This window comes from Schistocerca nitens, chromosome 1 (assembly GCF_023898315.1).
Source record: "Schistocerca nitens isolate TAMUIC-IGC-003100 chromosome 1, iqSchNite1.1, whole genome shotgun sequence".
In the NCBI taxonomy this organism is placed as follows: domain Eukaryota; kingdom Metazoa; phylum Arthropoda; class Insecta; order Orthoptera; family Acrididae; genus Schistocerca; species Schistocerca nitens.
The window spans coordinates 1,098,106,432-1,098,178,520 of record NC_064614.1 but is presented as its reverse complement, the minus strand read 5'-3'; positions in this window follow the sequence as shown (position 1 = coordinate 1,098,178,520).

Sequence of the window (72,089 nt, the reverse complement as noted above, 5' to 3'; positions counted from 1 at the left end):
TCTACAACGTGCTGACATGAAAGTTTTCAACCGATTTCTCATACACAAACAGCAGCTGACCGGCGTTGCCTGGTGAAACGCTGTTGTGATGCCTCGTTTAAGGAGGAGAAATGCGTACCATCACCTTTCCGACCTTGATAAAGGTCGGATTGTAGCCTATCGCGATTGCGGTTTATCGTATCGCGACATTGCTGCTCGCGTTGGTCGAGATTAAATGACTGTTAGCAGAATATGGAATCGGTGGATTCAGGAGGGTAATACGGAACGCCGTGCTGGATCCCAACGGCCTCGTATCACTAGCAGTCGAGGGGGTTGGTGTTGGGTTGTTTGGGGAAGGAGACCAGACAGCGAGGTCATCGGTCTCATCGGATTAGGGAAGGAGGGGGAAGGAAGTCGTCCGTGTACTTTGAAAGGAACCATCCCGGCATTTGCCTGGAGAGATTTAGGGAACTCACGGAAAACCTAAATCAGGGACTGATGACCATAGCTGTTAAGTCCATAGTGCTCAGAGCCATTTAGAGCCACCTAAATCAGGATGGCCGGACGCGGGAACTAGCAGTCGAGATGACAGACATCTTATCCGCAAGGCTGTAACGGATCGTGCAGCCACGTCTCGATACCTGAGTCAACAGATGGGGCCGTTTGCAAGACAACAACCATCTGCACGAACAGATCGACTACGTTTGCAGCAGCATGGACTATCAGCTCGGAGACCATGGCTGCGGTTACCCTTGACGCTGCATCACACACAGGAGCGCCTGCGATGGTATACTCAACGACGAACCTGGGTGCACGAATGGCAAAACGTCATTTTTTCGGATGAATCCAGGTTCTGTTTACAGCATCGTGATGGTCGCATCCGTTTTTGGCGCCATCGCGGTGAACGCACATTGGAAGCGTGTATTCGTCATCGCCATACTGCGTATCACCCGGCGTGATGGTTTGGGGAGCCATTGGTTACACGTCTCGGTCACCTCTTTTTCGCATTGACGGCACTTTGAACAGTGGACGTTACATTTCAGGTGTGTTACGACCCGCGGCTCTACCATTCATTCGGTCCCTGCGAAACCCTACATTTCAGCAGGATAATGCGCGTCCGTATTTTGAGGTAGAGTACGGGCCTTCCTGGATACAGAAAATGTTCGACTGATACCCTAGCCAGCACATTCTCCAGATTTCTCAACTGAAAACGTCTGGTCAATGGTGGCCGAGCAACTGGCTCGTCACAATGCCCCAGTCACTACTCTTGATGAACTGTGGTATCGTGTTGAAGCTGCATGGGCAGCTGTACCTGTACACACCATCCAAGCTCTGTTTGACTCAATGCCCAGGCGTATCAAAGCCGTTATTACGGCCAGAGGTGGTTGTTCTGGGTACTGATTTCTCAGGATCTATGCACCCAAACTGCGTGAAAATGTAATCAAATCAGTTTTAGTATAATATATTTTTCCAATGAATACCTGTTTATCATCTGCATTTCTTCTTGGTGTAGCAATTTTAATGGCCAGTAGTGTAATACAGACGTGTTTTTAGATACCTTTTGATACACTGAACCGCCAAAGAAACTGGTATAGGCATGCACGTTCACATACAGATATATGTAAACAGGCAGAATATAGCCCTGCATCGACAACGCCTACATAAGGCAACAATTGTCTGGAGCAGTTGTTAGATCCGTTACTGCTGCTGCAATGGCAGGTTATCAAGATTTAAGTGACTTTGAACGTGGTGTTATAGACGGCGCATGAGCGATGGGACTTAGCATCTCCGAGACAGCGTTGAAGTGGGGATTTTACCGTACGACCATTTCACGAGTGTACCGTATCAGGAATACGGTAAAACATCTGGTCTCCGACGTAGCTGCGGCCAGAGAAAGATCCTGCAAGAGCGGGACCAACGACGACTGACGAGAATCGTTCAACGTGACAGAAGTGCAACCCTTTCGTAAATTGCTGCAGATTTCAATGCTGAGCTATCAGATGGTTCAAATGGCTCTGAGCACTATTGGACTTAACATCTGAGGTCATCAGTCCCCTTGAACTTAGAACTACTTAAACCTAACTAACCTAAGGACATCACACACAGCCATGCCCGAGGCAGGATTCGAACCTGCGACCGTAGCAGTCGCGGTGTTACGGACCGAAGCGCCTAGACCCGCTCGGCCACCGTGGCTGGCGCTGGGCCATCAACAAGTGTCAGCGTGCGAACCATTCAACGAAACATCATAAATATGGACCTTAGGAGCCGAAGGCCCGCTCGTGTACTTTTAATGACTGCACAACACCGTTACGTCTCGCTTGGGCCCGTCAACACCGACATTTGACTGTTGATGACTGGAAACATTGTACCTGATCGGACGAGTCTCGTTTCAAATTGTATCGAGCGGATGGATGTGTACGGGTATGGAGACAACCTCATGAATCCACGGACCCTGCATGTCAGGAGGGGACTGTTCAAGCTGGTGGAGGCTCTGTAATGATGTGAGGTGTGTTCAGCTGGAGTGATATGGGACACTTGATACCTCTAGATACGACTCTGACAGGTGATACGTACGTAAGCATAGTGTCGGACGCCCTACACTGTTCATGTTGTCAGTTCCTTCCAGCACTACTTACGGATTTATGGACAGCCCTGCAGGATTCATTGTGTCAGTTCCTTCCAGCATTACTCAGACATTAGTCGAGTTCATAGTACGTCGTGTTGTGGCACTTCTGCGTGCTCGCGGCGGCCCTATACTATATTAGGCACGTGTAGCAGTTTCTTTGGCTCTTCAGTGTATGTATACTGGGTGACAATTATTGAACTAAACGAAAAAAAACGCGAATTAGTTACAAACTATGGCGTGCACACACATTATTCAACGTTTAAACGTCACTACAGGTATTCGGCTGTAAGTTATCACATATCCGATATACCTTGCCTGCTATGATTGACAATGATGTGGTGCAGACGAACATCGAAATTCTGCACGACACGTTGAAGTGTCGGAATATCGATGCTGTCAATGACCTCCTGAATGGCTGTTTTAAGCTCAGCAATGGTTTTTGGATTATTGCTGGACACCTTGTCTTTAATATAGCCCCATAAAAAGGAATAGCTTGTGATCAGATTCGCACAATACGGTGGCCAATCGAGGCCCATGCCAGTGGCCTCTGGGTACCCCACAGCCGGAATGCGGTCCCCAAAGCGCTGCTCCAGGACATCAAACTCTCCTGATTCGGTGGGATCGAGCTCTGTCTCGCATGAACCACATCCTATTGAATTCATGGTCACATTGGGTAATCGGGATGAAATCATGTTCCAAAACTTTCATGTACGGTTGCCATCAAGGAATATCACACCGATTATTCCTTAGCTGGGGCCGGCCGAAGTGGCCGTGCGGTTAAAGGCGCTGCAGTCTGGAACCGCAAGACCGCTACGGTCGCAGGTTCGAATCCTGCCTCGGGCATGGATGTTTGTGATGTCCTTAGGTTAGTTAGGTTTAACTAGTTCTAAGTTCTAGGGGACTAATAACCTCAGCAGTTGAGTCCCATAGTGCTCAGAACCATTTGCACCTTAGCTGGGCATTGCGCACCATAAAGTAAGCTGTTGAGGGTGAAGAGGCTTCTCGAAAGCAAAATACGCACTGTCAGTCCCCTAAATGCGTCAATATTGCTTATTGACGAACCTATGCAAATGAAAGTAGGCTTAATCGCTAAACCAAACCATATTCACATCAAAGTCGTGTTCAGTGGACAACAGTGTTGGTGAAACAAAATTCAAAATGGCTCTGAGCACTATGGGACTTAACATCTGTGGTCATCAGTCGCCTAGAACTTAGAACAACTTAAACCTAACTAACCTAAGCACAGCACACAACACCCAGCCATCACGAGGCAGAGAAAATCCCTGACCCCGCCGGGAATCGAACTCGGGAACCCGGGCGTGGGAAGCAAGAACGCTACCGCACGACCACGAGATGCGGGCGTTGGTGAAACACAACCGCTGTTCTATGGCCTTGGGGCTTAATGGCTCATGGGTTTGAATTTTGTATGGGAGGAGATGCAGATCTTCAACAACAATTTGTTGTAGTGTCTCCAAGTTGATTCCCACCTGCTGTGCAGCTCGTCTGATAGATTTCCTGGCGCTGGTTTGAAACACAGCCCGTGTCTTCAGGATGGTTTCAGGCTTTTTTAACCCTTTTTGGACGACCGACATTGCCGATACTGTCATCACGAACACTACCCGTTCTCTCAAACTTGGGAATCAAATTCTTGATTGTTAGCAAACTTGGACCGGTTGTCTCTAGCTTGAACTCTGTCGCAAACTTCTCTTGAGCCGCAGTTGGGCTGTTATTGCTTGCATAGCAGGCCTCCACAAGCGCTATACACTCACGCACGTTGTACCGTGACATTTTCACACGCAAATGGCCGACAACAACAAAACGCGTGAGCATGCGCATACTAATTCCTATCATGCACCACGGCCAACCGTGCAGTTTGAACGTCCTAACACAAACCGTGCAGAAGTTGTGGCGATTTTATTTCATGCAGTTCAATTATGACCACTGTGTGTGTGTTTAACTTTTCGATATGTTATCTAACAACGTTTCCATATTATTAAGTTTATAAAAATTTATCTTACATACATAAAAAAATAGTATTCCAGTACAGCATGTGTCAAAGTTACAAAACATTCGATCAAAAACTTTCAGAGAGTTGCGATTAGGAACACTTACAGTCTCTATACAAATACAAACACAGATGTTCGTTTCTTCAAAATTTCAGATCTCCAAAAGCTCTTCACTGATTGCATCGAAATTTTGGAACAACACAGAATTCGAACACTCACTTGTTTCTATATGCCTACTGCAATGCCATCCGTTATACATGTAACAAATACGCGAAAAAAGGGGAAACGTTATAAAAAGGTAAATGTTGATTTGTTAAGAATCGTTTATCTCTGAAATTTCTTGACCGATTGCTTGGAAATTTTGACAAACCATTGAATTCTAACACTGGTATGTTTTTAAAATCACTTCATAAAAAAATACACTGACTGGACTATGGAGCACAGGGCCACATTTGTGTTTCAGGGGGTGGCGAGGGGTATGAACTTCAACTTCAAATGGTTCAAATGGCTCTGAGCACTATGGGACTCAACTGCTGAGGTCATAAGTCCCCTAGAACTTAGAACTAGTTAAACCTAACTAACCTAAGGACAACACACACATCCATGCCCGAGGCAGGATTCGAACCAGCGACCGTAGCGGTCGCGCGGTTCCAGACTGTAGCGCCAGAACCGCTCGGCCACCAGCGGCCGGCGAACTTCAACTCATAAAATATTGCATCATGAGTGAGCTTACCGATAAAAATTCTTGTTAATCGTAACCGAGACATCGAGCGTAATTAAGAATTCCACAGAACTCGGAGGTAACAGCCGCAGAGCCGCTGTCAACGCTTCTGTAAATCACCGATAAAATTCTTTCTACTCTTCACCGAGGGTGTATTTTGCACTCGTGACTTCTTTCTCTTCACTGAATAAGACTATTTGCCTGTTAGATACCTCTTACCCCGCTTTCATAGCTTTCTTTTCCTACTGTCATTACCTTTTTTCGTGTTGCTTCCAGGTGTTGAAGCATTGACAGCGGCTATCTGGTTGTTACCTCTCAGTCCTTTGGGACTCTTAATCATGTTTGACGCCTCGGTTACGAGTAGGGAGAATTTTATCTGTGATGTAATGAATCACTGGCAGTGGCTGTCCTGCTGTTACCTCCCCGAAGCGCATCACGTGGGAAGATTAAATACACCTATCTTGTGCAGTCAAGAGTGTTCTTTCTGTTCTAAACGTACGTTTTTAGTCACCTAATTCTTTAATATATGATGTATAATACATGTATAAGTAACTTTTTGATATGTTTTGTTACAGTGTTTCCCTATTATTGAATTTATATAAATTTATGTATTACATATGTTTAGACAATAGGTGTATAAAAACACGCATAAGCAGCAATTGTACATTGTGTCCCAGTTTCAAAGCAATCGGTCAAAAACTTTCGGACATTTGAGATTAGGAACATGTACAGTTTGCATATAAGTCTACGGTCGCAGGTTCGAATCCTGCCTCGGGCATGGATGTGTGTGATGTCCTTAGGTTAGTTAGGTTTAAGTAGTTCTAAGTTCTAGGGGACTGATGACCACAGATGTTAAGTCCCATAGTGCTCAGAGCCATTTGAACCATTTTTGTATATAAGTAAGGAGGTGGATGTTCATTTCTTCACAATCTCACGATATCAAAGCCACGTTATAAAAATGTAAATGTTATTTTCTTCCAAACCGTGTGTCTCCCAAAATTCTTAAATTTCTTGACCAATTGCTTTGAAATTTTGAGACAATGTTGTACAAGTAATTTTTTGTAGCAACGTTTCCCTGTTAGTAAATTTATATAAATTTGTGTATCACGTACACTAAAGAAATAGGTTAATAAAAAACGTGCGGTTATACCAATCAAAAAATTTCAGTGAAATTACTCAAAAACTTTCAGAAATTTGCGGTTCAGTTATTCACGGAGTGCTTTTAAATTTTGACACCGTTTGAATTCGATAATTCACTTGTTTTATATACCTACTGGAATTTTATATATGATAAAAGGGCAAACGTTTTAGAAACGTAAATGTTTGCATGCTCATAATCGTTAATTTCCGAAAGTTCTTGACCGATTGTTTTGAAATTTTGATACCACAATGTAGGTACCGTACCGTACTATTTCTTTAATGCGTGCGTATTTTTTAATATATATATATAATGAAGAATAGTTTGCACACAAGGACTTCGCAGCGCGATTCCTCACATACTAGCGATATAAAAATGTATATCACAAAATTTCATCGTGCGCATATTTCCGGCAGAAAACGGACATTAAAGATTGGCAATCTGGCAACACTGTAATTACATTTACAGTAACTACCTCTGTCAGGCTTAAGGAGTTGTGATGTGCAGTTCCAGTGGACAGAGTCTTGGTTTAGCATGCAGGAGGTCGATGGTTCGATTCTGGATCGAGGTATATTCTTTTTTATTTGCGAAATGTAGTCTTCGTGGTGTGTTATCTGGTATCTTTAATCGTCATACAGCGATTACAGTGGGTCTTCCACAAAACATTGGGTGGGGGTGGGTTGTTTGGGGGAAGAGACAAAAAGTGCCCTTTGAAAGGAACCATCCCGGCATTTGCCTGGAGCGATTTAGGGAAATCACGGAAAACCTAAATCAGGGTGGCCGGACGCGGGATTGAACCGTCGTCCTCCCGAATGCGAGCCCAGTGAGCTAAGCACTGCAGCACCTCGCTCGCTACCCCTACATACTGCGAATACAGGAGCGGAAGTATAATCGTTTTCATTGGTCAGCTTTTAAAGGAGCCTTTCACACGTCACGGATGCGAGTTGTTTCGCACCGCTGTATCTACTAGACACCAAACCTGTGTTCTGTGTATCCTCTCCCCAAGGCCCCACTGATTAGTACCAACTATCACTATTGCCACGTTGAGGTCCATTAGAGCCTTACATCACCAGGAATGCTAGCAACGTGCTTTGCAAATAATTTCCAAAATCGGTTACCATTTATCTACACTCCTGGAAATTGAAATAAGAACACCGTGAATTCATTGTCCCAGGAAGGGGAAACTTTATTGACACATTCCCGGGGTCAGATACATCACATGATCACACTGACAGAACCACAGGCACATAGACACAGGCAACGGAGCATGCACAATGTCGGCACTAGTACAGTGTATATCCACCTTTCGCAGCAATGCAGGCTGCTATTCTCCCATGGAGACGATCGTAGAGATGCTGGATGTAGTCCTGTGGAACGGCTTGCCATGCCATTTCCACCTGGCGCCTCAGTTGGGCCAGCGTTCGTGCTGGACGTGCAGACCGCGTGAGACGACGCTTCATCCAGTCCCAAACATGCTCAATGGGGGACAGATCCGGAGATCTTGCTGGCCAGGGTAGTTGACTTACACCTTCTAGAGTACGTTGGGTGGCACGGGATACATGCGGACGTGCATTGTCCTGTTGGAACAGCAAGTTCCCTTGCCGGTCTAGGAATGGTAGAACGATGGGTTCGATGACGGTTTGGATGTACCGTGCACTATTCAGTGTCCCCTCGACGATCACCAGTGGTGTACGGCCAGTGTAGGAGATCGCTCCCCACACCATGATGCCGGGTGTTGGCCCTGTGTGCCTCGGTCGTATGCAGTCCTGATTGTGGCGCTCACCTGCACGGCGCCAAACACGCATACGACCATCATTGGCACCAAGGCAGAAGCGACTCTCATCGCTGAAGACGACACGTCTCCATTCGTCCCTCCATTCACGCCTGTCGCGACACCAGTGGAGGCGGGCTGCACGATGTTGGGGCGTGAGCGGAAGACGGCCTAACGGTGTGCGCGACCGTAGCCCAGCTTCATGGAGACAGTTGCGAATGGTCCTCGCCGATACCCCAGGAGCAACAGTGTCCCTAATTTGCTGGGAAGTGGCGGTGCGGTCCCCTACGGCACTGCGTAGGATCCTACGGTCTTGGCGTGCATCCGTGCGTCGCTGCGGTCCGGTCCCAGGTCGACGGGCACGTGCACCTTCCGCCGACCACTGGCGACAACATCGATGTACTGTGGAGACCTCACGCCCCACGTGTTGAGCAATTCGGCGGTACGTCCACCCGGCCTCCCGCATGCCCACTATACGCCCTCGCTCAAAGTCCGTCAACTGCACATACGGTTCACGTCCACGCTGTCGCGGCATGCTACCAGTGTTAAAGACTCCGTATGCCACGGCAAACTGGCTGACACTGACGGCGGCGGTGCACAAATGCTGCGCAGCTAGCGCCATTCGACGGCCAACACCGCGGTTCCTGGTGTGTCCGCTGTGCCGTGCGTGTGATCATTGCTTGTACAGCCCTCTCGCAGTGTCCGGAGCAAGTATGGTGGGTCTGACACACCGGTGTCAATGTGTTCTTTTTTCCATTTCCGGGAGTGTATATTATCACCATTGAACACTGAGTCTAACAAGCGCATGCTGTTCAGTAAGTATCTCCATGCCTTATTATTACTATTATTATTACTGTCGACGGAAATATGGAAACATCACGTCCATTACCGTTAGGGAAACAGTGTAATTCGGAAACAAACATTTCACAATTAGCAGTGTCGGGATGAATCATGCAGACCAAAAGCTGTAAGAGCGGTGACGCGCGTTAGATGGAACAGGGCGCTGAGACTATGACGCGTTTATACCGTATACGCTGCTCACCAGTCGGGTCCTAGTTGCTAGCGGAGTAGCGAATCCATAACAGACTCCGCGCACACTCGTACACATATCGTAGTTTCTTCTTGTGTTATTTTAAAACAGTGTGGCTGACGTATGCCACCCACAAACAAATATTGGCTTCTGGTCCTTGGTGCATCTGATAACCGGACTGGTGTTACCGTTCATGAATGTGCTGCTAGATGTCGTGGTCGAGGTCATCCAGAAAAAAATGTATTTCGTCGTGTGGAGAGTCGTCTTCAGGAGACAGGTTCTCTACTTCCACCGTCGCTTGAAAGGTCGTCCACGGACTTGCCGTACTCCAGCAACTGGAGAAGCTATTCTGTAGGTCGTACACCAAGAACAGCATCTTTCTCTTGAATAAATTATCCAATTTTTCTGAAATTGTAATCATTTGCTTGTCTATATATGTGCATCACATATAGGGATTTCCGTCTCATTCGGATAATTCCTTCGTGGTGCGCCGTTTTTAGTGTCTTAGACTGTATGTACGAGGTGTGGCTAGAAAAAAACCGGACTAGTACTGGTGAAACAATAAAACGAATGCAATAAGGCTGAAAGTCGCGTGGCCTGTCACGTGACTCTCGCTCCGCCTTCTGCTCGAGTTTCATCTGCCTCCTGCACTCAGTCTGCCCGTGGCGTCTGTTTTAAGTAGTTGACGTTTTGTCTGTGCGTCGGAAAATGTTGAGTGTACAGAAAGAACAGCGTGTTAACATCAAATTTTGTTTCAAACTAGGAAAATCTGCAAGTGAAACGTTTGTAATGTTACAACAAGTGTACGGCGATGATTGTTTATCGCGAACACAAGTGTTTGAGTGGTTTAAACGATTTAAAGATGGCCGCGAAGACACCAGTGATGACACTCGCACTGGCAGACCATTGTCAGCAAAAACTGATGCAAACATTGAAAAAATCGGTAAACTTGTTCGACAAGATCGCCGTTTAACAATCAGAGCAGTGTCTGAGTTAACAGGAGTTGACAAGGAAAGTGTTAGGCAGATTCTTCATGAAAGTTTCAACATGAACAAAGTGTGTTCAAAAATGGTTCCAAAGTGTCTCACAATTGAACAGAAGGAACGCCGAAGAATGATTTGTTCTGACATCCTGGAAAACATTGAAAGTGATCCCACCTTCTTACAAAATGTTATTACTTGCGATGAATCGTGGTTTTTTACTTACGATCCCGAAACTAAACGCCAGTCGATGCATTGGAAAACTCCTGGTTCTCCACGACAAAAAAAAGCACGAATGTCAAAATCGAAATTCAAGGCAATGATGATTGTTTTTTTTTTTGACATCAAAGGGATTGTGCATATTGATTGGGTACCAGAGGGACAAACAGTGAATCAGCATTACTACATTAGCGTCCTGGCTACCCTACGTGAGCGAGTACGGAGAAAACGGAACGATTTGTGGAGAAAAAAGTCATGGATCCTTCACCAAGACAATGCCCCAGCTCACAGTGCGTTGTCAGTGAAGACGTTTTTGGCAAAACACAACATCCCCATCTTAGATCATCCACCCTACTCACCTGATTTGGCCCCCTGTGACTTTTTTCTTTTCCCTAAAGTCAAGTCAGCTTTGAAAGGAACTAGATTTGAGACTGTTGAAGCAGTAAAAGAAAAAGCGACGGAAGTAATGTATGGACTTACCGAAAATGATCTGCAGCATTGCTATGAACAGTGGAAAATTCGTATGGAGCGGTGTAGAGACCGAGGAGGAGAGTACATTGAAGGAGATAACATGAAATTGTAAATAATTGTAAATAAATGTTTTTTCCAGCATCAGTCCGGTTTTTTTCTAGCCGCACCTCGTATTGTGAAGGTGGGGTTAAAATGCCCAAATTCTTTGAGAGTTATCTACATAATGACAAGTAACTACAGACTTTTTCTATTAAATAACGCAATATTGTAAGGGCCATGGAGTAAAATTGCTGTGTTTTGGGTTGGGGGTTGGGTTGTTTGGGGAAAGAGACCAGACAGCGAGGTCATCGGTCTCATCGGATTAGGGAAGCATGGGGAAGGAAGTCGGCCGTGTCCTTTCAGAGGAACCATCCCGGCATTTGCCTGGAGTGATTTACGGAAATCACGGAAAACCTAAATCAGGATGGCTGGAAGCGGGATTGAACCGTCGTCCTGCCGAATGCGAGTCCAGTGTCTAAGCACCGCGCCACCTCGCTCGGTGCTGTGTTTTGCAATATCATATGTAAAAGAATTACATGTTTATTTTTTTATCTAAAATAGAACTTTTCCTAAACTAAAACACTGTTTCAGGATACCGTCGCAATTTCTACTGCATTAGAATTTTATTGAGACGAATCTATGTAAATTCTGCTGTCTTTTGGCAAAACAGGCAAATTTTAACGTGGCAACAAGAGAAGCGTATGTGTTACTCAAAACTCATCCCTGATGGCACTTCTCTGAAGAAAGATAAAGGAGTAAGAAGTATGGAGAAAACAAATCAACCCGCATGTTGTAATTCTGGTGGAAGCCTGTAGCGCAGTGTATTTTTAATAATGAATATCTGGGACTTGAAGTTGCCAAAGAATTTTATTTCTATATTTCTGTGATCTAAGAAATATAAAAACAATTCGGTTTGTAGAATACTTTCTGTGGTGTCACCACCAGACACCACACTTGCTAGGTGGTAGCCTTTAAATCGGCCGCGGTCCATTAGTATACGTCGGACCCGCGTGTCGCCACTGTCAGTAATTGCAGACCGAGCGCCACCACACGGCAGGTCTAGAGAGACGTCCTGGCACTCGCCCCAGTTGTACAGCCGACGTTCATAGGAATGGTTCACTGACAATCACGCTCTCATTTGCCGAGACGATAGTTAGCATAGCCTTCAGCTACGTCATTTGCTACGACCTAGCAAGGCGCCATTACCAGTTATATTGCGCTTATTATAAAACCTGTACCGTCAAGAGCGATGTACACCAAATATGTATTAAAGTCAAGTATTCCAAGAACTATGTTCTTTTCTTATTAGACTCAACTCCTTTAATTGTTCCAGACCTCACGCCAGTCTGCGTGTAATTAAACTCGTGCATTTCGGCCTCCTCTACCAACACGGTGTTGTCTCTTCTGCCAACACTACACTTTCAACTAGTCTCAAGGTGAAAATAGGTTATCAATATCTTTGCTGATCTAAAAGATATCTGATATGAAAAAGTACAGCCTTGCGCTCTGAACAGGAATAGGAACTAAAAGGCGGTGTACTGTGTGCTGTGAACTGTTTTCATCTACATTATTATGCACTGGCATTGGTCCGCTACCGTTATTCGTCACTGAAACAGACATGTCATATCAGCTGTTCAGTTGAGGTCTCTTTGTGGAGTGGATAGGAAAACCCTCTACTGGCCCACCACTTCCGCTTGGAGTTCGAGGATTGTTGCTGATGTGAGCCAAGTTGCTCCCACGTTATGCTGGGGAAACATTCGTCAACACAGACAGAGCCCAACTTGCCTAGGTAAGCCTTTTACATCTGAGATGCAGCAGCTACACCAGAAGTCATCCACTAACTACTGTTCTGCCTTAACAGCGATGCATCTCATTGACGCCCAGCGCACCTTGAGACCGCCTTCGTGACCCAGTTGGTTAAGCCAATATCCACATTACCTGTGATAAGCAACTTTGCACTGACACTATGCACAGTGTTCGCTGAAGCATGTCCAGAGCATACAGCTACGGAGGACTGGCAGCACTTCCCAGTCCTGACTGAAGCTCTGGAAATATGGGTTTGCCAAACCTGTACCCAGTAGACGAAGGCTGGGCTCCTCAGTTGCTTGCCATTTAGAAAGAGGGAGGGGGGGGGAGAGGAGAGGGGGCAGATTTGTGGCATCATGAAAACACCACGATTGTGGCGAGCGTTGCGCTCCAGTATTTTATCCTGGCTATATTGTATGCAAGAGTGAGTAGGTCTCAGTATGCTACATACAATAAACTTTATCAACAATGGAAATAGATTTACTTCCAGGTTGTAAGGTGGCAGAATAAATGAAGGTCATATTCGCATCTTACATGAGAGCTTTATACATCGCAGTGGGAAGGTGAATATGATACCTAAATTAATTCGGTGGTAATGAGCAAATTTGCCTAGCAAACGGTTCAAATGGCTCTGAGAAGGGAACTTCCCCATCGCACCCCCCTCAGATTTAGTTATAAGTTGGCAGAGTGGATAGGCCTTGAAAAACTGAACACAGATCAATCGAGAAAACAGGAAGAAGTTCTGTGGAACTATGAAAAAAAAATAAGCAAAATATACGAACTGAGTAGTCCACGTGCAACATATGCAACTTCAAGGGTAATGTGCACTCAGGAGCGCCGTGGTCCTGGGGTTAGCGTGAGCAACTGTGGAGTGAGAGGTCCTTGGTTCAAATCTTCGCTCGACTGAAAATTTTAATTTATTATTTTCAGACAATTATTATCTGTCCGTCTGTCCGTCCGATGCGATCACTTTTTTGGGAGTGATAATCACAGTCACAAGAAAACCTAAATCGGGCAAGGTAGAAGAATCTTTTTACCCATTCGCCAAGTTAGGAGGGTCGACAACATATTACTGTCATGTGACGCACATGCCGTCAACATTATCGTATAGAATGTATCAGACGTGTTTTCCTGTGAAGGAATCGGTTGACCTACGACCTTACGATGAAATGTTTTCAGTTCCCATTGGAGAGGCACGTCCTTTCGTCTACTAATCGCACGGTTTTGCGGTGCGGTCGCAAAACACAGACACTAAACTTATTACAGTGAACAGAGACGTCAATGAACGAACGGACAGATCATAACTTAGCGAAAATAAAGAAAGTAAATTTTTCACTCGGGGGAGGACTTGAACCATGGACCTCTCATTCCGCAGCTGCTCACGCTAACCACAGGACCACGGCGCTGCTGACTGCACATCACCCTTGAAGTTGCATATGTTGCACGTGGACTACTCAGTTTGTATATTTTGCTAATTTTTTTCATAGTTCCACACAACTTCTTCTTGTTTTCTCAATTGATCTGTGTTCAGTTTTTCAAGGCCTATCCACTGTTCCAACTTACAGCTAAATCTGAGGGGGGTGCGATGGGGAGGTCCCCTTGTGAGCACTATGGGACTTAACATCTATGGTCATCAGTCCCCTAGAACTTAGAACTACTTAAACCAAACTAACCTAAGGACATCACACAACACCCAGTCATCACGAGGCAGAGAAAATCCCTGACCCCGCCGGGAATCGAACCCGGGAACCCGTGCGCGGGAAGCGAGAACGCTACCGCACGACCACGAGCTGCGGACTTTGCCTAGCAGTATGTAACGCGAAAAGGGATGACACTCAATCTACGGTAATTAACACACCGTTCCTATAATGTATGTTTGAGCGGAAGGTGAAACAAGCAGCGAGAGGCATTTTAATTTGGAATTCAGAGGGATGTGGGCAGAGGCAAGGCCGCACTAAAGGGGGTAACACGGAAACTACTGAGACGGGTGTCCTTGGCGGAAAGTCAACGACCGGCCAGGTGATTAAGATGGGGAGAGCGAGCATAACGGCCCATCTGAGGGAGGACAGAAAGCTTTAAGAAAACTCCGTTTCGCAATTCCAAATGGATTCGAAACAAGACCAGTGACCCATTTTCGATCACGTGTCCAGCGAGTGGTACACACGTGAGAGAAACAATGTACGCATTTAGGTGTCTGGAATGGGCACAAAACGTCCGATTGGCGGAAACGCGCTGGGAAGGAGAAAAGAGCCGAAGTTTCAACGCAATTTAATGGTAGGGACCTTGCGATTGGTAGAGAGAGTTTCCACAAAATAAGAGGAACGCTCCTATTGGTCGAAAAAAGCCGTGACGTGAAGAACGAATGAACCCAGGTGGGGAGACAGTTTGGCTATGAGGAAGACAAGACGGAAGTTTTCGAGGACTCTTCTCTGAACTGACATCAAGTGCAGAACGAGGGGCATAACATTCTGTACGACGCAGAGGACTAATTTGTGTGAACACTGCGTTCACAGCAGCTGATATACAGCTAGAAATTAGCTGTAGCATCTTTAGCTCCAACTGTGGAGAAACAAACCAGCCAATTAGTTCAAAAATGGTTCAAATGGCTCTGAGCACTATGGGACTTAACATCTGAGGTCATCCGTCCCCTACACTTAGAACTACACTCCTGGAAATGGAAAAAAGAACACATTGACACCGGTGTGTCAGACCCACCATACTTGCTCCTGACACTGCGAGAGGGCTGTACAAGCAATGATCACACGCACGGCACAGCGGACACACCAGGAACCGCGGTGTTGGCCGTCGAATGGCGCTAGCTGCGCAGCATTTGTGCACCGCCGCCGTCAGTGTCAGCCAGTTTGCCGTGGCATACGGAGCTCCATCGCAGTCTTTAACACTGGTATCATGCCGCGACAGCGTGGACGTGAACCGTATGTGCAGTAGACGGACTTTGAGCGAGGGCGTATAGTGGGCATGCGGGAGGCCGGGTGGACGTACCGCCGAATTGCTCAACACGTGGGGCGTGAGGTCTCCACAGTACATCGATGTTGTCGCCAGTGGTCGGCGGAAGGTGCACGTGCCCGTCGACCTGGGACCGGACCGCAGCGACGCACGGATGCACGCCAAGACCGTAGGATCCTACGCAGTGCCGTAGGGGACCGCACCGCCACTTCCCAGCAAATTAGGGACACTGTTGCTCCTGGGGTTTCGGCGAGGACCATTCGCAACCGTCTCCATGAAGCTGGGCTACGGTCGCGCACACCGTTAGGCCGTCTTCCGCTCACGCCCCAACATCGTGCAGCCCGCCTCCAGTGGTGTCGCGACAGGCGTGAATGGAGGGGCGAATGGAGACGTGTCGTCTTCAGCGATGAGAGTCGCTTCTGCCTTGGTGCCAATGATGGTCGTATGCGTGTTTGGCGCCGTGCAGGTGAGCGCCACAATCAGGACTGCATACGACCGAGGCACACAGGACCAACACCCGGCATCATGGTGTGGGGAGCGATCTCCTACACTGGCCGTACACCACTGGTGATCGTCGAGGGGACACTGAATAGTGCACGGTACATCCAAACCGTCATCGAACCCATCGTTCTACCATTCCTAGACCGGCAAGGGAACTTGCTGTTCCAACAGGACAATGCACGTCCGCATGTATCCCGTGCCACCCAACGTGCTCTAGAAGGTGTAAGTCAACTACCCTGGCCAGCAAGATCTCCGGATCTGTCCCCCATTGAGCATGTTTGGGACTGGATGAAGCGTCGTCTCACGCGGTCTGCACGTCCAGCACGAACGCTGGTCCAACTGAGGCGCCAGGTGGAAATGGCATGGCAAGCCGTTCCACAGGACTACATCCAGCATCTCTACGATCGTCTCCATGGGAGAATAGCAGCCTGCATTGCTGCGAAAGGTGGATATACACTGTACTAGTGCCGACATTGTGCATGCTCTGTTGCCTGTGTCTATGTGCCTGTGGTTCTGTCAGTGTGATCATGTGATGTATCTGACCCCAGGAATGTGTCAATAAAGTTTCCCCTTCCTGGGACAACGAATTCACGGTGTTCTTATTTCAATTTCTAGGAGTGTACTTAAACCTAACTAACCTAAGGACATCACACACATCCATGCCCGAGGCACGATTCGAACCTGCGACCGTAGGAGCAGCGCGGTTCCAGATTGAAGCGCTTAGAACCGCTCGGCCACAGCGGCCGGCGCCAGTTGGTTAATTGTTCTTGCAAGAACTGAGAGTGCATTATAATATGCACACTGCTCCAACCATGCGAGTGTATATCGCCACATTCTAAGGCTAGGGATGAGTACATGTTCTCTCACATAATGAGAAACATAGGGAAAGTTTCTGTTGGAAAATTCAGCAAAGGTGTTGTAGTTTTATAGGAATTTCAGCAGAAGAGAGCGGCCTAGCAGACGACACCTCATCACAGCTTAAGGTAAATACCGCGAGCAGAGGCGTAAACTTAATGGTTCACCAGTTTGCGTCTAATGTGAACTCGAGCGACCTTGGGTAATCTTTTGCTCAATTTGTCACATAACTAACCATCCACCGTAGACTTGATTGTCATCCTGAAAATAGTACCGAACCTTGAACCGGAATTCGACGTTTTTCGTAGTACTGACCAACATCATAACGTAAGTGTAAGAACAATTTTGTGAAGAAACTTCTAGTTAAACTTTAATATCGTCGTGTTTAGGAAAATTTAATCTTCTGAGAGTTAATATTTAATATTGTTGTGTTTAGGTTTATTTCACTTTTTGATGTTGACGAGATGCGTTATCCTGACAACTGTTCTTTGTTGTCTCATTGAAAAGTGTGTAAAAGCGTGTATTTTTGTGCTAATATTGCGACATTAAACATGACATTTCAACTTACATAGTTGTCTTCAATCCTAGAATATGTAAAGCACCTTACAAGGTTTAAAGAACTATTCAATACGTTAGCTACGTTTCATATACAGCAAGTATGTCCTAACATGACCCAATGGCATACTCAAATGGTTCAAATGGCTCTAAGCACTACGGGACTTAACATCTGAGGTCGTCAGTCCCCTAGTCTTAGAACTACTTACACCTAACTAACCTAAGGACATCACGTACATCCATGCCCGAGGCAGCAGCGCGGTTCCGGACTGAAGCGCCTAGAACCTCTCGGCCACAGCGGCCGGCTATCAACAGTGTCACACATCTCTGCTGCTACAAGTCACTCATGGCAGGAGGAAGGACGAATTCGTTTTCAACTCGACGGGAGGCAGTTGAGACAGAGTAAGTGATCGCACTGATCAAGAATATGGAAGAGAATATAACTTACTTTATCCATTGTTATAAGTGTTTTTTTGGTGTCTGTATTACTTTCGTAAAATAAAGAGCAACCGCCCTCAGTCAAAAAAATCATGATTTCATTTCAATACACTATGCATTTTTAGTCCTGGGGGCTCGTCTTCTGGTACATTGGCAGTCTACATCTTTTTTTCAGATTTAGGTTAATTCTGGCCTGTTTCCGGAGCTGAAAACATTGATTTCAGGGACAGTCTGAGTACATAAACATGTTTACTCATACTGTGCCTAAATTTCATATGTCCACCACTGGAAACAGAATAATTAACATAAATCTAAAAAAATGATGTAGACTATCAATGCATCTGAAGATGAGCCCCCGGGCTAGAAATTCATCGTGCATTGAAATAAAATCACGATTGCGACTGAAGGCGGTTGTTCTTTATTTTACGAAGGAAATATTAGCTTTGTTTTATTGAAGTTTTCTGTTCTTTCATCCCTTTTGTAAAGCGGTGTGTGTTCATCGTATATATCAACAAGGTTAAAACTTTAATAAATCAGGTGTTATTAAATTGACCAGTATTACTTCATCCAATATTTTCACAGTCCGTTTATGCAGATCTAATGTGACAGTCCTATGTCCATGATTATATGTTTGTCTATATGTTTCAGTGCTAACCTTCAGTATAAAATAATTGACTGCCCCTCTGCAATGGCCTATTCATACAGAAATCAGCAGAAACACAAACTGTACTCATGCATTCATGAACGCACATGAGTTGAACTGCAAACCATATATAGCAAGATGTACTTTTAAACCAGGAAACTTGAAACGCAGCACCGCTGACAAGGAATACCGTTTTTAATGAATTCCTCTTCAGCCTGGCGAGCCCCAGTAAGCCGCGTGTATTACATTCACTGCAGCTGTCAAAGCGGACGTGCGCTGGGGGCAAAACAGTGCTCGGCTAACCGTGGCGTTAGCAGCTTTCGTTGCCCACAGGCCGTGAAAAGTGCAGGGGACGGAGCACGTTAAACTGTGACCCTGAAATCTGCAGCGTACGTGCTGCAAGCGCACCATTTCTTTGTTGTTCTACTGTGGGATCGTTTTCCTTTTTTAATTCTTTCTTTGAACATAATGTCATTCCGAAGCCGAAGGGATGGTTCTCTTTCTTGCGCCATCTTGAGTCTGATGATTACAATTGTACGGGCAGGGAGACCTGTGCTGGTATGCAATAATCAAAAAATGGTTCAAATGGCTCTGAGCACTATGGGACTTAACATCTGAGGTCATCAGTCCCCTAGAACTTAGAACTTCTTAAACCTAACTAACCTAAGGACATCACACACATCCATGCCCAAGGCAGGATTCGAACCTGCGACCGTAGCAGTCGCGCGGTTCCGGACTGAAGCGCCTAGAACCGCTTGGCCACCGCGGCCGGCATGCAATAATCCAGCTGCAGTTTGTGAAAGGGGGAAGTTTTGGGGTTAACGTACCGCAGAAAAACGGGGTCATTAGCCACGCAGCATTAACCCGGCGGAAAAAGAAAAAAATTAGCTTGGCTGTATTAAGGAAACCGTGTCGGAGTTCGCCTGTCGTAGTTTTTTTCAAACCATAGAAAATCTAAATTACGTGACCGTACCCGTAAGATCACGAAACCCACCCTACTTCTTCAGTGGTCGTTTTGTGTAATTGTTTGGGCGATTGTGTGCATTGCTAAAACCTTTTTCGCAGATACTGGTTTCCTGTAGCCAGTGGCCATCAGTCAAGTTCTCCACTTCGACTCATTAGTTGTACTGTCGGCTTTCAAAATCCCGACAGTACGAAAGGACAGCAATGTCCATCTTATGGACATAATGCAGATCGTGGCTGAATTGCAGTGGTACCAACACTCCGAGAAACCGCTAAAATGAAGACTTGGATCTCCTTACGGAGTATGCAAAGCAGGTCGCGTATTTCCTTATCCCCAATTTCAATACACCTGAACTTAAAAACGAGAGCATATGACACGTGAAAAGAGATCATCAGAACTTTAATATGCAACATATGCCCTCCCCCCTCCCCCCAAGATTCTGGATTACTCATTTGGTCTAGCCGGCCGGGGTGACCGAGCGGTTCTAGGCGCTACAGTATGGAACCGCGCGACCGCTACGGTCGCAGGTTCGAATCCTGTCTCGCGCATGGATGCGTGTGATGTCCTTAGGTTAGTTAGGTTTAAGTAGTTCTAAGTCCTAGGGCACTGATGACCTCAGATGTTAAGTCCCATAGTGCTCAGACCCATTTTGAACTCATTTGGTCTGTGGTAGGCGGAATTTCCTACTCACAAGGGAACCTCCCCATCGCACCCCCCTCAGATTTAGTTATAAGTTGGCACAGTGGATAGGCCTTGTTAAACTGAACACAGATCAATTGAGAAAACAGGAAGAAGTTGTGTGGAACTGTGAAAAAATAAGCAAAATATACAAACTGAGTAGCCCATGGGTCACATAAGGAATATCATGGACAATCTGAGCTCAGGAGCGCCGTGGTCCGGTGGTAGCGTGAGCAGTTGCAGAACGAGAGGTCCTCGGTTCAAGTCTTCCCACGAGTGAAAATTTTACTTTCTTTATTTTTGCATAGTTATTATCTGTCCGTTCGTTCATTGACGTCTCTGTTCACTGTAATAAGTTTAGTTTCTGTGTTTTGCAACCGCATCGCAAAGCCGTGCGATTAGTAGACGAAAGGACGTGCCTCTCCAATGGGAACCGAAAACATTTGATCGCAAGGTCATAGATCAACCGATTCCTCCACAGGAAAACACATCTGATATATTCTATACGACACTGGTGACGGCATGTGCGTCACATGACAGGAATATGTTGTCGACCCACCAAACTTGTACACTTGGCGAATGGGTAAAAAGATTCTTCTACTTTGCCCGATTTAGGTTTTCTTGTGGATGTGATAATCACTCCCAAAAAGTGATGAAAACATAAGAGTTTGTCACATAAACTGAAAATAAAAAGTTAAACTTTTCACTCGATGGAGGATTTGAACCAAGGACCTTTCCTTCCGCAGCTGCTCACGTTACCACGAGACGACGGCGCTCCTGCGTTCCCAGTCTCCTTGATGTTGCATATCTTCCCATGAACTACTCAGTTTGTATATTTTGTTTATTTTTTCACAGTTCTACACAACTTCTCAATTGATCTGTGTTCAGTTTTTCAAGGCCTATCCACTGTGCCAACTTATAACTAAATCTGAGGGGGGTGCGATGGGGAGGTTCCCTTGTCAGAGACTCTCTCCTCATAAGCTGATTTCAGGCACCCACTCATTTGCTGTAAATGGAATCGCGAACAGCACATCACTTTGTACGTTGGTTGGTTGGTTTGGAGCAAGGGAACCACACAGCGAGTTCAGCGGTCCCATCGGATTAGGGAAGGATTGGGAAGGAAGTCGGCCGTGTCCTTGCTGAAGAACTATACCGGTATTTGCCTGAAGCTGTTTAGAGAAATCACGGAAAACCGAATGACCGGACGCGGGTTTGAACCGTTGTCCTTCAGATTGCGAGTCCAGTGTGCTAAGCACTGCACCAACTCGCTCGGTGCGTCGCTTTACGCAAGAGATTAAAGAAATTGACTCAGTAAAACTTATAGAATATGTAGTCCTGAACTTATTTATATTTGTCTGCTCGATTGTGCCATTAACATTTCTTTTTTTTCCTTGTCCCCTTTTCCTTGCAAAGTTATACGTCTTTCAGTTATGCTGAGTTTTAATGATGGTCGGCGGCTGTGGCCGAACGGTTCTAGACGCTACAGTCCGGAACCACGTGGCTGCTACGGTTCGAATCCTGCCTCGGGCATGGACGTTTGTGATGTCCGTAGGTTAGTTAGGTGTACGTGGTTCTAAGTCTAGGGGACCGATGACCTCAGATGTTAAGTCCCATAGTGCTTAGAGCCATTTGAACCATTTTTAATGATGCTACAGTCATGGCGTTTGTACGACATATACTTTAACGACTTATTCAAAATTGTATATATGCTGTGAATGTTCCATGTTGCCGTGCAAGCGAATTAAGCAACCTATAAACCTATAACGTTCAAGGTATTGAATCGTTACTGAGTCATGTAATATATAAAACTCAATGTTTGTTTCTTTGTTAGTATTTTATGCGCAACCATGCTGTTCACGTGTTTGCGATAAAACTTTGTGAACTTAGGCCTACTGCTTGCACTTGCTCGAAGGTTATAGGCATAATGCAATTAACTTGCTGTTGGTGGAGGGCCTGTTATACTGGCAAATGTGTCCGAAAGATCATGGAAGTGGTGAGATGACTGAATGTGACAGGAACAAAAAAAAAAATGGTTCAAATGGCTCTGAGCACTATGGGACTCAACTGCTGAGGTCATTAGTCCCCTAGAACTTAGAACTAGTTAAACCTAACTAACCTAAGGACATCACAAACATCCATGCCCGAGGCAGGATTCGAACCTGCGACCGTAGCGGTCTTGCGGTTCCAGACTGCAGCGCCTTTAACCGCACGGCCACTTCGGCCGGCCAGGAACAAACAGATCAATGTTTTATTGTGTCTTCCTCATTTCGAGGCCAATAAACGTGTTTTATACCTAATGGAAATTTTCCATTGCAAACAGTATTTCTCCTATTTTTTCAGTTAATCGACAAACGATAATTTGGTGCACTAACGCACAAACACTTCTACATCTACATCTACATCTATACTCCGCGAGCCACCTTACGGTGTGTGGCGGAGGGTACTTATTGTACCACTATCTGATCCCCCCTTCCCTGTTCCATTCACGAATTGTGCGTGGGAAGAACGACTGCTTGTAAGTCTCCGTATTTGCTCTAATTTCTCGGATCTTTTCGTTGTGATCATTACGCGAGATATATGTGGGCGGTAGTAATATGTTGCCCATCTCTTCCCGGAATGTGCTCTCTCGTAATTTCGATAATAAACCTCTCCGTATTGCGTAACGCCTTTCTTGAAGTGTCCGCCACTGGAGCTTGTTCAGCATCTCCGTAACGCTCTCGCGCTGACTAAATGTCCCCATGACGAATCGCGCTGCTTTTCGCTGGATCATGTCTATCTCTTCTATTAATCCAACCTGGTAAGGGTCCCATACTGATGAGCAATACTCAAGAATCGGACGAACAAGCGTTTTGTAAGCTACTTCTTTCGTCGATGAGTCACATTTTCTTAGAATTCTTCCTATGAATCTCAACCTGGCGCCTGCTTTTCCCACTATTTGTTTTATGTGATCATTCCACTTCAGATCGCTCCGGATAGTAACTCCTAAGTATTTTACGGTCGTTACCGCTTCCAATGATTTACCACCTATGGCATAATCGTACTGGAATGGATTTCTGCCCCTATGTATGCGCATTATATTACATTTATCTACGTTTAGGGAAAGCTGTCAGCTGTCGCACCATCCATTAATCCTCTGCAGGTCTTCCTGGAGTACGTACGAGTCTCCTGATGTTGCTACTTTCTTGTAGACAACCGTGTCATCTGCAAATAGCCTCACGGAGCTACCGACGTTGTCAACTAAGTCATTTATGTATATTGTAAACAATAAAGGTCCTATCACGCTTCCTTGCGGTACTCCCGAAATTACCTCTACATCTGCAGATTTTGAACCGTTAAGAATGACATGTTGTGTTCTTTCTTCTAGGAAATCCTGAATCCAATCACAAACCTGGTCCGATATTCCGTATGCTCGTATTTTTTTCACTAAACGTAAGTGCGGAACCGTATCAAATGCCTTCCTGAAGTCCAGGAATACGGCATCAATCTGCTCGCCAGTGTCTACGGCACTGTGAATTTCTTGGACAAATAGGGCGAGCTGAGTTTCACATGATCTCTGTTTGCGGAATCCATGTTGGTTATGATGAAGGAGATTTGTATTATCTAAGAACGTCATAATACGAGAACATAAAACATGTTCCATTATTCTACAACAGATTGACGTAAGCGAAATAGGCCTATAATTATTCGCATCTGATTTATGACCCTTCTTGAAAATGGGAACAACCTGCGCTTTCCTCCAGTCGCTAGGTACTTTACGTTCTTCCAGAGATCTACGATAAATTGCTGATAGAAAGGGGGCAAGTTCTTTAGCATAATCACTGTAGAATCTTACGGGTATCTCGTCTGGTCCGGATGCTTTTCCGCTACTAAGTGATAGCAGTTGTTTTTCAATTCCGATATCGTTTATTTCAATATTTTCCATTTTGGCGTCCGTGCGACGGCTGAAGTCAGGGACCGTGTTACGATTTTCCGCAGTGAAACAGTTTCGGAACACTGAATTCAGTATTTCTGCCTTTCTTCGGTCGTCCTCTGTTTCGGTGCCATCGTGGTCAACGAGTGACTGAATAGCGGATTTAGATCCGCTGACCAAAACTTTTTAGCGTTCTTGTTTAGACTGTTTGCCAATGTTTTATGTTCGAATTCGTTGAATGCTTCTCTCATTGCTCTCTTTACGCTCTTTTTCGCTTCGTTCAGCTTTTCCTTATCAGCCATGATTCGACTACTCTTAAACCTATGATGAAGCTTTCTTTGTTTCCGTACTACCTTTCGTACATGATTGTTATACCACGGTGGATCTTTCCCCTCGCTTTGGACCTTAGTCGGTACGAACTTATCTAAGGCGTACTGGACGATGTTTCTGAATTTTTTCCATTTTTGTTCCACATCCTCTTCCTCAGAAATGAACGTTTGATGGTGGTCACTCAGATATTCTGCGATTTGTGCCCTATCACTCTTGTTAAGCAAATATATTTTCCTTCCTTTCTTGGCATTTCTTATTACACTTGTAGTCATTGATGCAACCACTGACTTATGATCACTGATACCCTCTTCTACATTCACGGAGTCGAAAAGTTCCGGTCTATTTGTTGCTATGAGGTCTAAAACGTTAGCTTCACGAGTTGGTTCTCTAACTATCTGCTCGAAGTAATTCTCGGACAAGGCAGTCAGGATAATGTCACAAGAGTCTCTGTCCCTGGCTCCAGTTCTGACTGTGTGACTATCCCATTCTATACCTGGTAGATTGAAGTCTCCCCCTATTACAATAGTATGATCACGAAACTTCTTCACGACGTTCTGCAGGTTCTCTCTGAGGCGCTCAACTACTACGGTTGCTGATGCAGGTGGTCTATAGAAGCATCCGACTATCATATCTGACCCACCTTTGATACTTAACTTAACCCAGATTATTTCACATTCGCATTCGCTAATAACTTCACGGGATATTATTGAATTCTTTACTGCTATAAATACTCCTCCACCATTGGCGTTTATCCTATCCTTGCGGTATATATTCCATTCTGTGTCTAGGATTTCGTTACTGTTCACTTCCGGTTTTAACCAACTTTCCGTTCCTAATACTATATGCGCACTATTTCCTTCAATAAGCGATACTAATTCAGGAACCTTGCCCTGGATACTCCTGCAGTTTACCAATATTACGTTAACTTTTCCTGTTTTTGGTCTCTGAGGACGGACGTTCTTTATCAACGATGCTGATGTTCTCTCTGGTAAGCCGTCAGGTATTTTATCGTTTCGCCCAAGGGGGGGTCCCTCTAACCTAAAAAACCCCCGTGTGCACGCCACACGTACTCTGCTACCCTAGTAGCTGCTTCCGGTGTGTAGTGCACGCCTGACCTGTCTAGGGGGGCCCTACAGTTCTCCACCCAATAACGGAGGTCGATGAATTTGCAACCATTATAGTCGCAGAGTCGTCTGAGCCTCTGGTTTAGACCCTCCACACGGCTCCAAACCAGAGGACCGCGATCGACTCTGGGCACTATGCTGCAGATATTAAGCTCAGCTTGCACTCCGCGTGCGATGCTGGTTGTCTTCACCAAATCAGCCAGCCGCCGGAAGGAACCAAGGATGGCCTCAGAACCCAAGCGGCAGGCGTCATTCGTTCCGCCCAGTTTTTGGTCTGTGTGAAGAAGATGTATCTGCCAAGACATTATTGAATGCAGAATTTCCAAAGTTCTAAACATGGAATGCTACATCCAAGAAAGTCCAACGATGTAAGCAGGGCAAGTGTGTCGAAGGCTATAAAAATTTGTATTCGAATGACGTGTTCAGCCGTACTTACAAAGTACATCCCAATAATGCCGAGTGTTACTACACTCCTGGAAATGGAAAAAAGAACACATTGACACCGGTGTGTCAGACCCACCATACTTGCTCCGGACACTGCGAGAGGGCTGTACAAGCAATGATCACACGCACGGCACAGCGGACACACCAGGAACCGCGGTGTTGGCCGTCGAATGGCGCTAGCTGCGCAGCATTTGTGCACCGCCGCCGTCAGTGTCAGCCAGTTTGCCGTGGCATACGGAGCTCCATCGCAGTCTTTAACACTGGTAGCATGCCGCGACAGCGTGGACGTGAACCGTATGTGCAGTTGACGGACTTTGAGCGAGGGCGTATAGTGGGCATGCGGGAGGCAGGGTGGACGTACCGCCGAATTGCTCAACACGTGGGGCGTGAGGTCTCCACAGTACATCGATGTTGTCGCCAGTGGTCGGCGGAAGGTGCACGTGCCCGTCGACCTGGGACCGGACCGCAGCGACGCACGGATGCACGCCAAGACCGTAGGATCCTACGCAGTGCCGTAGGGGACCGCACCGCCACTTCCCAGCAAATTAGGGACACTGTTGCTCCTGGGGTATCGGCGAGGACCATTCGCAACCGTCTCCATGAAGCTGGGCTACGGTCCCGCACACCGTTAGGCCGTCTTCCGCTCACGCCCCAACATCGTGCAGCCCGCCTCCACTGGTGTCGCGACAGGCGTGAATGGAGGGACGAATGGAGACGTGTCGTCTTCAGCGATGAGAGTCGCTTCTGCCTTGGTGCCAATGATGGTCGTATGCGTGTTTGGCGCCGTGCAGGTGAGCGCCACAATCAGGACTGCATACGACCGAGGCACACAGGGCCAACACCCGGCATCATGGTGTGGGGAGCGATCTCCTACACTGGCCGTACACCACTGGTGATCGTCGAGGGGACACTGAATAGTGCACGGTACATCCAAACCGTCATCGAACCCATCGTTCTACCATTCCTAGACCGGCAAGGGAACTTGCTGTTCCAACAGGACAATGCACGTCCGCATGTATCCCGTGCCACCCAACGTGCTCTAGAAGGTGTAAGTCAACTACCCTGGCCAGCAAGATCTCCGGATCTGTCCCCCATTGAGCATGTTTGGGACTGGATGAAGCGTCGTCTCACGCGGTCTGCACGTCCAGCACGAACGCTGGTCCAACTGAGGCGCCAGGTGGAAATGGCATGGCAAGCCGTTCCACACGACTACATCCAGCATCTCTACGATCGTCTCCATGGGAGAATAGCGGCCTGCATTGCTGCGAAAGGTGGATATACACTGTACTAGTGCCGACATTGTGCATGCTCTGTTGCCTGTGTCTATGTGCCTGTGGTTCTGTCAGTGTGATCATGTGATGTATCTGACCCCAGGAATGTGTCAATAAAGTTTCCCCTTCCTGGGACAATGAATTCACGGTGTTCTTATTTCAATTTCCAGGAGTCTATTTGAGAATGCTGTTGGTTAATGTCAAAGGTCCTACTCCATTTGCAAATTTGAGTACGATGGGTGGTGCAGAGCGCCAGACGTGCAGAAAACTTGCCAAATTCCTCATTTGCTCGAAAACAGGGAAACAACATTGACGGATGCATGTGGCAGCTGTCATCTGTGACAAATTCGAACATTATTCATCATATTTTGACCATATGTTCAATCAACACGAAAGACTGGAGCAAAGGCATTTTGCACCATGTTCATACCATTAGCGCCGGCCGCTGCGGCCGAGCTGTTCTAGGCGCTTCAGTCCGGAATCACGTGGCTGCTACGGTCACAGGTTCGAATCTTGCTTCGGGCATGGATATGTGTGATGTCCTTAGGTTAGTTAGGTTTAAGTAGTTCTAATGTCTAGGGGAGTGATGACCTCAGATGTCAAGTCCCACAGCGCTTAGAGCCACTTCGAACCAAACAATTACAATGACAGTTTCTTAGATTTTTCGGAGAATATTTTCAATCAAGCTCTGATCGAAATAGAGGACATATGCTTAACCATCAACAACAGAGAACTCATTCATCTTGGCATGACTGCACCAGAACTTTCTGCATTTAACCGTTATGATCGCGATTTGGTGAGAATTATTAGTAATCATTTGCATGCTTTTATTGAAGCGATCGCACAACTTTTGCTAGCGAAAAAAAATTGGCTTACGACACAATTAAAAATACCGTGCCAAGTGGCAGAGGTGGTCTGTTCTCCCTTGAAGTGCCTGGCGGCAATGGAAAATCGTTCTTCATCAGTTTGCTATTGGCTCACATTCGATCTCAAAATTGGATTGCTTCGGCTCTTGCTTCATCAGGTATTGCAGCTACGTTATTAGATGCTGTCCGCCCCCGGTAGCTGAGTAGTCAGCGCGACAGAATGTCAATCCTAGGGGCCTGGGTTCGATCCCCGGCCGGCCCGGAGATTTTCTCCACTCAGGGACTGGGTGTTGTGTTGTCCTAATCATCATCATTTCATATCCATCGACGCGCAAGTCGCCGAAGTGGCGTCAAATCGAAAGACTTGCAGCTGACGAACGGTCTAAACGACATGTCACACGACATTAAAAAGTATTAGATGCTGGACGAAAAGCGCATTCGGTGATCAAATTGCCTTTGGATATGCATTTCTCGGTAGCTCCAATAGGTAACATTTCAAAAGGATCTGGCACGGCTAAAGTTATGGAACTTTGCAAGGTCATTGTCTGAGACGAACGCACCATGGATCATAGGAAATCTCTTGAAGCTCTTGATCGAACTCTGAAAGATTTATGATCAAATGCGCAACCATTCAGTGGCGCTCTTATTTTATTATCTGACGGTTTTAAACAAACTATTCCAGTGATGGGTCTACCTACTGATGAACTCAATGCTTGCTTCCCTCGACGTGTGGCATTTCTGGAGACATGTGCGGAAAAACCCACATGCACGCACACACACACACACACACACACACATACACATTAAAGACCAACATAAGTGTACATTTGCAGCGCAATGCGTCGGCTGCCACATTTTCAAAACAGCTATTGAACATTGGTGAAGGAAAAGTACCTGTTGATGGTACCACGAAATGTATTTCATTTCCATTGAATTTTTGCATCATTGTGCCATCCATGGAACAACTCCTCAGAAAGCTTTTCCGCAAATTCTCAACAATTATAAATATCATGAAAAGCTTTGTGAACGTGCTATTTTGGCAGCAAAAAATACCGACGTTATTGCAATCAGCCACGCAATTCAAGAACAAATTGCAGGCGATTCCGTTACGTACAAATCGATTGACAGCATTATGAATGCGGACGAAGTTGTTAATTATCCGATCGAGTTTTTAAATTCGTTGGATCGTCCTGGTGTGCCACAGCACAAATTTCACTCAAAGTCGAGCAGCCAATTAGTCTCTTCCAGAACATTAATGCACCCTGACTGTGTAATGGAATATGACTCGCTGTGAAGAAACTGAAGCCGAATGTCATCCAGGCAACTATTCTTAGTAAAAAGTCGAAAGGTGATGATTTGCTGTTTCCAGCATTCCTGTCATTCCCACCGACACGCCATTTGATTTCAAACGACAGCAGTTCCCCATTCGACTTGCATTCTTACTGACCGTCAACAAGGCACGAGATCAGTTACGTCACGTGTGCTGATTGAATCGAGAAAATCCATGGGTCTCACACGGCCAGTTGTATGTCGCACCTCACCAGTCGGGCAGCCAAGACATTTATTTTCTTTTGCTGAAGGTGGAAAAACAAAAAATGTTCTGCACTCTAAAGCGCTTGAATTATAAAGTCAACAAAATTAAATGAATATCATTTACACTTCTCCTTTATATAATCATTCAATTTCAATAAATGTATTCATGATCGACAACAAAATAAATATAATTCTTTCTATCATTCCTAATTATACAAGATAACTCTTTCAAATTTCAAACGATATTTCCAGCAACACGCCAGATACCAGCTAAAATATTTTATTATGATTATTGTGATGAGCCATAAAAAAGGATTTAATTTAAGGTAATTGTTTTCAGGTTTCGTGCTTTATTGCGGCAGCTTCTAGCTACGCGTTCTTGGTTCAAACATCCAGAGATTTGAGGATAGGGAAAGATAAACAGCCATGCATAATTTTTCAGTTTTAATTTGGGGCTAGTTCAAAATGGCTCTGAGCACTATGGGACTCAACTGCTGTGGTCATCAGTCCCCTAGAACTTAGAACTACTTAAACCTAACTAACCTAAGGACATCACACACAGCCATGCCCGAGGCAGGATTCGAACCTGCGACCGTAGCAGTCGCACGGTTCCGGACTGCGCGCCTAGAACCGCGAGACCACCGCGGCCGGCCAATTTGGGGCTAGGAATAACTGTTTAATACTTGTCATTTTTACGAGTTACATTTTTGAAAAGATCTCATTTGATATTAAAAGTACTTACGTTTCAGACTTAAGAGCTGTAATTTATTTTTGTCTTAATTTTTGTGAAGCGAAGAAAGAAATATTTTACAATATAGATGTTTTATAATTACAAAACTAATTACATTAGAGTTTTAATTCATCCCAAGTCATTGTCCGCATCCAAAGTCCTTGCCAAAATATGGGTTGTCATTGTTGCATTGTCAGATTTGTTATGAATCAAGTATGCTGCGCTTTTTCCTTTTTTTTTTTTAAAAAAAAAGGAGAGAGCATTGCACCAGGCGCATCTCAGTGGTTACACTCAGGAGCCAAAGAAATTGGTACACCTGACACCGCGAGCACGCAGAAGTGCCACAACACGAAATGACATGGACTCGACTACTGTCTGAATTAGTGCTGGAGGGAATTGACACCATGCATCCTGCAGGGCTGTCCATAAATCCGGTAGATTACGAGGGGGTGGAGATCTCTTCTAAGCAGCACGTTGCAAGGCATCCCAGGTATCCTCAATAATATTCAGCGGAAGTGTTTAAACTCAGAAGATTGTTCCTGGAGTCACTCTGTAGCAATTCTGGACGTGTGGGATGTCGCTTAGTCCTGCTGGAATTGCCCCAACCCGTCGGAATACACAATGGAAATGAATGGAAGCATGTGATCAGACAGGATGCTTACGTACGCGTTACCTGTCAGACCTGTAGCTAGACGTATCAGTGGTCCCATATCAGTCCAACTGCACACGCCCCACACCATTACAGAGCATCCACCAGCTTGAACCGTCCTCTGCTGACATGCAGGTCCATGGATTCATGAGGTTGTCTCCATACCCGTAAACGTTCCATACAATTTGCGACGAGATTTGTCCGACCTACTTGTGAGATTCCTACAGGCTGCTTCACCGATTTGGAAAATGTATTTGACAGGGTGGACTGCAGTATTCTCCTGATCCTTAAAAGGTGTTGGTGTGTGCCCATGGACTGAGGCCTTACGAAGGAACTACACAAAAAAAAGTGGCGGTAAGAATTGGCCATGAGTAAACAGCTGAGACAGATATTGGAAGAGATGTTATACAAGAGCGTTTGTTGTTTGTTACCGACGCTTTCAACTATTTGTATATAGAGACAGACAGAAAAATAGGAGTCCGCAGCTCGTGGTCGTGCGGTAGCGTTCTCGCTTCCCGCGCCCGGGTTCCCGGGTTCGATTCCCGGCGGGGTCAGGGATTTTTCTCTGCCTCGTGATGACTGGGTGTTGTGTGATGTCCTTAGGTTAGTTAGGTTTAAGTAGTTCTAAGTTATAGGGGACTGATGACCATAGATGTTAAGTCCCATATTGCTCAGAGCCAGAGCCAGAAAAATAGGAAATGGATGAAGCAAGACTATTAAGTAAGCAGATGATCAAGCAGTGTTGGCTTAATCAGAGGAAGAACTACAATTCGTCATGGAGAGTTTCATAAAAGTGGGAAAAGAGCATGGATTGAGGATTGATCTCGGAAAGATGTAATGATGAGAATTGGGAGAACTGCACTGGAAGGAGACCTTGGAACAAGCAAATTTTTTGTGTGCTTAGGAATGGGAAAAGAAAGAAATCTAGTGGAAATTGTTAGAGTGACGATAAACCTATTAACTGGGACGTATTGTGTGATAAAACTGATTGCGACAAAGTCACGGAGGGAAAGATTGTAGGGAAGAGACAGAGAGGAAGAAAAAAAATTGGAACGCTGGAGGACATCAAAATTGCATTAAGGGGCTCCGGAAAGGTTCAAAATCATGAAAAGTTCAATTTTTACTTTTTTGCGTTTTCTGAATCTTGAGACTATTACCTTTTAATAGATATATAATTTATTCAATTCCGAAGACTACAACTATTTTTAAATTTTTTTTGAAATGTGTTCTACATGGGCGTGACCCACTGTGGCGCTGTTAAACTGCTGTCAAATGGTGTTATTATTAACGTCCGTGTTCATCAGGTACATTTTAGTGATGTGAGATAAAGTATGTGTTGTGGCTAACCTGTGATGGTTCAATATATGTCGCTGGTGTGATTGTCGATTGTTTCATGATTATTTACTCTGTCGTTATCTCGAAAATATTCGTAATTAATTCTGTTTCTTGAGTCTCTGTTTTGTTGAAGTATAATAATGAGTAAAAGTAAAGTTATTAGAAATCCTCTGAAGGCTTTTAAGAAAAGGAGAAATGTTGGAAAGCCAAAGGTATTTAGAAATATGGGAATGAAGATAGGTTCTAACATGGTACGAGCGATGCTTGCTTTAGACAAGGAACGCCTTCGGGCTGCAGACAGGGCTGTAAAGAGTCTAGAAATACAAGCAAGAGTAAACAGGAGGAGGAACAAGAGGAAGCTGGAGGAGGAGTTTGCAGAGGATGAAGATAATCCATCCTATGGACCTGGAATGCACTAAAAAGTTAATCCAATCTTTGTCGCTCGATTCCCAAAACTTTTATTTTCTCATACTAATTACATGTTTTCTAAGGATCTTCCAAACATATTTGTTTCAAACTTTCAGTAAATGTTACACAGTACCTTCTGCATAATTTAACACAGCCTTTTTCCAAAAAAACTGTATATTTTTGAATATATAAATAAAAAATTGCAAAAAAATGTTGTGAATTTTCATTACAATTGAAAAAAAATCATCTTTAATAACTGAACTAAAATTTTGTAAAATCCCTGTGTTAAGTTGTAGCCCATATTCCAATAAATAATCTGTAAAAAGTTCAACTTCCTACCTCAAATACTTTGTGAGGAAAGATGTAATTTATAAGCGTTATTTTAACATTGCAAGTATAGGGCGTTCCGGAGCCCCTTAATTAGAAGCAGATTAAGGCAGAGACACAAGACATAAGAAAGTGAAGAGCATCCAGTTGATTCCTGTTGTAAGATAGATTCACCAAAAATGAGGGATGTCAGGGGGTCCAACAAGCTGTTTAACTCTTATGGAACGTAGGCTCCAGGATTTCTAACTCTAATCCATTCCCTTTGCACAAAGCTTATCTTGAAGCGCCTACCACTGAAGTTGAAATACTATATCCTTGACGTTCATACACGTACTCAACTGCTCCATTATGAAACATGCACTTCTTCTTTTGGGCTTCTATACTGCCCCTATTAATCCTGTGTGGTACGGTCTCCAGACTGACGAGCAGGGGCCAAGAATCGTTCAACGAGGGATCATGTAAATTACCACTATAGAGGGTAACTAAAAGTTTTTTGGGAGTCTTCCAATGAATTTTACTCTGGCTGTCGTTCCTACGACGGACACCTCCTGACAAAAAAATAAAGCACTCTAAAGACATGGTTGGATGTCACATGTACACATAAATACAATCAATGTTCATATAAAAGAGCAGAGCTGAAATTCTCTTTCACAGGTAGAATGGCAGTAATGGGACTAGGGGAGTAGGGCGACAGTCTCCATTGTTTCCCGATATCCCCTCCCCCAGCCTTCTGTGATGTCATACGATGTTGCCAGCCGCCACTGATGGAATGTTATCTATGCCTTATGCTTTATTGAAATTAAGTCTTCCAAAGCTCTCTTAAATTCCGTTTCTAATGCTGGATCCCCTCTCTCTTCTATACAGTGCCCTGTTTATTCTTCTATCACATCAGACAAATCTCCCCCCTCACAGAGGCCACTGTCCAGCCTCTCCTCTGTATTTAATAGTTGCATTCCCATTGCACTCTTCGTGTAACCATCATTGCTTTTAATTTCACCTAAGGTTATTTTGACTTTCCTGTATGCTGATTCAATCCTTCTTACAATTTACTTCTTTTTCGATTTATTCACATTTTTCATGCAGCCATTTCGTCTTAGTTTCCCTGCACTTCCTATTTATTTCATACCTTGTTACTTGTATTTCTGTATTCCTGAATTTCCCTGAACATTTTTGTACTTCCATCTTTCATCGATCAACTGAAGTATTTACTCTGCTACCCACGGTTTCTTTGCAGTTACCTTCTTTATACCTATGTTTTTCTTTCCAACTTCTGTGATTGCCCTCTTTAAAGATGTACCTTCCTCTTCAGTGGTATACTGCCTACTGAGCTATTCCTTATTGCTGTATCTACAGCTTTAGAGAACTTGTGACTAATCTCTTAAACTTCAGCCTACTCTACATCATTACTACATTGTGATCTGAGTCTATATCTGCTCCTGGGTACGCCTTACAATCCAGCATCTGATTTCAGAATCTCTGTCTGACCATGACGTACTCTAACTGAAACTTCTTGTGTCAACCAGCCTTTTCCAATACATCTTCTCCTCTTGTGATTCTTGAGCAGTGTATTCGCTATTACTAGCTGAAATTTATTACAGAACACAATTAGTCTTTCTCCTCTCTCATTCCTTGTGCCAAGCCCATATTCTCCTGTAAGCTTTTCTTCTGCTCTTTCCCCCACAACTGCATTCCAATCCCCCATTACTATTACATTTTCATCTCCTTTTACATACCGTAGTACCCTTTCAATATCCTCATACATTTTCTCTATGTCTTCATCTTAAGCTTTTAACGTCGGCATGGATATCTGAACTATCTTTATCGGGGTTGGTTTGATGTCGATTCTGATGAGAACAACGCTATCACTGAACTGTTCGCAGTAACACACTCTCTGCCCCACCTTCCTATTCATAACGAATCCTACTCCTGATATGCCACTTTCTGCTTCTGTTGATAGTACTTTATACTCATCCGACCAGAAATTTTTGTCTTATTTGCATTTCACTTCATCGACCCCCATTAAATCTATATTGATCCTTCGCATTTCCCTTTTCTGATTTTCTGGCATCCCTACCACGTTCACGTTGCTGACATTTGCCGCCTGGACTTGTAGAACGTCAACCTTTCGTTGGTTATTCAATCTTTTTCTCATGGTCATCTCCCCTTTGGCAGTTCCGTCCCAGAGATCCGAATGGGGGACTATTCTGGAATCTCTGGAATCTTTTGCCATTGGAGAGAGCATTATGACACTTTTTCAATTACAGGGCCACATGTCCTGTGGATACATGTTACGTTTCTTTAATGCAGTGGTTTCCATTGCCTTCTGCATCCTCAAGCCGTTGATAAATGATGATTCTTTCGCCTTTAGAGGCAGTTTCCCACTGCAAAGACAAAAGAGTGTCCTGAACCTCAGTCTGCCCCACCGCCTGTTTTACAAGGCCGTTGGCAGAATGAGGGTGGCTTCTTGTGCTGGAAGTCTTCGAGCGCCAAAGTTGATTGTTAATAAAAATTTAAGCCGTGGCGGGTTTTAAACCTAAGATTGATGACATGTGGACTACTAATCACAGACACTATCCCCAGAGCACAGGTGCATCCTAGCCCAAGCATAAAATGATGGGACATTCAAGTATCCTTCATTTCCCCACATGCCTACAGTGTTAAAGATGTGCTAAGAATTATCTTGCATGTAAGTTTAAAACTTACACAGATTACATGTTGAAATAACTGTCACCGCTGCAATGGTAGTAGAGAAATGTTAATACCTCTATTTAAACAAAAATGGAGGGTCTCTTCTACTACTCCCAACACACCGGTTGTGAAGTTCACGACTGGTAACGTCTTGCATTGCTCTGTGACACACCGACTCGCCTCACACAGAGGACCAGAGTTGTGTGCAGTGAATCCAACTCACTGCTTGGTGACACCTCTATGTACAGGAATGCCACACACTCACTGCCAATTTGATTGCTAACGCTAAGTGCAGGATAGTAGTTTCATTTCCCACCATTAGTATGTTACCTGTGATGGCACTCCAGTAACTGTCAATGTGGCGTAACTTAAAATGTTGGGGAAATTAGGTAATACAAGACGCACACTCATCTCTTAACCGAACTGGAAAATGGTGGGAAATTCAAAATTCTCCTAAGTTCGATATCAACAGTAGTCCATACATACATTCTGCAGTAAAATTCATCACAGAAGCATATTTATCCTCCTGGGGAAGACCTATGCAGTGGCTTAGGAGCCAAAAAAATTATATGTGTTCTATTACAAAATTAAACAGAAAATATTTATAGGTGAGATGGATGACGTCTATTAAAATAGGCAGTAACATGCCTTGTTCATAAACGAGCCATAGTCCTATCAGACACTATCAAATTAAATACGCCAGACATCTACAAGCACATTTACAACGAAACATGTTTGTACCATGTGACAAGTCGATATGTGACCATCAAAAATTGCAAAAATAGATGTCTATGACATTTTTATAAGAGTAGAGCTCATTAAACTATTTATGTGAGTAATTTCATGATGAAAAAATGTAGCTACCAGCTCAAACAGAGTGCATAACTATCTAGTGATGGGATGCACACTGGTCAAGTGGCATACAATAGCATGAAGCCCGTTTGTAGACCCATTCCATGCACTCTAGTTATCAGTACACAACGCCACAGCTGCTGACCTCCCAGTCATAGGATTATGGGCCCTCTGTCGAGCTGGAGGGAAGACACAGTACCATATGTCAGAAGTCTAGTGCTACTGTTTCGTGAAAGGTTTTCCATGGCCTTAATCTATGAGTGGTGAGTGGTTCTTCTGTTTGCTATCAGGGTGAGACATACGCAGTATAGTGCTCATGGCAAATCATTGAATTTTTGCATCAATTATATGCTGAAGTCAACGAATATTATACCAAAAATCAATTAATATTCTACCTAAATCACTAAATTTTGCATCAAATCTGCTCCCCTATCATTTAACTACTACATTGAAGAACCAAATGTTATAAACTCTACAAACAACACGACAGCAATAATGTCACAGAAATGTACAAAACATCTAATGGTTCCTGATATAACATGTGTTTTACATTGCACTTACGAAGTCAGATGTTTCTAAATGATTTGTAAATAACGTCTGACAAATGGTGAGTCTTTCGCTGTCTGAGGCTACAAGTGTTGGGGGATGAGAGGTGGAACAACAATGTTTGCGGACGTAAGGTTTCAAATGGTTCAAATGGCTCTGAGCACTATGGGACTTAACTTCTGAGGTCATCAGTCCCCTAGAACTTAGAACTACTTAAACCTAACTAACCTATGGACACCACACACATCCATGCCCGAGGCATGATTCGAACCTGCGATTGTAGCGGTCGCGCGGTTCCAGACTGTAGCGCCTAGAACCGCTCGACCACCCCGGCCGGCACTTAAGGGAATTCTACCGTCTTTCCAGGTTGTGAAACAAGCTGAAACATGTTCGACTGTAGTTAGACTTTGAAATATTTACAATAATCGCCAAATTTAAAGCTGTTCATTGTCGTGGGGACTGCGAGTCAGAACACTAGAGTCTCCAGCCTCTTGTTCCATGTCTCTTGGAAGACATAACCACTAGTTAGCAGCTAACTGTCATCATGTGCTACCAAATGCTAGTGTCCTCATATAAACAATGTACCGCCAGCCAGGTGTGTTTCTAGCGAGTTCACAAATTTTTTTTAAATAACTCGGACGAATACTGGAAATTGAAGGCGTCCATTAGCGCCCCATATGTGTCCAAATTTCGCGTATTTGATGGCTATGTTGATGTGGCTTGCTCTACAAGGTCACTATAGATTTATTCCCTCCTCAGTGTGAGGTAGCATACTGTCTTCTAGCGATACCGATGTAGACGATACGTTAAACTCCAATCACCATTTCTAAAACCAGAAAGTGACACTGAGATGAATGCACCTAAGACCACCTTAATGCATACAACAACCAAAAACTGTTTGGAAAATCCATGGGTAGCAGAAAGATGTGGTATTGATGCATGTGATCATCAGGATGGATGTCAAGTGAAATGAAGAAAGACAACTATCTAAAACTATAGAAGCGAAAATGGACATAAATAGTATACCACATATATACAGAATATCAGTCAGTTTTCGTTATAATAAACGAATCTGGATCAAAATTATTGAATTTGATGGTGAAATCAGTGTATTTAATACAAGAATCACTGAATCTTGTGTCAAAATTTGAAAACGAGCAAGTTTTTGCCTCGAAATCATTGAATTTTGTTTGAAATCAGTCGTATGAACTACAGAGAAATGGTATACCTCACATCACTTGTTAACTTCGATTCAAAGATTCCAAGGTTAAAAAGAAATGCAACTTGATTTCTCAGTTTTTTGGCGAAATCATAGAATTTTCATTGAAATGTGTTTTCCAGTATTTTGCGTCCAACCTAAAGCAATTGTGGCCCACAGAGCATTTTTGCATCAAACCTGCTCCCCTATCATTTAACAACTACATTGAAGAACCAAATGTTACAAACTCTACAAACAACACGACAGCAATAATGTCACAGAAATGTACAAACCATCTAATGGTTCCTGCTATAACATGTGTTTTACATTGCACTTACGAAGTCAGATGTTTCTAAATGATTTGTAAATAACGTCTGACAAATGGTGAGTCTTTCGTTGTCTGAGGCTACAAGTATTGGGAGATGAGAGGTGGAACAACGTTTGCGGACGTAAGGTTTCAAATGGTTCAAATGGCTCTGAGCACTATGGGACTTAACTTCTGAGGTCATCAGTCCCCTAGAACTTAGAACTACTTAAACCTAACTAACCTAAGGACATCACACACATCCATGCCCCAGGCAGGATTCGAACCTGCGACCGTAGTGGTCTCGCGGTTCCAGACTGAAGTGCCTAGAACCACAAGGCCACACTGGCCGGCCTCTACATGATGATTTAGGATTGTTGGCAGATCAAACATGTAAGCACAGCAGTGCTGCAGAGTTTTCAGGCAGTGTCATACAATCACACAATAAATTGTGGGAGTCAATCTGGCGTATAACAGCAGCCCAGAAGTGTTCAGATCAGATGAATGTATGTCTAAGGCAGCAGCATGAGTGCTCCTCAAACCACTGTAGCCCATGTTGAACCTTCTACTGCAAACAATTATAAGAGCGCTTCAGCAGAAGTCTTCTGCTGGTCAAGGTTGCTGACGGTCACAATAGCGAGCGTCAGAAGATGAGATGTGAAACAGCTACACTAGCAGAGTTGGGTAATTTATGCAAGTCTGCTAGGTTATTGACTCTGAAATATTTCTGACACTTATTGACCTTAAAGCTATTCAGGGTCATTGGAGTTTGATTTTATGAAGGCTACTCTGAAGTCTGCTGGATACAGCTTGGATTCTGAATATTTTACGTATATGACGTGAGAATATGGTGGTAATTTGAACAATGTGTTTGTTTCTCAGTGGAGACTACACAACACTTCAGTTCATACATCTACACATTACAGTCAAATTATAACAAAATACTCCTGTTACAGCAAAACTGTAACAAAATGACCCATGTTACAGTGATGTTATAACAAATTATCCCATGTTACAGCCAAATTGCTACAAAATACCCCATGTTCCAGTGTAATTGAGACAAATTACCTTAATGACAGTAAAATTGTAACAAAATGCCCCACCTTACAGTGAAATTATAGCAAATTACCCAATATTACAGCAAAATTGTAGTACAATGCCCAATGTTATAGTGAAACTGAAACAAATTTCTGCATGTTACAGCAAAATTACATGATGTTACAGTAAAATTGTTAGAAAATGCATATATGACTTTAAAATTGTAGTAAAATGACCCACATTTGAGTAGAATTGGTATCAATGACCCCATGTTACTGCAAATTGTAACAAAACAGTGAAACTGTAAGAAAACATCCCATTATACAGTAAAAACTACCTAATACACCACTGTGTTGCAGAAAAATTCACTGAACATCTGAAGCAGAAGGTTTCTGTGAGAGCAATAGGTTGGATCACAGAGAAAACATAACAGGTTACTACAAGTCCTGCGTCATACACATACCAACCATGCCGATATATAGGCTGTTGATTGATGAAACATCACATCTATTACCAAAGCACCAAGCTGCTGGTGCTGTTACCAAAGACCTTTAGCTCCAACAATGTTATATACCACAGGGTTCAACCTAATATCAATCAGTATAATGGCTGTAGGATCCATTTACATCTTACAAACATTACAGTATGCATGATTGTCAAATTTCACATTCCTTATTGCGTTTTCCATAATGTCACAATGGAAGTAAGTCACATGCACTAAAGACAGAATCCATGATGACTACTAAGTTGAAAATCCAAGATGGCAATCTAGGATGGTAGACCTATGACATCAGAAATCAACTGGTCCAAGATGGTGCACCTGGGCATACAGGTGCATCCAAAATAGTTGTTCCAATTTCTGTGATGCTGTCGCCTACCACCACCCCTCCTCCACGCCATTCACCAGGAAAACTTGGCAGACATATTTAGGACACCCCACTGAATGGTTGATCACCATGAAGTATCATCAGAGTTCTGCCACCTCCAGACAGAAAAAACTGACATACACACTCTATTGTAAGTATTAACCAATCTTAATATTCATTATCATTATCATTGTCATTACCATTATCATTATTATTATTATTATTTGTTGTTGTTGTTGTTGTGTACATGCATATTTGTTTGGACAGTTTTCATTTAATATCTCTGCCTCAGCACAGCAGAAATCAAAGCAGAACACAGACAGATTGCCCCATATGACAAGAAAAAACTGTAACAAAATATCTCTCAATATAAATAATTTTTACGTAGCTTTACACAAAAGACTTTCAAAACTTACTGTGTCAAACATCCACTGCATAATGTGTGTAAAAGCAAAAGACTACACCGAGGAATAGACTTTACAGTCCGAGCCGCTGCTACGTTGAGGAGGATTCAGCACATGTTTAGATGAGATGAAATTCAGCAGTACAGCTGATGCCACGCCAGAGAGACTGACAGGCTTAGCTAGTGTCCTCAGGTCAGCCATCCTGGATGTCAACGGCCTGGCAACGATGCAGACTATCCTTGAATGCCAAGGTTGCTAGTCTGGATCACTATCTCAGATTCTGGTATCAGTGAGACTGTCAATGTATGACCAGGTAGCTACCTTGAATTCTGGTGTCGTAGAGACTGTCCTAGTATGCACCAGTCGACATCTTGGTTCACCATCTTGTATTCTTAAATTTCCCGTCAACAAGACAATTGCCCTTCTTGCATTTTTTTAATTTCTGCCATTTTGTACTTGGACAACTGGGTGTAAGCTGTGATTTAATAGGGATGAGGGGGAAACCCTGTAGCACAATGAGGCCATTTAGAATTTATTACCATTTTATATCCAGAGCAAGTGACACATGTCGGAGGTTTATGTTGGAAGGGGAGGGGAATCTGGCAGCCATTCAGAGTGTCCCAGAACTCTCTTAGCCCCACTACTAATGGTCATCCCAGTGCATTATCATTGTTCATCTTTAGTGTTGTTACAGAGATGGTAGTGTATACATGGGGCATGAACAGCGTCAGAGGTTGAATGATTATTGTGAAGGACCTGGAGAGATAGCATTATTAACATCTGACACAGTTTGATTGGTGTGTCACTGTGGGTCTCGATTTGGGTGCCTGATGGAATCATGCTATATCTGAATTTGTGGAGCATCCCAGTGTGTCAGTGGCTCGATGTTGGACTACACAGAAACGTGAGGTCAAGCAAACTCGTCATCAAGTTTCTGGTTGACCCCGTACGAACACCATAAGGAAGGGTTGTAATGTGTACTAAGCACATCGTAACCCCTTCTCATTTCCATGTGTCATCCGAAAGCAAATAAGGAACGCCTTGCAACATTTGGCGTCATCCCGTACTATTGGTTGGAGACTAGTATGAGCTGGACAAGGGACTGCCTGACTCATACATAGGCTGCTGTTAACACAAATCGGTGCATCTGAAGTAGTGCTGCGTGTCAGAAGCATGGACCAATGATGAACAGCATTGTGCATTTATTTATATGCTGCAGTTTTGCAGTACCCCACATGACCATCGCGGACTGCTATGGTCCCTTTCTTCCAATATGTTAGAGAGCTAGAGCAGGTTTATGTAAGGGTATGGGGAGTCATCGGCAATGACTCGAGATCACGTCTCATGGCATATCACACATTATGGTCATCATGTACCCTCATGTCTTACCTGTCCTGTAGCAGTAATGGGGTGCCATTTTTAACAGGACAATACTCATCCACATACGGCATGTCTGTCTGTGACTTGTCTGGGACCAGTCACAGCGCTAGTTCCTGGATGTCAAAGACCAGTTATAACACTTGTAGGCCAGCTTGTCTTATGAGTAGATACAATGGGTTTATGACATCATTCCCAACTAAATCAGTATATACATGCCAACCAGAGGGAGGGGGAGGAGGATGCCAAAAAAATGGTTCAAATGGCTCTGAGCACTATGAGACTCAACTGCTGAGGTCATTAGTCCCCTAGAACTTAGAACTAGTTAAACCTAACTAACCTAAGGACATCACACACATCCATGCCTGAGGCAGGATTCGAACCTGCGACCGTAGCGGTCTTGCGGTTCCAGACTGCAGCGCCTTTAACCGCACGGCCACTTCGGCCGGCGGAGGATGCCACATCATTCTGATAACTGGCCTTATACAGCCAAGCCTTTGTAAATTCGACTCGAACTTGCAATCAATGAAATAATATCATATACCACGTCAGCCTCCAAAACTTCTTTTCCTTTCCTCCTCTCCTTCTGGGAGCTTCTTTCTCTTTGTCAGGTAGGAACGGAAATAGCCCTTTACTACTCCCTTGGGGTATGGCAGAAGCTACTCTCACATCCAACAATTTCTCCTCCTGAGTTCCATTAGACAGGAACTGGTCAGTACATTCACAAAGCTACTTCCAGATTCCATGAGTTCGCTTGTGATTCACAGGACAGCAGTTCAGAATGCTATCAAAAGCAATCTGTAAGACAAGAAACAATCAAGCTGAGCCCATCAACTTCTTCCTGAATATCATGGACGGATAGAATGATCTGAGTTTCACAGGAGCTGTGTTTACTGACTCCATGCTGAATCTGGATAATAGGAATAGCGTACTTCATTTTTCCACTTGTGCAGAGCACATTACAAGAGGAGGAGGGTTATGAATAATTTCGTTTTATTATCGTTGCTCACTGATATTGTTCTTGCTCGCTGAGTAATCCATTGAAAGTTGGGCTGTATATAATTTTTGCTATTGTTCGACAAGAGCTGCTCACTGAAAAAAAGGTTCAATTGGGTCTAAGCACTATGGGACTTAACATATGAGGTCATCAGTCCCCTAGACTTAGAACTACTTAAACCTAACTAACCTAAGGACATCACACACATGTATGCCCGAGGCAGGATTCGAACCTGCGACCATAGCAGCAGCGCGGTTCCGCACTGAAGCGGTTCCTCACTGAAGCACCTAGAACCGCTATGCCACAGCGGCCGGCCTGCTCGCTGAGCAACCACATTCCATGCAGCAGATAACGCTCATGCATTCTATGAACTGTGCACGCCAGTGAACCACCACTGCTTACTGATGTCCAGTGTACTCAACCATGTGGATGAGAAGTTGCATATTAAAAGGAATTAAAAGAAAAGTACGAAACATCTACATTATGATCAACTGTGAGGGAGCCATTGTTCATAGGGCAAATCAAAGGATAATGACGAATATCGCAAAAGAGCCAGGACACCTCATTTGGTAGGTCAGATTGGGAAACAGCGGCGGAGTGCCCTAGCAACCCACGTCAGAATCAATCCCCCACAGCTAATGGAAACTTTTGGAGTGAGTGTTATCGGTTAAAACAGCAGTTTTGCTGTTTCTCAGCGAAAATATATTGCAGACTGGGTGCTTCATATTATGGAATACACCTGTTAGCGTCCCATGCATGCTTCAAATTACATAAAGTGAACGCTACTGGGGACCTAAATTAATTTGAACGCTACTGGATACCTAAACTCATTCGAATTAGTGATATTCCATGGAACATTCCCAATGGGCATTGGAATGGTGACCATCCGGGTCTACCATGTGCTGTTGACAAGCAGAATCCACCCAGCCCTTGTGAGGCCAAATTACTACTTGACTGAGGAGTAGCTGCTCCACATCATGAAAACTGACAATGGCTGGGAGTATGGTGTGCTGACACCACGCCATATCATATCTACCTCCGATGACACCCTCGGGCCGAGGATGACACGGTAGTCGAGCCATACGGTTTTACCTTTTAAAGGCTGTTCGGACAGAGGAGTGCTTACATCTATCAAAATTTATGACGATGAAGACCACTGGGGATCTACATTCATTTGAACGCTACAGGATACCTAAACTCATTTGAATTAGTGATATTCCATGGAACATTCCAAATCGATAGGGGATGGATGACTGTTCGGGTCTGCCCTGCACTTTTGGCAAGCGAACTACACTCAGTCTTTGTGACGCCAAATGAGGACTCCTTGACTGAGAAGTAGCGGCTCCAGGTCATGAAAACTGACTACAGCCGGGAGCACGGTGTGCCGACACCACATCCCTTCATATCTGCGTCCAATAACACCTTTGGACTGAGTATGATCGGCAGTTGGTCGATGATGTTGTACCTTTCGTGCCCTGTTCAGGTACAATATATGACGATTTGAATCTGCTTTCACATAAGGGTGTGGCCTGGTATTTCATTTGAACATGGCAGCTATTAAGAAACTTATAGCCCTTCTTTCTCGCTGAAACGTGGCTAGAGGCAGTTTTAGACAGTATTTGTGTGATACCTCCGAGACGCCAGTAATTTTTGTCCAGTGTGCTTGCACGTACCACAAATTATAAGGGCTTCAATCAGTCTTCATATTAGAGTCTGGCATGAGGTACTAAAGGAGAATTTAATTTTATTGATTTCAATAAATACAAAAAATTCTTTGTAACGACGCAGTTTTCTGGGTAGCTGCTAAAAATAAATTAAAGATGCAAGGATGTAGGCTTCTGTAACGACATAATCGTTCTGTTCAGCTACTAAAAATAAATTAAAATTTCTAGTGAGCTGGACTGAGTGGTTGGGATCCACGTGGTAACAGAACCACTTACAGGTCAAAGCCGCCGTCTTGGAAGTTCCCCGAGGAAACCTGAATATTGGCGGCGATGGGCATCAGAACACAGATATAATCACACTAGTGAGAAAACCCCAAAACTTAAGGAAAAAACGAACTTCCGTGTAATGTGTCACAGCGAAGTAACATAGCTCGATGCAACTTGGACCATACATAGAAACAAATGCTGTGGTATAGTATAGTAAATAACTGAATCAAATGTCCTGCTGCGCTAGTGTCAGTCCTAGTCGAGGGAAAGGGAAATTTTATCAAAATTCAATGAAGGGTTGGTTGGGCGATGAAATCTGGGGCCACCTACAGAGTGTGGTAACAGTCAAGAAGCAGCAGACTAGGCAAGGTAAACGCGGCACTTGTGGGTACGGAGCTGCGACGGTGGTATTGCACGCATGATTTGTTTTCAGTGGAGCAACAACGAGGCAGGAAACTGCAGCGCTGCTTGAAGTTATTGCAATGTATGAGGCGGGGCATTAGGTCAGAGCCAAGAGTGGCAATTTGTAAATGGTTGACATGTGGGAATTTATCCTTGCCATAGTTTCTGTTTCTCTCTGACACTACGTCAGAAGCGAGGGAGAAACCAAGCTTGGGACAGAGTGTGCCAGGTCAGTCGAGAGTCGGGGCAGACTTGTGCTGGTGTATGCTTATAGGGGCCAGTCTGACATCAATGTTATAAGTATTCTGCATAAACTTGTACTTTGTTTCTATGTATTTGTTCGAGCTATATTCCGGCTCCGGGGACACAACACCAGGACAGGACGGAGTGGCAGCCTGGAACTTGGAGATCGCACGGCCTGCCTAAAGGAGGGCATTAGGTCAGAGCCAAGAGTGGCAGCAGGTCCAGGACGGGCTTCGTTCCACTCAAGTCTATGGGCCACATTCGCTTCCCACCTGTAAGGCGTACACTGTACACTTATACTTGAAAAAAGAGACAGCATTGGTCGTATATTTTTTACTATTGCAAAATCGATTTTCTGTCACTGAGTGACCATCTTCAGTGCTATATTGTATAACTTAAATTGGGATGCACTGTTGTCACTAAGCTTAGTGACAACAGTGCATCCCAATTTAAGTTATACAATATAGCACTGAAGATGGTCACTCAGTGACAGAAAATCGATTTTGCAATAGTAAAAAATATACGACCAATGCTGTCTCTTTTTTCAAGTATACCTGTTATCTGGTCGTTGTGCACAAGACAACATGGAGTCGCCAATCACTGTACACCTGCCATCTGGCAAGCACCATTAGCGGCAAGTTGTGGTGCAGCGTCGAGGAGGGCGCGGGGTCGAGTCCAGTCCTGTCCTGGGAGCAATGGCGGCGCGAGGACCATAGGTGACCAGTACACCCACCTTTGTCCTATGGTTGGACAGAGCAGACCAAACGGAGTGGAGGACAGCGAGGTCCAGGGACTGTAGCAGTCTCCAGAATCACAGGCAGTGGAGCGGCGCCAGTCGCAACGCCCAGGCGGATGGCGACCGGGAGAGTGCGGCTGACTTCCATCGGTGGGCGACCTTGATGACAGCAGCAGTGGCGTCAGCATACCAGGAGTTTGCTGAGCTGGCTGGACTCGCGGGACAGCACATGGGTGGCGCGTCGACATTACACTTCACCATTGAGTACTGTAAATTAGCTGAATAAACGAATGTTACCGAATACCGCTGTATCACTCTGCACTGCCCCTCAACCCTCTTGAATTTGCTTGGCCTCCCGGGTTCTGGCTTCAGCTCTGCCAACTGGAGTCTTGGGTTCGACTCACTGACCCTGCAACATATGTATCATGAGTGGGAAGAGACTAAAGAAATGACTCTTTTATTCAAAGACTATAATTACACTGAAGTCAACACGATTCATGACGGTACCAAGGACATTAAAAGAGCAGGCCAGTGTTCTTAACAGTGTGTGATCGCCACAGACAGCAATTCATACTCTGCAGTGTACTCCAGTGATGGCCACAGGCTTGGTAAGTAGCTCTTTTGGTAGGGCATCCCCTTCATCCTCCAGTGCGATTGGTAAGTACTGGATGGTAGTTGGTGCATGTGGATGTGCTGCAGTATGTCTCCCCAAAGCACGCCACAAGTGCTCGACAGGACTTAAGTAGGGGGAAGGGGAACCAGTCCATTCGTCGAATATCCTTTCGTTCCAAGAGCTCCGTCACCAGCGCTGTTCGATGCGATCGCGCACTCCCATAAATAAAAATGAAACCAGGGCCGATTACAGTGCTGAAAAGACACACAGACATAGTGGGAAGAAGTACATTGTCATTTTAATGGTGGCTCGTGAATTTAAGATGTTCAAACATTTGAAGGTAGGTACGTCTATGCAACATTATGTTTCGCCAGCACCAAGACGATCATGTTCGAAGACTCCTAGGTGCATAACGTGTCTCACCTTTCTCCATAAGAGGTTAAATCCAGCATTGCTGAACATAATCGTTTTGGTGGTTCAGGTGTCATGGTGTGGGGAGGAGTAATGTTAGATTGTCGTACTACCATTCAAGTCTTTGAACACGGTAGACTCACTGGTCAATGTTATTGTCACTCTGTACACCTGCCCTATGTGTGTGTTTAAAGGGGCATCTTCCTTTCCATGGCTCACAATGCGCGACCGCATCAAACAGCACAGGTGGAGGAGCTCTCGGAGAGAGAGAATATTCGATGAATGGACATGCTTGCCCATTCCCCAAGTTGAATGCCATATACCATATATGGGAAGTGTTTAGGAGACATATTGCAGTATGTGCACTTGTACCAAGGACCATCGAGCTGTTGTCAACAACACTGGTGGACAAATGGAACGCCCTACCAGACGAACTCCATACCAATATTCCGCCCCCGCATGGGGACTACGTAGCAGTACATGCATTGTTGTCTGTGGTAATTACACGCACAGTTAAGAGCCGTTTCCCAGCTTTTGTAATGTCCTGGAGACTGTCATAAATCGCCATGACTTCAGTGCAATTATTGTGCTTGAATGAAAGTGTAATCTCTGTTCGTCTCATTGCGTATTTCTTTCAGTTACCCTCTGTACTATACAGGGTGTCCCACTCAAACCTCCCTGTTTTCAAAGACCCAGGAAAAAAAAGACAGTAGATACAACAATGAAAATGCACCTCATTGTACAGCAACTCAAAGAATTTATTTACTTATCATCAATACACCTCTACATATGAACCATTTGTAGCACGAAGAATATCGAGTCTACACTCCTGGAAATTGAAATAAGAATACCGTGAATTCATTGTCCCAGGAAGGGGAAACTTTATTAACACATTCCTGGGGTCAGATACATCACATGATCACACTGACAGAACCACAGGCACATAGACACAGGCAACAGAGCATGCACAATGTCGGCACTAGTACAGTGTATATCCACCTTTCGTAGCAATGCAGGCTGCTATTCTCCCATGGAGACGATCGTAGAGATGCTGGATGTAGTCCTGTGGAACGGTTTGCCATGCCATTTCCACCTGGCGCCTCAGTTGGACCAGCGTTCGTGCTGGACGTGCAGACCGCGTGAGACGACGCTTCATCCAGTCCCAAACATGCTCAATGGGGGACAGATCCGGAGATCTTGCTGGCCAGGGTAGTTGACTTACACCTTCTAGAGCACGTTGGGTGGCACGGGATACATGCGGACGTGCATTGTCCTGTTGGAACAGCAAGTTCCCTTGCCGGTCTAGGAATGGTAGAACGATGGGTTCGATGACGGTTTGGATGTACCGTGCACTATTCAGTGTCCCCTCGACGATCACCAGTGGTGTACGGCCAGTGTAGGAGATCGCTCCCCACACCATGATGCCGGGTGTTGGCCCTGTGTGCCTCGGTCGTATGCAGTCCTGATTGTGGCGCTCACCTGCACGGCACCAAACACGCATACGACCATCATTGGCACCAAGGCAGAAGCGACTCTCATCGCTGAAGACGACACGTCTCCATTCGTCCCTCCATTCACGCCTGTCGCGACACCACTGGAGGCGGGCTGCACGATGTTGGGGCGTGAGCGGAAGACGGCCTAACGGTGTGCGGGACCGTAGCCCAGCTTCATGGAGACGGTTGCGAATGGTCCTCGCCGATACCCCAGGAGCAACAGTGTCCCTAATTTGCTGGGAAGTGGCGGTGTGGTCCCCTACGGCACTGCGTAGGATCCTACGGTCTTGGCGTGCATCCGTGCGTCGCTGCGGTCCGGTCCCAGGTCGACGGGCACGTGCACCTTCCGCCGACCACTGGCGACAACATCGATGTACTGTGGAGACCTCACGCCCCACGTGTTGAGCAATTCGGCGGTACGTCCACCCGGCCTCCCGCATGCCCACTATACGCCCTCGCTCAAAGTCCGTCAACTGCACATACGGTTCACGTCCACGCTGTCGCGGCATGCTACCAGTGTTAAAGACTGCGATGGAGCTCCGTATGCCACGGCAAACTGGCTGACACTGACGGCGGCGGTGCACAAATGCTGCGCAGCTAGCGCCATTCGACGGCCAACACCGCGGTTCCTGATGTGTCCGCTGTGCCGTGCGTGTGATCATTGCTTGTACAGCCCTCTCGCAGTGTCCGGAGCAAGTATGGTGGGTCTGACACACCGGTGTCAATGTGTTCTTTTTTCCATTTCCAGGAGTGTATATTCAATTTCTTGCCAAGTTCTTTGTAACATTTGCTCTGTTATTGTTGCAATAGTATTAGTCACACAATGTCGCAACATAGGAATATCGTCCACTTTGGTCGCATACACCCAGTCCTTCACGAATCCCCATGCGAAGAAATCAAGCAGCGTAATGTCGGGTGAACGTGGTGGCCAGGCAATAGGTCTTCCACGTCCGATCCAACGATTGGAAAATTTCCTATTCAGGAACTTGCGAACAGCTGTTGACCAATACGCCGGAGCTCCATCTTGTTGAAAAATGATGTTGGGTTCCAAAGCCTGTATCTGAAGGTTCACAAACTGTTCCAACATGTCCAGATACACTGAGCCATTCGCTGTTTTTTTCCGCAAAGAAGAACGAGCCAACAATCCAGTCGTGCATTAGCCCACACCAGGCTTTTAGTTTAGGGCTATCACGAACGTGTTCAGTGATAACGTGTGGATTCTGCGAACCCCAAATCCGAACATTATGCCTATTAACCCTTCCTGATAGATGAAAGGTTGCCTCATCTGAGAATAAACATCTTTCCAGGAAGCTGGCATCAATATGCTGCAGCATATCCACAGCAAATTGTTGTCGGCGTGGTTTGTCGTTCGACATCAGATGTTGCAGAATTTGCAATTTGTAAGCATACGTACGAAGATGCTGGTGAACTACACGATGCAATGTTGATCGAGGTACATCACGTTCCCTATATACTTGACAAATTGGCTTATAAGGCCCCTGAGAAACGTTTGTCTGATGTCCTCCACTCCCTCTTCTGAAACTCCGTAACATGCACCATCAGAATGTTTCAGAACACTTCCTGTTGCCAGAAACTTCCTATACCATTCCGTAAATGTTTTCACGTCAGGTGGATCACATTCACACACACGACGATAATTTCTTTGCTCAGTAACCGCGATTTTGTTGTTGCAAACCACTCTACTGCTTGCACACACTGCTGTGGAGTTGCCATTTTCAATTCATGCGACCATGCTGCACTCTGGCGACAATACTTGGCACTTCTGACGTGGGAATATAAATTCTTTGAGATGCTCTACAATGTGGAGCAGTGTTCATTGACGTATCTACTTTGGCTTTCCTCTCTTGGGTCCTCAAATCAGCGATGTTTGAGTGGAACACCCTGTACTGTAACAATTATTTCTATGTATGGACCGAGTTTTACCGAGCTGCGTTGCTTGGGAGTGACACATCATACGAAATTTATTTGCGTCCTTAAGTTTTACACACAAGTGTACAATGACGCAACGAAGGAAATATAGACTACTGGCCATTAAAATTGCTACGCCAAGAAGAAATGCAGATGATAAACGGGTATTCATTGGACAAATATATTATACTAGAACTAACATCTGATTACATTTTCACGCAATTTTGGTGCATAGATACTGAGAAATCAGTACCCAGAACAACCACCTCCTGCTGTAATAACGGCCTTGATACGCCTGGGCATTGAGTCAAACAGAGCTTGGATGGCGTGTACAGGTGCAGCTACCCATGCGGCTTCAACACGATACCACAGTTCACCAAGAGTAGTGACTGGCGTATTGTGACGAGCCAGTTGCTCGGCCATCATTGACCAGACGTTTTCAATTGGCGAGAGGCCTGGAGAATGTGCTGGCCAGGGCAGCAGTCCAACATTTTCTGTTTCCAGAAATGCCCGTACAGGACCTGCAACACGCGGTCGTGCATTATCCTGCTGCAATGTAGGGTTTCACAGGGATCGAATGAAGGGTAAAGCCACGGCTCGTAACACATCTGAAATGTAACGTCCACTGTTCTAAGTGAAGTCAATGCGAACAAGAGGTGACCGAGACGTGTAACCAATGGCACCCCATACCATCACGCCGGGTGGTACGCCAGTATGCCGATGACGAATACACGCTTCCGATGTGCGTTCACCGCGATCTCGCCAAACACGGATGCGATCATCATGATGCTGTAAACAGACCCTGGATTCATGCGAAAAAATGACGTTTTGCCATTCGTGCACCCAGGTTCGTCGTTGAGTACACCATCGCAAGTGCTCGTGCTTGTGATGCAGCGTCAAGGGTAACCGCAGCCATGGTCTCCGAGCTGACAGTCCATGCTGCTGCAAACGTCGTCGAACTGTTCGTGCAGATGGTTGTCTTGCAAACGTCCCCATCTGTAGACTCAGGGATCGAGACGTGGCTGCACGATCCGTTACAGCCATGCGGATAAGATGCCTGTCATCTCGACTGCTAGTGATACGAGGCCGCTGGGATCCAGCAGTGTTCCGTATTACCCTCCTGAACCCACCGACTCCATATTCTGCAAAAAAAAAAAAGGCTCTGAGTACTATGGGACTTAACATCTGAGGTCATCAGTCCCCTAGAACTTAGAACTACTTAAACCTAACTAACCTAAGGACATCACACACATCCATGCCCGAGACAGGACTCGAACCTGCGACCGTAACGGTCACTCGGTTCCAGAAGAATCGCCTAGAACCGCTCGGCCACACCGGCTGGCTTCTGGTTCAAATGGCTTTGAGCACTGTGGGACTTAACATCTGAGGTCATCAGTCCCCTAGAACTTAGAACTACTTACACCTAACTAACCTAAGGACAGCACACACATCCATGCCCGAGGCATGATTCGAACCTGCGACCGTAGCAGTCACGCGGTTCCGGACTAAAGCGCCTAGAACCGCACGGCCACCGTGGCCGGCGGCTTCTGCTAACAGTCATTGGATCTCGAGCAACGCGAGCAGCAATGTCGCGATACGATAAACCGCAATCGCGACAGGCTACAAACGACCTTTATCAGAGTCGGAACCGTGATGGTGCGCATTTCTTCTCCTCACACGAGGCATCACAACGACGTTTCACCAGCCAACGCCGGTCAACTGCTGTTTTTGTATGAGAAATCGGTTGGAAACTTTCCTCACGTCAGCGCGTTGTAGGTGTCGCCACCGGCGCCAACCTTGTGTGAATGCTCTGAAAAGCTAATCATTTGCATATCACGGCATCTTCTTCCTGTCGGTTAAATTTCGCGTCTGTAGCACGTCATCTCCGTGGTGTAGCAAGTTTAATGGCCAGTAGTGTACTTCCCTGCACGAGATCCTCTTAGTCCTAGTTCCTGACCTTTCATCGCTGTACACTATTCCAGACGCTTTAGGAGACTACCAGAGGTAGAGAGGTCTTTCGTGGAAAACGTGTGGTCTTGCCTCATTAGCAGCTATTGCACTTGCCCGCGCGACTGATGTCACCGACTGCTCTGCATAGTGAATAGAGAGTCTGGAGTAGAGAAGTCAAAGAATGCACTCGCGGAACGGTGCTCACATCACTTCGCAGAAACGCTGTTGTCGCGGAAGCATTGAATAACTGCATCGATAATAGTAACCACGAGACATAGGGCATTGTGTTGGCTCAGTGATCGTTATTCTTTGGGTGACGGCCATGCTTACTGACGTCAGCCAGCGACACATCGCGGAGTAAATTCGATATACACTCCTGGAAATTGAAATAAGAACACCGTGAATTCATTGTCCCGGGAAGGGGAAACTTTATTGACACATTCCTGGGGTCAGATACATCACATGATCACACTGACAGAACCACAGGCACACAGACACAGGCAACAGAGCATGCACAATGTCGGCACTAGTACAGTTATATCCACCTTTCGCAGCAATGCAGGCTGCTATTCTCCCATGGAGACGATCGTAGAGATGCTGGATGTAGTCCTGTGGAACGGCTTGCCATGCCATTTCCACCTGGCGCCTCAGTTGGACCAGCGTTCGTGCTGGACGTGCAGACCGCGTGAGACGACGCTTCATCCAGTTCCAAACATGCTCAATGGGGGACAGATCCGGAGATCTTGCTGGCCAGGGTAGTTGACTTACACCTTCTAGAGCACGTTGGGTGGCACGGGATACATGCGGACGTGCATTGTCCTGTTGGAACAGCAAGTTCCCTTGCCGGTCTAGGAATGGTAGAACGATGGGTTCGATGACGGTTTGGATGTACCGTGCACTATTCAGTGTCCCCTCGACGATCACCAGTGGTGTACGGCCAGTGTAGGAGATCGCTCCCCACACCATGATGCCGGGTGTTGGCCCTGTGTGCCTCGGTCGTATGCAGTCCTGATTGTGGCGCTCACCTGTACGGCGCCAAACACGCATACGGCCATCATTGGCACCAAGGCAGAAGCGACTCTCATCGCTGAAGACGACATGTCTCCATTCGTCCCTCCATTCACGCCTGTCGCGACACCACTGGAGGCGGGCTGCACGATGTTGGGGCGTGAGCGGAAGACGGCCTAACGGTGTGCGGGACCGTAGCCCAGCTTCATGGAGACGGTTGCGAATGGTCCTCGCCGATACCCCAGGAGCAACAGTGTCCCTAATTTGCTGGGAAGTGGCGGTGCGGTCCCCTACGGTACTGCGTAGGATCCTACGGTCTTGGCGTGCATCCGTGCGTCGCTGCGGTCCGGTCCCAGGTCGACGGGCACGTGCACCTTCCGCCGACCACTGGCGACAACATCGATTACTGTGGAGACCTCACGCCCTACGAGTTGAGCAATTCGGCGGTACGTCCACCCGGCCTCCCGCATGCCCACTATACGCCCTCGCTCAAAGTCCGTCAACTGCACATACGGTTCACGTCCACGCTGTCGCGGCATGCTACCAGTGTTAAAGACTGCGATGGAGCTCCGTATGCCACGGCAAACTGGCTGACACTGACGGCGGCGGTGCACAAATGCTGCGCAGCTAGCGCCATTCGACGGCCAACACCGCGGTTCCTGGTGTGTCCGCTGTGCCGTGCGTGTGATCATTGCTTGTACAGCCCTCTCGCAGTGTCCGGAGCAAGTATGGTGGGTCTGACACACCGGTGTCAATGTGTTCTTTTTTCCATTTCCAGGAGTGTATTTTAGCTTGTCAACGACCGTCCTTTTCTCATTCGAATTTCTGATGGCAACTCCTCTACAGTCTTTGCGCCCCTTCCTCTATGGTCTTTGCAGCAGAAGTAGATGAATGACGCCAATGTCGATAATGTGCGGGGTTGGAGCTTGTAGTCCCAGAGTATTTTACAGACTGTAAAACATCACTACTCTGATAATAAAGTCTGTTACTGAGAACACGTGCGTATATCTTGGTTCGTCCCTGAATTCAGCAACCGACATGCAAAGAGAGGAGCCTGACTGAAAATACAGTAACAGTAAAATTCATATATTATGATCTTATCGTCAGGAGTGGTAATACTCCAATGAAATGTAGTTTCAAACATTTATGTTTAGATATCAAATGTTAACTAATGCTTGTAGCAAAATTCTAGAACAGCATTACAATTTTCGATCCGCGCTCGGAAAAACACATTTGTCTCATAGCAGGTCTATGCACAAGCATCCGACAACTGAAAGCCGTTTAATATCTGTTTGACCTTAAACCTTGGTACACAATTGGTATGAACTTAGTATTAATGCACTGAAAACATCCACTTCCTGTGAAAAGACGCGGACTGATTGTCAAAATGGTTCAAATGGCTCTGAGCACTATGGGACTTAACTTCTGAGGTCATCAGTCCCGTAGAACTTAGAACTACTTAAACCTAACTAACCTAAAGACATCACACACATCCATGCCCGAGGCAGGATTCGAACCTGCGACCGTAGCGGTCGCGCGGTTCCAGACTGGAGCGCCTAGAACCGCTCCGCCACTCCGACGGCGACTGATTGTCATTAATGTAATACTCGTTAGTGGTCAAAATTTTCACAGCGCAACGGAAAACATAAAGGGGGATTTAACATGTGTTTAAGTAAAGGGATAGATGATCAAGAAGTTCAGTCATTCTAACACAGTCTGAAAGTTTAAGTCCAAATGCAGATGTAGACACCACTTCCCATGGCGTAAGACGTATTCACGAGAAACATTAATCACAGAAGCCACCTTAAACATATTCAGGATAGCAGCAGGCGTCTCGAAGTTCTCTGCAGGTCAAATTTACCTTAGTTATAATTTGCATGCCAAGAAAGATGACTTTTGTCAGCCACTGGCATTTTATCGTGGTTGCAGTTCTGCAGAAGCCAGGACGTAATCAGTGAATTTTGGTCGTATCAACTACGAACGTCGGCCGGCCGCGATGGTCTAGCGGCTCTAGGCACGCAGTCCGGAACCGCGCGACTGCTACGGTCGCAGGTTCGAATCCTGCCTCGGGCGTGGATTTGTGTGATGTCCTTAGGTTAGTTAGGTTTAAGTAGTTCTAAGTTCTAGGGGACTGATGACCACAGATGTTAAGTCCCATAGTGCTCAGAGCCATTTTTGAACTACGAACGTCGATAACAGGTAAGCGAGCACATGTGAACTGAGTAAGAAAAATATAAAAATTCACATATGACTTTTAGATTAACTAATCAAGGAGAAATCGAAATGGAATTTCTGTCATTATTTAATAAAAAATGGAATGATCGTATGGCATTGTTGAGCGGAAGGCCCCATGCGGGGAAGTTCGGCCGCCGTATTGCAAGTCCTTTTTAGTTGACACCACTCCGGCAACTTGCGAGTCAATGATGATGAAATACACACAACACCCAGTCATCACTAGGCAGAGAAAATCCCCGACCCCGCCGGGAATCGAACCCGGGACACCGTGCGCGGGAACCGAGAACGCAACCACAAGACCATGAGCTGCGGACATTATTTAATAAATAAGCATTGTAAGTCTCTAACAAACTTACACATGTCCTCCAAAAAATACGAACGCAATATCATGTATTATCAAAAACATACAAAATAACCCCAAATATACTCCAATTCCCGTGATATCGTTAAACGAGTGGGAAAATGAATCATAACGTGAATCATGAACTATACATATGGATGATTTAAGGGAACATTCTGACCGCGACCCATGAAAAAATTGATTTTTTAAAAATAATTTGCGCCCGTGAAGCATTTAGATTATGCCTGCAAAATGATTTTTTGATTCTTAAACCATTTTGTAAGTTACAGCGTGTTAAATGGTACCACGCGCCGACAGAAATATAGGCAGCTGTAGGCATTCGATGAACCAGTTCAAGAAAAGATACGCCCAGTACGCGAATTTCTGTCCAATGGAGATTTGCTTAAGAGATGCAACGGTGCCAATTCGCAAAATGACAACGAGAGCTTCAAGACGCACGTTTGATAACGTGCAGAAACGTCTTCATTGTGGGGAAATAAATGTTGAAACAACAGCATACATAGCTGCAGGCACATTCAGCGAAGGTTATTCATCTGTTCTGAAGACCACGAAGGTGTTAGGAATCGTCATAAAGACGAACAGCACAAACTTAACGGACTTATCCGGCAGCAAACGAATGGCCAACGAGGAGCAAGGAATGTTTCAGTTTGTTAAAAAAAAGCCCGTATTTAAAAAATACAGCAGCAATTTCAGAACCAGACCATGTTTGAGGAAGAGGAGGATGCTTTTTTTCCCTGAGATCCCAGATTAACTGCAAGTTTTGAAACAACCTTTTTTTGGTTTTCTAATCTTTAAACGTGTTTTTCTCGAAAGAACATTTTTCGAAGTGCGAAGACACTAGAGTCTCGACACATTAACTGATTTTTTTCATTTTTAAAAAACGAAAGATAATTAAATTTAGGGAGCCCCAGCGAGAGCTTTTTCAGATCTTCAACAGTTTTTGTAAACATCTGAATTTCGAAAAACACGCCAAGAAATCGACATGTTTTTCAAATGACTTTCATTTCCCTTTTTCGAGCTTTTCCTCAAAACCTCACAGTCATGGCCTCTCGATTCGTTCTAATATAAGAATTTCCGAAATTTTTTGGGACATTGTTTTAGGAAACTGCGACCTAATGGCGTTATAATTATTTAGTAAATACAGCCATGGTCGCGTATGAATTGCTACTTCTTATCTGTTGATGACCGGTTTCGATCTACTTCAGATATAATCAGCAGATCTACATTCCTTGGTGATAGGAATCCCTGACGCGGAGGAGGCGCGTCCGTGCTGGCGCTGAGAACTATCGAAACCGGTCAACAACAAATAAGAAGTAACAACTTATATGCGACCACGATTGTGTTTACTAAATAATAAGAATTTTCTGTTTTTATGGAGTTTAGAAATTGCCACGAGTCTGTACAACGCCTTGCGTAAGCCAGGGCGCGCCGCGAGCATTATAATTTGGTAAGGACTGCAACCTCCATTTCTAATTTGTTAAGATCTAAAACTAGCCACAAAGTAACACATCTGTAGAGCTGAAAATCATGTAATTAATTAAATATTAATTTACCGATACGTAATATGCAATCGTCTCATCATCAGTTTTTCCAGCAGCAACGATATTCTTTAATTAGTGTGCTCACACGTGCCACAGATTATAAGCTACTCAACACACACAACACACATCTCTAGCGCCTTAATTTTTGTTAGCTGAAAAGAACGACTCTATCATTGCAGAAGCTCAAGTTTTTTGCATCTTTAACTTATTTTTAATAACTGCGCCGAAGTGGTGTGTCGTTACAAAGAGTTTTTTCGCACTTGTTGGAATCTGTAAAATTAAATGCTCGTTTAATACCCCGTGCCTGATCTTTATGTGACGACAGGTTGTAATGGCACTTCAATTACGTAACCATTACGGCACCTCACCTCAACCTCTCAATACCAGCAATATACTACTGTGTTTCTATAAAATAGTTAACATATTTCTGTGACAACATTCAGATTTGATTTCATTAATGTAGAGGTACTTTGATACATCGATATGTTTATATTGCAATGATATTATTCTTATGTGTATTCTTTCTTTTGTCACTATGATCTTTGACGTACTTGTAACTCTGATTTTTGGGCGCGTAAGCGGTTATTGGAGAGTCAAGTCTTGGTCGTCATGTTGAAAAGACGCAAATTGTAGTCAGTTTATGAAATGTGAACTTAAACAGTGAGGAAGATATTTTCAAGTATGTTTTATGTTGTGAAGTGATGTTGCAACAAAAGTAATAAGAAAGAAGTGTAACTTAAATTCGGAGTGCGGATTACTTTTTTACATCACCTTTGTCTTAACTTGCAAAAGTTTAATCGTCAATGGTTTATGAAACACATCAATATTGCAGAATAACACCTAGGCCTCTTTGCATCCGAGCTTGGAATCATCACTACCTAGACTTTTGACGATTGATCCATGAGTTCACAACGAGACCAGCGTGGGAAACACGAGGAGATGAGTACCTGGTTTATCCATTATTTCAAGAAATGACTTTATTACCTGTGCTCCAATGACACCTGCCACATAATATAACTTTGTTGTTGTCCGAAAATGCAATATTTAGCAGCGTGAGCAACACTACAATCATAATTAATTTTTGACCTTTGTTGTGGTAGGGTTGTTAGAAGGTCCAGGTTATTATAATCTGTAGCACATGCGAGCACACGCGACAAAAGTTAGTCACCTCTGGGAGAGATCATACGAATATTGTCTAACACCGTCTCCAGCCTCATCTCGGAAAGGAAGATGTATCACCAATTTCTTTGCAGTTACCACATCCCACTGAAATACTATACCAGAACGGTATGTGAAAGCAGGTTGAGATTGTCCTATACCGTGACATATGTAAGCACTCTTCCGTCCGAATACACCTAGGAAGGCCTGTAAGTAGGCTGTTTAGGTTTTTTATTGGTAACGCCACGTAGCACTCCATATGAAAATCACTGACTGTGCTGTGTGCAGTCTGAGGCTGGTCGGCATTGTTGCAATAGTCGCTATTATAGTGTTGGACAGTTGGCTGTTAACAGCACGTAGCGATGCACAGTTGGAGGTGAGCCGCCAGCAGTGGTGGATGTGGGGAGTGAGATGGCGGAGTTTTGAGAGCGGATGATCTGGACAGAGACAATAAATTTGTAAGACTGGATATCATGAACTGATATATATATATATTATGACTTTTGAACACTATTAAGGTAAATACATTGATTGTTCTCTATCAAAATCTTTCATTTGCTAACTATGCCTGTCAGTAGTTAGTGCCTTCAGTAGTTTGAATCTTTTATTTAGCTGGCAGTAGTGGCGCTTGCTGTATTGCAGTAGCTTGAGTAACGAAGATTTTTGTGAGGTAAGTGATTTGTGAAAGGTATAGGTTAATGTTAGTCAGGGCCATTCTTTTGTAGGGATTATTGAAAGTCAGATTCCGTTACGATAAAAATATTGTGTGTCAGTTAAGCACAGTAATGTACAATTTTTCTAAGGGGACGTTTCATATGGCGACCCTAACAGGATACCTCACTGGAGTCTTCTGATTTTTTCTTGTAGTTTGTGTAATTAGTGTAGCTTTTGTTTATTGCTAGTGTGTAATTGTAGAGAGAATCTCCTTTGTAGTTGCAGTCCTTCATTGTTGTACAGTAAAACAGTTGTGGCATGCATGTAGATTTGCACGAAGTATTTCGCAGCTGCGCTTGCAATTAACTAGATATGATTTTCAGTGCTATGTTAATGTGTTCTCTTATTTTTGCTCTTCAAATTGTGCTTTTCTGTGTTATCGTGTGAAATATTGTGACAATAATGGCGTGTGAAAAACGTAACACTAGGCTCCAAAGTAAACTGAGAAATAATAGTGACGATGAGCGTAGCTTATCAGCACCACTGTGTAATGAATTAACAGACATTCGAAGTAGAAAGTTGGTAACTGTGCATAGGGAAATGGAGCTGGCGGCAAATAATGGTGTAGACAATGAAACAAGTAGTGAACAGGGAAGCATTATCGATCGATCGGTGGGCAACAGCTCGCCTCAGGAATCCGAAATGACAGAACACAATATTGCAAATACTGTAGATTCAGGTTTTGAGTCCTCACCGTTTTCTCAAATGAGTCAAGACATATTTTCTGCTCGTCAAAATGTGAATGTTGCCGGTGCAAATGCACTGTCCAAAAGCATAGAGGAACAGATTCCAGACACTAATACATTATTACTGCAATTAATGCAACAAATAAAGGAAATCAGAGACAAACACAGCAACAGTTAGACACAATGGAACGAAATCTTCAAAAGTTACACACAATGGAACAAATTCAGAGACAAACACAGCAAAAGCTTCAAATGTTAGACACAATGGAACAAAATCTTCGGAAGTTAGACACCACGCTTGAACAAACACGTGAAGATTTAACTACTGAGTTACATAACATTGAATCGAAATGTCAAAAAGTCTGTAATGACGTAAAAACACAAATTTGTGAGCATTTTCAACCTATTTTATCGCGGCATGAATATGCATTACAGAATCACGAAGCAGCCATAAAAGAATTGCAAACTATTGTTCATGAAAATCATGAGACCTTGCAAGCTAAAATTGACTCAGTTGCATCTACCGATTCGGTTACGCAACTTGCAAAAACTCAGGAAAACTTAAAGGACACAGTAGTTCAGAAAGACACATGGAGGAAATTAGTTCATTATCAGAGAAAGCAGTTGAACTTTCGGATCAGCTAAATAATTTATCTACGAAGGTAGATGATAATCTGAATGACGCAAGACCGGTAGTCTTTAATGATACAGAAGAGTACAAACAAATTAGGAAATTCAAACAAAATCAGAATCAAATTAATGCGCAACACCAAAAAGAAATCCAGGAAGTACAAGATCAGTTGGCACAAGTAATACAAGAATAACATATTTCAGAGGACACTCGCGCTCCAACACGGGAAGAGGGACTTAGAAATACGGAAAAGCCGCAAAATAATAACACAGGGCATTTCGGAAATTATGAAAGAAATTGGCAAGGTGCACCGAATTTTGAGATGGAACCGCCGACACGACGTAACAATGACCGATATGCGACTCGCCGACACGATGATTTTGACTATAAGCAGTTCATTACTACACGTAAATTCAAAATATTTAAGAATTCTGGCAACGAAAAACAATCATCCACAAACGTGGCTTCATCAATTCTCTCGTTGTTTTCCTCCCAACTGGTCATTAGAGCATAGATTAGAATTTATGTGTGGCTATTTAGAGAATGAACCAGCTGTGAGAATGCGATCGGTCATTCACGATTGCCACAGTGAAAGAGAATTTTATTATGCCTTCCCCTCAACATATTGGTCTCAAGCCACACAAGACTGAGTAAAACATAGCATCATAATGATGAAACATTTCGAACAATGTGAATTTTCCAGTCTTGTGAAATATTTTGAAGACATGTTGCACAAGAATCAGTACCTATCAAACCCTTACAGCCCCTCAGAACTCATCCGCATTTGCTTAATCAAATTGCCTGAACATTTACGACATATTATTTTGGCAGGACGTTGCAAAGACGACATTAAAGCTTTTCAGGGACTGCTACAAGAATTGGAAATTGACACTGACAATCGCGGAACGCGAAAACAGGAGCACAACAATTACAGGTCACATCCGTCACAATTCCGCGATGACAGAAATAATAAATGCACACGACAAGGCTATTCTTACAACATAAATCGTGACCAAAACAGACACCACCCGTATGATAACCGTTGGCAGAGTAATAATAGTTACAGAGAACAATCGCATTTCTGTAGTAATGAATGTTACAGAGACAACCATAGAAACAGACAATATGGGAACCAAAACAATTATTATCAAGGTAGACAGAATAACTTCAGACACAACGGTCCTCCGTGCAGTTACGACTCAGGGAGAAGTTCTCCACCACGTGACCGACAAGAAATTAATTACAGAAATTACCGACATGATGGCAGACGACATAATCTTAACGACAGACCTGAACTGCATCAAAACTGGCGAGATTCAAACAGAGCAGGGCACTCTCGACAAGGTGAATTGGTAGAAGTTAGGTCTCCTAATCCCAATAACGACGCACGCCAACAAAGAGATGTCAGACAATGACTCGCTCCGCAGGCAGCCACGTGCGCCGGCTGGGCTTGAGAAAAATAACATAAGTTAACCTTGAGAAAAATTCCAGTATTCCTTACCGACGTATACCACATGATAATTGCGTTGAAACTGAAACTCTGCATACTAGGAGGAGTAAAGGTTTACACCACATTTCACATGTAAAACCGTTTATTGTAAGATTATCTGCTTTTTAACTTTGTCTTTGCCATAAAACTTTTCACTTCACGTTACTAGTATGCTTTGTCAGACTTAGAAACTGTTAACATGCAACTATGTTTTAAAGTTAAATATCCAGTCGAGAACCAAGAGAACTTATTTAAACAGAAATTACGAATGCATTTTTATAGTGAACAGACGACACAGTGTTATTGTGTGTGTACATTCTTGCTTGTTAGTTGCACGATTATGTAACGACTATAAGGCTTACATACTTAGAACATATACAGGTACTGCTAATGAGATTTTAATGTAACGTTTTGGTTTACTTGAAAAGACATTCTTTATTTGAAGTACTTTCAGTGGGATTAAAGACGACTTAGCATTTGGTTTCTTTGACAGCTACACGATTATATCACTACGCTACTAATGTGTGACACAATTTACATTGTTGCTTTTGCGGTGTATCTGTTTTATATCTGCACAGTTTTTATGTATTATTCTGGAAAGTAAAACATGTTTTAGCAGTAACTTGTGTGGTATAGCTACAATGAGACAGTCTTTTCCGTAGCACAACAATACGTTACAGTACAGTACTTTCTTCATCACGGCAATAAGCATAATAACTAGGATATCTATGCGCAAAGCATTTCACTTTTGTTTATCATGAGGTGAGTACATTGACTTCAGCAGAACTTGGCTTTCGGAGGACGATAACTACAACACTTCCACAGAATTATCTTACAGCAAGACGCACATTTAGCGCTAAAGGACACGTATTTGAGTGATTAATTTTGTACTTAAAAATTTATTTTTAAAGATTTTTGAATTACAATGATACAATGGTTTTCCCTGATACATATCATTCCATCGCTGTAATCTGTAACACCTGAGGGTATAATTACATTAATCCTCAGGGGGGTACACGCTTACTTTGTGTACTACATGTGTGGCAAGCACAAGGAGCCCTAGCTAATATGGTATTTGCTTATACAACTTTACACATCAGTACCATATTTCACAACACAGAATTACACAGCTACCTGATTATTTAACAGAGAAACAAACATTTTTTTACTATGTCAGTGACAGATGTTTCCGCAATTACACAGTTGGATAACTTCACACTTATGAAACTGTATTTTGCATGTACTTTGTGAATTCTTCATATTTTTTCAGAACCATTGTGATACTATGAGACCTTTGAATGATGTATTTGGTATGAGATCATGATTTTTAAAGTACATTGGAGGTAGATGACACTATCGAAATTAGCAGAGAATTTTTTTTAGGTCTTGACATTATTGCAGAAAGATACGACGTTCTTGAGATTTGACTGAGGTGTTATGATGTTATTTTTATGACGACGATGTGTATTATGCTGTTGAGGTATGTTTATGATCAATAAGCATATGCTATATGAGGAATTTAATTATGCTACATATTTATAATGATGAAATATTGAATAATGTCGACGAATATGTATATGTGTAATAAGGTAAGGAATAATGAGTAGTGGTTAGGGACGCTGATTTGTGAAAAAGGCTGTTGGAAACCAAGAATCGTCCTTTAAGAGTTATGAAATGTGTGTAAATGCGTGAATGTATTACAATGATGACAAAAATTTTTTGGACACTGTTATATTTATAGGATTTTGTTTCTACACAGTTGCAACGCAAATTCTCGACCTGTGAAATTTTTCTATGAGACTGTCACTGTAGTGCAAACTGGTGTCGTAAATATTTCGGTAAGAAAGCTAAGTGACCTTGACGTAATGCGCTGTAGGCGCCAAGCTATGCGACAGTCGCCTGGAAAAAAAATTCGTGCCTTTCAGAGGCATAACAAAAAAAGGAGAGGCCATTAACCTCGCTATTGACATTCCTTTCTAGAAAGCATCGCAAATACGACACGCTCATTACTTGGAAAGATACATCTGCACACCTGATTATGACAAGCGTCTTTCTACGAGAGTTGAGAGAATTTCTACTAACTTATGAAATGCCACATGACTAATGAATGATATTTTTGTGCTTTACTTTGTACATAGTTGCTTCTTTCATTTGATATCTGGTTTCCAGCTGTGTTGCAGCATTGGTTATACAAAATAAAATTAAATGCATATGCTAATATGAACACTTTCTGTCAACAGATCTATTAAATAATAATTTTATGATCCACATTCTTCGAAAAAGGAGCACTTGGAAAGGGACTAATAACAGTAACTGCATATATAATTTTCTTTTCAAGTACTTGGTAATTTTTTGTAGAATAAGTTTTTGTGGTGCACCACTTTAATTACATAGACATTAAGATGTGAATATACATTTCCTTTATCTGCATTTTTGTCTGTAGTGTACTATTTTTTCTGCTTGTGGGGTTGTCATGTTTAGATATAAGTTATTACATTTGCTGCTGCTGTTTGCCAGGCATAGTGCTACTGAATTTCACTTTGTATTACTCTGTTAAGCCAGTTTTACTACTGATTTATTTTTCTTATTTGCTGCACATTGCCTTATATTAGTTGTGAAATTGCATTTGCTTTGCTAGTTTAGATATACTGCTGCTTGCTTTGCCAATTATCCATTTTTTGTCATTGCTGTTTGTGTTAATTGTTTTGTGCTGCCGCATTGCCTCATCCCTTAGTTTAGCATCTGAGCTCAGTAGATTTAAGTTAGCCTAAGATGGGGTAGGCTGTATAAGAGAACGAGTTGTGATGAATTGGAAGAAATGCATTGAGAAGCTATAAGAAAATGGTTTGGCCAAAAAAGTATTTTGAAAGAGGATATGAACAAAAAAGTAGGGTTTAGGGACAACAGGTTTAGGTAGGATTTTCTTGGAAATTAGTGATGAGGTAAGATAATGGAAAATAAATAATGAGATAAGAAATATGTGAACATATAAATACAGAAAGCATGCTTGGATAGGATCTTTTTGGTGGAAACAAATGTTGAAATAAGACGAAAGATCTATGGAATGAAGTTTTGGTTGGACTGCAGTACCAAATGTTACACTGAAAACAAACCCTGTCCTTTCCTCCTGTGTTATTCTGCTATGTGTTTGTGTACTCTTGTATTTGTGTTTTTCCTGTCTTTATGTGTTTAGCTAATACGATTTATGTTGTAGAATTTTTCTAGTACTAAGCTACATTCACTATGATGAGGAATACTGTTATCCTCCAATATAATTTGCATTAATAATACATTATTTTCTTTGTAAAGATGTTTATAGACATTATTAATTCTGTTCTGTTTCAATGCTCATGTGTGAAATTAATGTTTCGAAAACTATTCTCATTATTTTATATATTTACTTATGTCATAATTCCTGTAACATTGATGTATATGTTTATTTCTATTCTTTTGTAAAGCCTGTATTACTACAAATGTTATCTGTATTATTATGTTTTAATGCTGTTTTCTGTATCTTTGTAATTGTATTCTCATGTTATAAAATTGTAACAGACACCAGTTCAGCAAATTAAGTAACTTGTAAGCATTCATTTCAGCGCACACGTTTCTGTTGGTCATCGTATATGCACAATATGTGAGGAGTTGGGACCGTTAGTGTTTGCACATGTGTTGATAATTCAGCAAGGGACTGGTTAACAGCATTGCTGGTTCTAAGCACAATTCCAAAAACTTCGTGAGTGCACAAGTGGTGGTTTATGGACTTACTATATTGTCCGCAAGACTCTTCGATGGTGATTGTGTACCTGCACAGTCGCAACAGATGGCTGCTGGCTGTCTCTACAAGGACTACAGTGGGTTAGCATCTTTGATGGCCCACCAACACCATTATTTCTACAAGGACTACAGTGGGTCTGCATCTTTGATGGTCCACCAATACCATTATTTCTACAAGGACTGCAGTGTGTCTGTACCTCTGGTGGCCCACCAATACCGTAATCTCTAACAAGATTACAGTGGTCTGCTCTGTGATGACCTACCTACCAATATTCTTCAACTTCGACTGACTCTGCTGTGGGTTTGCTCTGTTGTGGCCCATTACCTGTCTGCATGTCACGAGTCAGCACTGTCTTTCTGTTGGAAGGACAACACTACTTCTTCAAGACTGCATGGAAATCCACTACTTCTGTGTGCAGTTTCTTTTACTAATGAGACTTTGTGAAAAAACTGTAATTACTAGTGTGATAAATGATCAGGACTGTCTTTATGACAACAATTTTTGCTCTTGACCAGCAGTGTATCAATAAGTGTGTGCATTTGATATCTTTGTTACTGTAGCTATGAAAACTTTTTTCAAATCTGTTTTGGCCACTGCCCAAAACAATTTGTAAAATTTTTTGTGGGGAGCATGAGGGCTATGTAAGTAGGCTGTTTAGGTTTTTTTATTGGTAACGCCACGTAGTGCTCTATATGAAAATCACTGACTGTGCTGTTTGCAGTCTGAGGCTGGTCGGCATTGTTGCAATAGTCGCTATTGTAGCGTTGGGCAGTTGGCTGTTAACAGCGCATAGCGTTGCGCAGTTGGAGGTGAGCCGCCAGCAGTGGTGGATGTGGGGAGAGAGATGGCGGAGTTTTGAGAGTGGATGATCTGGACAGAGACAGTAAATTTGTAAGACTGGATATCATGAACTGATATATATATATATATATATATATATATATATATATATATATATATATATATATAATGACTTTTGAACACTATTAAGGTAAATACATTGTTTGTTCTCTATTAAAATCTTTTATTTGCTAACTATGCCTATCAGTAGTTAGTGCCTTCAGTAGTTTGAATCTTTTATTTAGCTGGCAGTAGTGGCGCTCGCTGTATTGCAGTAGTTCGAGTATAGAAGATTTTTGTGAGGTAAGTGATTTGTGAAAGGTATAGGTTATTGTTAGTCAGGGCCATTCTTTTGTAGGGATTTTTGAAAGTCAGATTGCGTTGCGCTAAAAATATTGTGTGTCAGTTTAGGCACAGTCATGTACAATTTTTCTAAGGGGACGTTTCAGGCCCAACAGTACGGAACGGCCGTCGTGTCATCCTCAACCCGAAGGTGCCTCGAGGGATTAGCTGAGCGGTCTCAGGCGCTGCAGTCATGGACTGTGCGGCTGGTCCCAGCGGAGGTTCGAGTTCTCCCTCGGGCATGGATGTGTGTGTTTGTCCTTAGGATAATTTAGGTTAAGTAGTGTGTAAGTTTAGGGACTGCTGACCTTAGTAGTTAAGTCCCATAAGATTTCATACACATTTGAATGCGGAAATGAAGGTTCGTGGGCACAGCACACCGCTCTCCCGTGGACCTGGAGCCACTGCTTTTCAACGAAGCAGCCCCTCAATTACTGACCTCACAAGGGCTGAGTGCACGTCGCTTGCCAGAAGCGCACAGCGTACCCGGGCAGTCGTCCATCTAAGTGCTATAGTTCAATTCTTTTATATTGGCGGCTCGCGCATGCCCACCCAGACGCGGGATATTGCTGTGTTGCCAGTTGCACGCGCCAAGAGAAGCAGCGCCATAGTATAGTTCGCAAACTTACGTTTAGGGGGGCAGCGCGCAGTTTATGAAGTAAAGCTACCACGGCCACATTAACCCTTTCGCTGCTACAGAGACGTCCTCCACGCATTCCGCGCTGTGGGCGATTTTATCATCACTGCACTGCTCGCCTGTGCAGACACACGGTGTTTCGACTGCTTCGACACACTTTATCATTCGAATTCACAAAAACTATTTGGCCCAATAATTTGATTTTTAAACATCTTCTTGACTGATACCTTCCCCCCATAAATGGCTTAATTTTGCTTCGATGTTCAACGCAGTTATTGTGCAGCATTAGATGTAGTAAACCATTGCACGAAATTTTGAAGAGTTTTCATAGGTAAAAGTCCATAGCGTATACTTTGTATATGGTCGATTTCAGTTGCCACTAGAAATTTCAAAAAATTACATTCAGACGAATAAAATTCATGACGTAAGACACTCCGATAATGTTTTTAAATAAAGAAAATATGAAGCACCGAACAAGGTATGAACTCAGAACTCTTCGCTCAGCATCCCAACGCTTTAACCATTTTTTTTCCAGCTGGATTTATTAGTCATAACATTCCACAGTAATACATATTTTTCAACTGACATTTAAAAGTAATAAAACAAAGGTTCCTTGGCATTTAAAAAAAAAAAAAAGTCTAAACCAGATAGTGATGTTCGTCACTTGATCGTACGCTAACGCAGCTCATCATTTAATAGACTTTAACATATCACGCAAAATACCGACAAACACTGTTGGTATGACTATGAATTACTCACGTTTCGTCGAAATACAATAGGAAACAAACAATTACTGCTGATCTTCATCGTGAAAAAGCGGTTAGTGAGAATGATACAAACACCTTTCCTTGCTACCGCCTGAATTAGGAGGCTTATTGATTGTTTGGTTTAATTAATTAATAGAATATGAAGCAATTGGTATAAAGAATGCTTTTTCCAAACTTTCTATAAAAGAAAGTCTGCTATCAAGACATTGCTTTTGTTCAATTACTTTATTTATGACTGAACGTTTCGAGAAGAAGACTGAACGTTTCGAAAAGAAGACACTCGTCCGTGCTCTGCACTGCAGTCGAGCTCTGGCAACGTCGTTCTCTGTTCATTGGCTGACTGTGTTTTGTGACGTCAGGTGCGCAGAACGAACCTAAACTCGGCCGCCGTCGTAAATGACGCACACTTTAGTTACGCCCGCCAGTGCATAAAATCGGCGATCTGACGGTAAATGGTGTATCCACTGCGGCAAGGCCCTGTATGTAAGCACGGTGGGTAAAAATTAGTCAGATCTGGGAGACATTACGTGAATACTGTGTAATACCGCCTCTAACCGTGACAATGGCTGGCCCCACAAAGGCTCCTTCATGTTTGCCACATTGAACTGCATCCAATCATTGTTGGTGAGATATTGTGGAGCTGTCAAAATGCTGGGATGTAGTTCGTCACGTTTCATCCGCAGATAGTATAAGACAATTTGTGTGCGATTAAAATCGCGTTATTCTGCGGGCTTGTCTACATCTTCATCTACATCAATACTCCGCAAGCCACCTGACGGTGTGTGGCGGAGGGTACTTTGAGTACCTCTGTCGGTTCTCCCTTCTATTCCAGTCTCGTATTGTTCGTGGAAAGAAAGATTATCGGTATGCCTCTGTGTGGGCTCTAATCTCTCTGATTTTATCCTCATTATCTCTTCGCGAGATATACGTAGGAGGAAGCAATACACTGCTTGACTTCTCGGTGAAGGTATGTTCTCGAAACTTCAACAAAAGCCCATACCGAGCTACTGAGCGTCTCTCCTGCAAAGTCTTCCACTGGAGTTTATCTATCATCTCCGTAAAGCTTTCGCGATTACTAAATGATCCTGTAACGAAGCGCGCTGCTCTCCATTGGATCTTCTCTATCTCTTCTATCAAGCCTATCTGGTACAGATCCCACACTGGTGAGCAATATACAAGCAGTGGGCGAACAAGTGAACTGTAACCTTCTCCCTTTGTTTTCGAATTGCGTTTCCTTAGGATTCTTCCAATGAATCTCAGTCTGGCACCAGCTTTACCGACGATCAACTTTATATGATCATTCCATTTTAAATCACTTCTAATGCCTACTCCCAGATAATTTATGGAATTAACTGCTTCCAGTTACTGACCTGCTATAGTGTAGCTAAATGATAAAGGATCTTTCTTTCTTTGTATTCGCAGCACATTACACTTGTCTACATTGAGATTCAGTTGCCATTCCCTGCACCACGCGTCAATTCGTTGCAGATCCTCCTGCATTTCAGTACAATTTTCCATTGTTACAACCTCTCGATATACCACAGCATCATCCGCAAAAAGCCTCAGTGAACTTCCGATGTTATCGAAAAGGTCATTTAAGCATATTTTGAATAGCAACGGTCCTACGACACTCTCCTGCGGCACACCTAAAATCACTCTTACTTCGGAAGACTTCTCTCCATTGAGAATGACAGGCTGCGTTCTGTTATCTAAGAACTCTTCAATCCAATCACACAATTAGTCTGATAATCCATACGCACTTACTTTGTTCATTAAACAACTGTGGGGAACTGTCTCGAACGCCTTGCGGTCGTCAAGAAACACGGCATCTACCTGGCAACTCATGTCTATGGCCCTCTGAGTCTCGTGGACGAATAGCGCGAGCTGGGTTTCACACGATCGTCTTTTTCGAAAGCCATGCTGATTTCTACAGAGTAGATTTCTAGTCTCCAGAAAAGTCATTATACTCGAACATAATATGTGTTCCAAAATTCCACAACTGATCGACGTTAGAGATATAGGTCTATGGTTCTGCAGATCTGTTCGACGTCCCTTCTTAAAAACGGAGATGACCTGTGCCCTTTTTACAATCGAGGTACGATACGGTGCCACTAACCCCTGTGAACAAGGCTGTTGCCATACTGCAAGACGTGTACGTCCACCGGGTACTCCTCATCAAGTTGTGAAAGGAAGGGCAATCTATGATAACAGAGAATGTTAAAACAGATACAGTAATTGATGTCCATGGTAAGCTGAATGAATGAGTCCAAGTCATGGCACGTACAATACGCAGAAGCACCACAGAATCACCTTCGGTCGGAACTACATCTGTTACAACAGCGGCTTAGCCCTTAACCGGCGTTGCTGAATCTCTGAGACTCCAGGAAAGTATGAAGATGCAGTCCAGAATGAGATTTTCACTCTGCAGCGGAGTGTGCGCTGATATGAAACTTCCTGGCAGATTAAAACAGTGTGCCCGACCGAGACTCGAACTCGGGACCTTTGCCTTTCGGGAGCAAGTGCTTTACCAACTGAGCTACCCAAGAACGACTCACGTCCCGTCCTCACAGCTTTACTTCTGCCAGTACCTCGTCTCTTACCTTCCATACATTACAG